The sequence below is a fragment of the Pleuronectes platessa genome, chromosome 3 (genome assembly GCF_947347685.1).
Source record: "Pleuronectes platessa chromosome 3, fPlePla1.1, whole genome shotgun sequence".
Lineage (NCBI taxonomy): Eukaryota > Metazoa > Chordata > Actinopteri > Pleuronectiformes > Pleuronectidae > Pleuronectes > Pleuronectes platessa.
In genome coordinates, this window is record NC_070628.1 from 30,630,690 (window position 1) to 30,697,129 (window position 66,440).

Here is a 66,440-nt window from a genome sequence, read left to right on the forward strand (position 1 = left end):
GGGAGTGGGTGTCTTCATCTAAGGTTTCTGTTAAATGTCATTATTAGCTTCCTCTCTTTTTATCCAACACATTGTATTGGTCTGAATTGCTGGAATGGCCAGTTCCTAATTTCTTAATGTATTGAGTTTCAAGTTTATACTTTACTGTCAAAATGTTCAGATTATATCTGAACCCTGAGGCCATTATATTATGTGGCACTTTTTTCATTAGACTTTAGCTGTATTGGTTACAATGCCCCATAACACGGACAACCCTAATTTTATGACCCTAACCCACCATCTCATTTTAAGGGGGATTTGAATCTAGTGATCGATCCCAATCTTGAACGCTAACAACCTCAAACACTTACATTCTCTGCTATGTCAAACTATCATCTCTTGTAAATCAAATGGGATGTTTGGCATTTTCTCCAGCAACATACAAAAGAATTTTGAAAATGGAAAATTTGACCATTATACCACACTATATATTATCTCTGCTTATGCATACTATTTCTGCTTGTCTAACTACCAAGATGACATCAGGACCACACATCTGAGACTGTGCTCATCTCCCTCCACCCAGATCTCGAAAAGGCATTTAGCATGTGTCTTATCTCCTGGGATTTTACTATTCACTCAGTTCACACACATAGTTCACACACACGCGCACACACACACACACACACACACACACACACACACACACACACACACATAAAAAGCACAAGCCAACAACTGTTTCTTTGTCATTCCCTCTGCAGAATGCGCCTCGCATGCTGTATGATTGTCTGACCTTCCTTGCAAGGAATAAAGTATACTTAAAGGACTATTATTCTCGAATCTCTTTATTTCAGAAGTCTCACCCCGTTAAAATTTCCATCACGGTACACACCAAGTTTTCTCTTGCATTGGGATCTTGGATCATGCATCAATTATTTTAGATCACGCACTCTTGCCCAATAATAACAATTGAGGTTCAATACAGGGCTACTAGCAAAAAGTTTAACAGGACTGAGTCGACTTCCCCCTCGTTGTTATGGGAAACTATAAAATATGTATTACAAAGAGTGATTATTTCGTAGAGCACAAATTTGGAAAATAAAAATAAACTGAAACAACAGAAGCTGACTGTTGCAAGTGTATTCCATCTCTCCCCGCCCTGAGATCTTTATTCCAGAAGAATTAAACTTCAATCTGAATTAGATTTGGTCTCCACAAGTAAAGCTGAATATCTTTTAAGACGAACCAAAGGAACACACTATGAATATGATGATAAAGCTAGCCGTCTCTTATCCCGGCGCATGCTTAGACGCCAGTCAGCTTCTTACATTTCCCCTCAAATTTATGATTCCTCACCCTATAATTTTAGATGGCTTCCTATAGATTAAAATTAGAAGATATTTTTGACAAACCTTTACGAATATAAATAAAGAAATAACCAAGTGTCGTAAATTAATGCAAACCAACAAAGCACCAGGTTCTGATGGATTTCCAATCAAGTTTTATAAGAAGATCTCCTACTAACTAACCCCTTTATTATTGGATATGTTTGAAGATTTATTGAAACAAGGCTCTCTCCCTCCAACTCTCAAAATAAAGCATCAATTTCAATTATTCTTAAGAAAGATAAATGTCCAATCGACTGCAGCAGCTACAGACCAATTAGTTTGTTAAATTCAGATGTAAAGCTTTAGGCCAAGGTTTTCAACTTCTCTAACCTGGATTAGTATACAGTGCCTTGCATAAGTATTCACCCCCCTTGGACTTTTTCCCATTATGTACTGTTACTAACTGGAATTCAAATAGACTTAAATAAACTTTTTCCCGTTTGATCAACAAAACATGCATAGTACTTTGGAGGTGCAAAATAAATTTTATTGTGACACAAACAATAATGAGAACAAAAAAGTTGACATCTGTTGGGTGCGTAAGTATTCACCCCCCTGTGTCAATACTTGGTAGAACCCCCTTTCGCTGCAATTACAGCTGCAAGTCTTTTAGGGTATGTCTCTACCAGCTTTGCACATCTAGAGATGGAAAGGTTTGTCCATTCTTCTTGGCAAAAAAGATGAAGCTCAGTCAGATTGGATGGAGACCGTCTGTGAACCGCAATCTTCAAGTCTTGCCATAGATTCTCTATTGGATTGAGGTCTGGGCTTTGACTGGGTCATTTTAAGACATTAACATTCTTTAATCCAAACCATTCCTTTGTAGCTCTGGCTGTATGTTTAGGGTCATTGTCCTGCTGGAAGATGAACCTCCGCCCCAGTCTCAAGTCTTTTGCAGACTGCATCAGATTTTCTTCAAGGATTTCCCTGTATTTGGCTCCATCCATCTTTCCCTCTATTCTGACCAGTTTCCCTGTACCTGCTGAAGAGAAGCATCCCCACAGCATGATGCTACCACCACCATGTTTCACTGTTGGGATGGTGTGCTCAGGGTGATGGGCAGTGTTGGGTTTTCGCCACACATAGCGTTTTGCATTGAGGCCAAAAAGTTCAATTTTGGTCTCATCTGACCAGAGCACCTTCTTCCACATGTTTGCTGTGTCTCCCACATGGCTTCTGGCAAACTCCAAACGGGATTTTTTATGGATCCCTTTCAACAATGGCTTTCTTCTTGCCACTCTTCCATAAAGGCCAGATTTGTGGAGTAGACGACTAATAGTTGTCCTGTGGACAGATTCTCCCACCTCAGCTGTGGATCTCTGCAACTCCTCCAGAGTAACCATGGGCCTCCTGGTTTCTTCTCTGATTAATTTTCTCCTTGTCCGACTCTTCAGTTTGGGTGGACGGCCTCCTCTTGGTAGGTTTGCGGTTGTGCCATATTCTTTCCATTTTCTTATGATGGATTTTATGGTGCTCAGAGAGATGTTCAAAGCTCTGGATATTTTTTTATAACCTAACCCTGCTTCATATTTCTCCACAACTTTATCCCTGACCTGTTTGGTGAGCTCCTTGGTCTTCATGATGCTGTTTGTTCAGTAATGATCTCCAACAAACTCTGAGTCCGTCACAGAACAGGTGTATTTATACTGAGATTAAATTGCAGACAGGTGGACCCTATTTACTAATTATGTGACTTGCAAATGTGACTTGTGAATGCAATTGGTCGCACCAGATCTTTGTTAGGGGTTTCACAGTAAAGGGGGTGAATACATATGCACTCAACACTTTTCAGATTTTTATTTGTAAATAATTGTGAAATCCATGTAATATTTCCCCCCACTTCCAAATGATGCACTATTTTGTGTTGGTCCATTACATAAACTCACGATGAAATAAATTTTAATCTGTGGTTATACCATGACAAAATGTAGAAAAGTCCAAAGGGGGTGAATACTTATGCAAGGCACTGTATAATCAGGTAGACATCCTTCTTCACTTGCCCTATGGTCTTTGCCCCTCTTGTCCCACTTACTGTACATTAGACACCCAGTATTACATTCTTTCTGCCCCTTCCCCACATAGCCCCTTTTGTAACAATCACATGTTCTCTCTTTCTAAGATATACTTGTCTTTCACTCTGTGTAGAGAGAAGGGTCTGTCTTGTTTTCAGATTTAAGGCCGATTTATAGTCGGGTTGTACGCACGCTCGCATGCACGCAAGACACGCAACACACCCCTCGCGTGCCCTTTTGCGGCTTGCGTGCGTCGGCCAATTTTTCTAACTATACGACAAAGTGATGTGACCCTCACTCAGCCCGCAAGGCTGTGATTGGTCTGCTTACTACATCCCGTCCGGAGTCTAGCTTCCGGTTTCATTCCCCATAATACGCGGAAATCACGGAAGATTTAGAAGAACGAATATGGACCAAATAGATGAGCACTTGGCAGAAGAGATCCGAAAGTCAGACCACTTGTATAACCCATCACTGACTGGCCGATTTGTCCGCCAGAAATAAGCTATGAGGAGCCGGAGTGGCGATGTAAATAAACAGTCGACGAAGAAGAAGACGTCTCTGCTTTGTGTGTTTTGTCTTCGACAAAAAACGTTACTCCGCCTAGTGCTTTGGCGGTGAATTGTGTTGCAACACGCGCAACACGTTAGAGAAGCATAAACCAATACGAGTCCGTCGATGCATCTGCGTGGCCTTCCGCGGTTGCAGTTGCAGGACTATAATTCGGCCTTTATACTTTGAGGGCACGTTAGCCACTTTTACAAATCTTTGTGCTAAGTATAATTTGCCCTGATCCCATCTACTCCGGTGTTTTCAAGTGTGAGAATATGTTCGCACAGACTTTACATGTTTTCCTCAACTTCCAATGGATCCTCCAGTTGTTACTGGGCTTTCACACCCTGAGAAACATGGTATGATGTCAACTTTAAATGAGCTTATATCCTCTTCGAGTTTGGTCTCTCTTGCAGAGGTTATGGTTAGTTGGGAGAAGGAGTTTGTGTTCAATCTGACAGATTAATGGTGGGAAAAAGCACTAATCAGGGTCAACTCCACATCCTCCTGTCCACATCCAGGTTTATTTCAGTTCAAAGTCCTGCCTCGGAATAATTTTGTAAAACGCTAAACTAAGCAGGTAATTTCCTGGCACTAATGATACATGTGATAGGTATGGTTTGTCTCAGGCCAATCACAATCCACAATTCTCTTGCCTAAAATATGAATAGTTCTAGTCTTGTTTCTTCAGTTCATTAAGTAAAGCCCTAAATATCACACAAAAACTCAGCCCCTTAAAGGGATAGTTCAGTATAAAATGAAAATTCACTACTCATCACTATGCCGATGCAGTGGTGGGTGAAGTGTTTGAACCAACACAATAATTTTAGAGTTTCAGGGGTGTTGCAGCCAAATCCGATACAGTGGAAGAAAATGGGGACCACTCCTTCAAATGTATAAAAACAACATAAAAAAAACATAAATGCCTCCATACTGCTCCTGTGGCGTCATCCAAGTGTCTGTAAGCCAAATTCATCTCGGAACTGCGTCATTTACACCAAGTTTTCAGCCTTAATGTATTATTATTATTGGAAACCTACTCCTCCCTCTGCCCCGCCCTGGCTGTCTGATCGAATGTCCTTTTTAATGTTTGAAAAGGTGAAATATTCCCAGAGAGGCTCTTTAATAATAATAAAAAAGAGATGGCAGCCTATCGTCTCCTGTCTAAGTACTCTGGCCTCTCTGGACCCCATTTGGTTTTTAATGCATTCATTTTTGTTCTGAGGTAAGCGTCTTGAACTTCCTTCCCATTTTTTTTCTCCCTGTTATATTTATTACAGTCTTTATTTAATTATTTCTATTTTATTTTATTTATTTTTTTACCTATTTTTTGTGCCTTATATTTCGTACTTTCTTTTGAGGGTTTGTGTCGGTGGGGCGCTGGAGTTATGTGGTTCTCTGTTTCTCTGTTGTCACACCACATGATGGTTGGGAAGGGGCAAGACAAACAAAAAGAAAGCTGGATCACAGCACACTGTATTTTTGTCTGTACACTGCTTACCATTAATATAAATACATGGAAAAAAATGACTTAAATATAACATGACAATGTCGTGTATGTGTTTCTTTCTTTTCGTTCTTTCTGTAGGTGAGGATGGCCAATGTGAAGCAGGTGGGCTTGCTGGCAGCCGGCTGTCAGCCCTGGAACAAAGATGTGTGCGCTGCTAGTGGAGACCGCTTCGCCTACTGTGCTACATTGGCTATATACATCTACCAGGTGAACCAGATGTGTTTGTACTTGTTTGAATGAGAATATTATTTAGACGTTAAATGTTCAGAGGATGTTTAATTTTAAAATCTGAGACGATATTATGTAGCATTACCAAAGCAGCTCTCACATACATTAATGAAGGCTATTATGTGTGGCGGACATTTGGTCAACAAGCGAGGTTCTGAGACAAGTTGGCTTAGTAAATTTATTTGTAAACGCCTTTCTGCAGAAAGGATCACAGAGGCAAGGTGGAGGTTGGAAGTGTAAGTAAAAAAGTGAAGTGTCTGTGCTCATATTTAAGTGCCTCTGCCTGGGTAACCTCCTGACCCCCAAACACGAGGGGGGGAGGTTGTGAATGTATTGTTCTGTCTCTGTAACATATCGTCTGTAAAGGTGTGAATTATATGCTGCATCCTAAATGTGTTTGAGAGGACATAGTATCATGTATGGTTCGGGTGTTGTATTAGTCAGCTGAGTTCTTCGAACATAGGACAATCACAGTTCAACCAGAGTAGAGCAAAAGGTCACTTGAATTCAGATGATCTCAGGATCAACTTCTGCAAGACATGAATGGACAATGGAGTCACATGCTAGACAATGGGCGCGCCATAAAGTTTATCTTGAGCTGTAACCTAGATTGAAATCATCAATCAATCAATTAATCAAATTTGTTTGTATAGCCCATATTCACAAATTACAATTCGTCTCATAGGGCTTTAACAGGGTGTGACTTCCTCTGTCCTTAACCCTCAGCAAGAGTAAGGAAAAACTACTAAAAACCCTTTAACAGGGTAAAAATACATAGAAACCTCAGAGAGAGCCACATGTGAGGGATCCCTCTCCCAGAACGGACAGAAGTGCAATAGATGTCAAGATAAAGGTTTTAGCAGCAATGATGAGGGTAAACATTTTGAAGGATAACTTCAATAATATATTTCAAGCAGTCCTGCTGCAATCATAGTCTATGGTCAGCAGCCAGCAAGATCATGATCCACAAATCGCGATCCATGATGATGTGGCCACAGCTGCGGCCCTGGATCCGCGGGCAACAAGGCAAAGGGACTTTGCCTTGGAAGGGGAACAAGCGTCAGAAACATTGCATTGATGTGAAATTAAATACTGTGATGTGATAAGGATGGAGAAGAGGAAGGAGAAGCTGGAAAGAGAAGCTCCGTGTGTCATGTGTCATAAATTCCCTTTGCACCATCAGGTGTTTTTGCCTTGTAATCAATGATACAATGATACAGGCCGAACTTGAGGGTACACTGAGGCTCAAGGTAAATCTGACTGGCTACTGGTTTGTATGGCAGTACTATGAAAGCCATGTGGCCCACTCAGTAGATCAGACATCAATACCGCTAAGCCTTTTTTAACTATACACTACCTATTAATGCATACCGCCAGTTGATGTTATCAACTTTCTAGTCCTATAGCAGCATAACTAAGACAAGCCTGGACCAGCTCTAACTATAAGCTTCATCAAAAAGGAAGGTTTTAAGCCTACTCTTAAACGTACATATGGAGTCTGCTTCCCGAACTGAAAGCGAGAGATTATTCCACAGGAGAGGGGCTTGATGGCTGAAAGCTCTTGCTCCTACTCTACTTTTAGAGACTTTAGGGACGAAGAGTAATCCTGAATTCTGGGAGTGGAGCGCTCTAGTGGGTTTATAGGGTACTAACAGCTTTTTAGGGTAAAATGGCGCCATATTATTAAGGGCCTTGAAGGTGAGGAGGAGAATGTTATATTCTATTCTAGATTTAACCAGAAGCCAGTGTAGCAAAGCTAATACAGGAGAAATGTGGTCTCTTTTTTTGGTTCTTGTCAGGACACGTGCTGCCGCATTTTGGACAAGCTGTAGAGTCTTTAACGACTTACTGCTGGCGCCTGATAATAGGGAATTACAATAATCAAGTCTGGATGTAACACAGGCGTGGACTCGTTTTTTTGCATCTTTTTTCGAGAAAGGACATATCAGATTTTTTAGATGTTACGCAAGTGAAAGAGGGCGGTCCTAGAAATTTATTTTAAGTGAGAATTAAAGAACAAATCAGGATCGAAGATCACTCCCAAGTTGATGACTGTTTCATTGGAAGCAAAGGCAATGTCATCAAGCGCAGCTATATCATTAGATAATGTATCTCTAAGGTGTTTAGGGCCAAGTATTATAACCTCTGCTTTATCTGAGGTTAATAAGAGAAAATTGCGGGTCATCCAGGTTTTTATGTAATTGAGACATGCTAGGAGCTTAGTTAATTGATTAGACTGTTCAGGTTTTGTTGACAACTATAACTGGGTGTCATCCTCATAGCATTGGAAATTTACAGTGTGTCCTGATAATGTTTCCTATTGGAAGCAAATATAATGAGAATAAAATTGGGCCGAGCACAGAGCCTGTGGGTGGTATTTTAGTTGGGGCCGAGAATGAGTATATCAGATTTGTCGCTGTTGAGATTGATAAAGTTATTTTGCATCCAGGTCTTTTTATCTGTTAGGTAGTTTGTGAGATTTAAGATTCAAGACTTTATTGTCATGTGCACACCAATTCAATTTAGCAGTCACTGGCAATGAAATGCTTGGGTCACAGGCTCTCTTCTAGCAATGCTCCCCACCATAGTCCTGTTGATGGAGAGGGGGGCGTGTTCTACACCTTGTCTATTCCTGTAGTCCACGATCAGCTCCTTCGTTTTGCGGACGTTGAGATGGACGTTGTTGTCCTGGCACCAAGATGTCAGGGCTCTGACCTCCTCTCTGTAGGCCATCTCATTGTCGCAGGTGATCAGGCCTATGGCGGTCGTGTCATCAGCAAATTTGATGATGTTGTTGGAACTTTGGGTGGCCAAGCAGTCATGCATGAACAGGGAGTACAGGAGAGGACTGAGCACACAGCCCTGGGGCGCACCGGTGTTGAGAGTCAGGGTTGAGGATATGGGGCTGCCTATCTGCACAGCCTGGGTTCTGCCTGTCAGGAAGTCCAGGATCCAATCACAGAGGGCGATGTTTAACCAAGGTCTCTGAGCTGGGTGACGAGCTTCATGGTGGTATTGATCGTTGAACTGTAGTCAATGAAGAGCATTCTCACATATGTGTCCCTCTGCTCCAGGTGAGAGAAGGTGGTGTGTAGGGTGAGGGAGATGGCATCTTCAGTCTACCTATTTGGCCTGTAGGCAAACTGAAGAGGGTCCAGAGAGTCAGGGAGGGAGGAGGTGATGAAGGATTTGACTAACCGCTCAAAATACTTCATGATGGTGTAGACGAGTGCTACTGGGCGGTAGTCATTCAGGCAGAGGGTTTTTGTTTTCTTCGGAACATGGAAAATGATCGTCTACTTGAAGCATGTGGGGAGTACAGAATCTCCAGTCTGTACTCCCCACATGCACATGTGACAGGTTGAAAATGTCTGTTAACATATCTGCCAGCTGATATGAACACACCTTGAGAGCTCAGCCAGGGATGCTACCAGGTTCATAGTGTAGAGTGGAGTGAGTGGCTGGAGTGATGGACTTGGTGGAGAGGTCGAGGTGTGTCGTCAGCATAGCAGTGGAAATGGAGGCCATGGTGGCGTATGATGTTACAGAGGGGCTGCATGTAGAGCAGGGGTCACTAACAGGCGGACCGCGGTCCGGGTCCGGACCCAGAAGCAGTCCCATACGGACCCGGACCTAGAGCCAAAACAGAAGGTTATGATTTAAAACCTGACGGGGCGCTTCTATTTTTAACCGGCGCATCTTTTGTAGTCATTACGGTAGTGGTTTAGCGGATGAGGAAACGCATTGACCAATTGCTTGCGAGTTAAGCCATCCCACGTGATACTACTCAGCCAATCAAGTCTGTGCATTCCAAACACAAAGCATAAAAGGTTTTGAACAAACATACCCATTGAAATCTGAAGTGAGATCACAGAAAATAAGTGGTCTCAGAGCCCATTATGATCAGTCCAACAGGATCCTGAGCCTCTCTTTCAATCAATCAATCAATCAATCAATCAAATTTTATTTGTATAGCCCGTATTCACAAATTACAATTCATCTCATAGGGCTTTAACAGGGTGTGACATCCTCTGTCCTTAACCCTCAGCAAGAGTAAGGAAAAACTACTAAAAACCCTTTTAACAGGGTAAAAATACGTAGAAACCTCAGAGAGAGCCGCATGTGAGGGATCCCTCTCCCAGGACGGACAGAAGTGCAATAGATGCCACGTGCAGGAAAACATCATCAAGATTAAAGTCTTCAAGATTAAAGATTAAAGTCTCTAGCAGCATTTGATGAGGGTAGACATCCCGAAGGATAACCCCAACATGACATGCCAAGCAGTCCCGCTGCAATCACAGTCCATGGTCAGCAACCATCCAGACCACGATCCACCATCCAGACCAGACGCCACTCCAGTCCTCAGTCACCGTCCACCGCCGCCCACCAGGACCCATCACGAGCCACCACCGCGGTCCTGGTCCACCGCCCGTGCCCAATGCCAACGCGACACAGGGTCTGCCACCAGCACCAAGATCAGCCCACATAACTCAGAATCCGCCACACTGGATCCAACACTGCGACCCCCGGTGCGCGATCCACAAACCGCAATCCATGGTGCGGCCACAGAGGCCCTGGATCTGCGGGTGATAAAGCAAAGGGATTCCGGGGAAGGGGGATAGGGATGGAGAAGAGGAAGGAGAAGCTGGAAAGAGAAGCTCCGTGTGTCATAAAATAGAAAAAGTTACGTTCTTCCGCACTAATTAGCTCTAACTATAAGCTTTATCAAAAAGGAAGGTTTTGAGCCCAACAACGTGCTCATGAGTGTTCCCTCAGAGTTGCTTGGATTTTGGGTCAACACAAAAAGCCATTTACTGATGGCGGGGTTGTCAAAGAATGTATGAGTGCAGTTGCTGAAACACTTCTTGAGGGAAAACAAAAACAAGAGCTTTGTGATAAAATAAAGCAAATACCCATGTCAGCATCATCTGCCACAAAGAGAAGTGAACTATTAACGGAGGATGTGCTAACCCAGCTAGATGAAGCCATGCATAAGGCACCATGTGTAGGCTTAGCTGTGGATGAGTCCATTGACGTATGTGACAGTGCTCAGCTGTTAGTGTATGTCAGGTTTTTCAGCACAGACCAGAAAGTGTTCTGTGAAGACCTGTTAGGTGTCCCTACCCTTCAGACAAGTACAAGCGAAGAAGACATCTACCTGGCTGTTAAGGAGATGTTAACAAAGAGAGGAATAGAGCCCCAAAAAGTGTTTTCAATAACCACTGCTATGATAGGGAGAGAGAAAGTGGGGAGGTGTGGCCTAGCCTAACAAGAGGTTGCCGGTTCAATCCCCACTCTTCCCCATCTGCATGCCGAAGTGTCCTTGGCAAGAGATTGAACCCCTAAATGGCCCCTCATAAATGTTGAGTGTACTAATTGTAAGTCGCTTTGGACAAAAGCGTCAGCCAAATGACATGTAATGTAAAGAGAAAGGAGCTGTAGCAAGACTGAAAGAGGACAATCCTGAGCTCATAGCTTACCATTGCATCATTCTTCAATCTGTCCTCTGCGCCTCCCTGTCAGATGAGCATGCTGAGGTGATGAATACAATGATGAAAATTATAAATTTTCTTAGAGCATCCTCTTCCTACCAGCATCGCATGCTTAGGGAATTCCTCAGAGAAGCTGATGCTGATGATATTTTACTGCACAACAATGTGAGATGGCTCAGTAAAAGCAGGGTGTTAGAGCGCTTTTGGTCTATCAGGAGGGAAGTAGCAGCTTTCTTAGCAGAGCTAATAAGTCAGAAGACAACACAGTTTTCTCTCTTTTTAGAAAATGAGAAACAGATGGATAACATGGCCTTCTTGGTTGATATCACTTCACATCTGAAGGAACTGAGTTTGAGGCTACAGGGCAAGGACAATTCAATTTTTGAACTGATGACAGCTGTCCGCTCCTTTCAGAGGAAACTTGATGTGTTCAAGGAAGACCTGCAGGGAGACTATGCACACTTCCCAGCAGTGCAGGAACAAGTTCAGGGACAGAGAGATTTTTTAGCTTTTGTTGACTTTATTGATAAGCTGATTGTAAACTTCAGCAACCATTTTGACAGCTTCAGCTTTGGACAGCCGCTCACCATGTTCATTCAGAACCCATTTCTCATCACAGATCAATCAATCAATCAATCAAATTTTATTTGTATAGCCCGTATTCACAAATTACAATTCATCTCATAGGGCTTTAACAGGGTGTGACATCCTCTGTCCTTAACCCTCAGCAAGAGTAAGGAAAAACTACTAAAAACCCTTTTAACAGGGTAAAAATACGTAGAAACCTCAGAAAGAGCCACATGTGAGGGATCCCTCTCCCAGGACGGACAGAAGTGCAATAGATGCCACGTGCAGGAAAACATCATCAAGATTAAAGTCTTCAAGATTAAAGATTAAAGTCTCTAGCAGCATTTGATGAGGGTAGACATCCCGAAGGACAACCCCAACATGACATGCCAAGCAGTCCCGCTGCAATCACAGTCCATGGTCAGCAACCATCCAGACCACGATCCACCATCCAGACCAGACGCCACTCCAGTCCTCAGTCACCACAGATGTCAGAGGGTTCTCAAAGGAAGTCACAAAGCACTTTAAATGGGTAAACACTGGGCCTCTCAAGATACAATTGGTTGATCTCCAAGCGGTTGATGTGGCCCTGAAAGAGCAGTTTGCAAGAACTGACCCTTCCACTTTCTTCAAATGGTCTCTGAGACAGCTTTCTCAGGTCTGAGGAAAGTAGCCCTGTACATCTTGACCATGTTTGGCTCAACATACTGCGAGACAGCTTCCTCCACAATGAACATTATGAAAACTAAATATGGTTCAAGGCTCACTAATGAGCACCTCAACATGTGTATGAGAATGGCCCTGACTCCATTCCGGCCTAGATTTAAAATCCTGGCAGGACAAGCTAGAGCTCAATTCTCTCACTGACCAAAAAAGTGGGGGAGTGGGATATAAGAGGGGAAGAAAGGCATTCTAAAACTGTTCAATTGTTATTATCTGTGAAATTGGTTGAGACTGTTAAGTCAAGATGTGAAACAGAAAAAGGGAAATTCAAGCTTTTGCTTCCTTTATTACATTTGTCTGAAGTTAAGCACTTTATTTTCATATTTTATTTATTTTGTCTTATTTTGAAATGCAGTCCTACTTTTATTTAGTTAATGAGAGAACATTATACATATCTGCAATCATACATATATGTTCAGTTCTATGTAACGTGACAATAAAAATTGCCAAAATGTTTTGGAATCGAGCTGAATTCATTTAATTTGACAGTCAGGTATTGAGTACATGCAGTTGCTGATACCACTTCTAGGCTACTTAAATATATATCACACTAAATAGCAGTGGTGTACAAAGTACTTGAAAGCCATACTTGAGTAAAAGTACAGATATCTTACCTGAAAGTGACTTCGGTAAAAGTAAAAGTCACCAGTCAGAAAATGACTTGAGTAAAAGTCTTAAAGTAGCTCAAATTAAATGTACTTAAGTATCAAAAGTATCTGGTGTTGAAATGTACTTAAGTATCAAAAGTAAAAGTACAAGTATCAAATTAAAAATGTAAAGTGCTTTTTATAGTAGGCCTACACAGAAACAAAACAACCGAAATTGTTCTATTCAGACTTTATTTCAACTGATTTCAATTATTATTTATAAAATAATATAGAACTCATACATGAACAAGTGAAATTGGAAGTGATGAAACTTAAAATAAATATTAAATAACGGAGAGTTTTGAAACGCCATTATTTCCGTCTCCCTCGGTAGACACAAGAGGCACTTCATTCGATAGGCTGTATCTTGTATCCTCACGAAGGCAAACATGGTCGCGAGATACGGCCACGGGTGTGGTGGATTTGGTTCTTCGGCCGTGTCTTCAGCATCAGCGATAGATGAGGTGGATGAGGTAGCCATGGTGGTTTACTCCGGTGTAGTCGGGTGGACGGCTAACGGCTTATCTCCCGTGCCGCCCTCAGGTTATCCTCGCGAGACACCGTCGGTTCTCGCGCAAACACGCACAGTCCGGATAATCCAATCGCGATGAGAGACAATTATAATTATATTCAGATTTTAATTTGTAACGAGTAACGAGGTGTTCAATGAAAATGTAACGGAGTAAAAGTATATATTTTTTCTTTTAAATGTAGTGGAGTAAAAGTAGAAGTCCTGATGAATATAAATACTCAAGGAAAGTATAGATCCTCAAAAAACTACTTAAGTACTGTAACGAAGAACTTCTACTCCGTTACTTTACACCACTGCTAAATAGTTAGAAATTATGATCTTCCGGACCTTTGCTTCAAGAAATTTTCTCAAACTGGACCTCTTTAAATTTTTGTTGAATACCCCTGATGTAGAGAATAAAGAGGAGATGGCCAAATACAGAACCTTGGGGGACACCTTGGGAGACTGGGGCCGTGTTGGAGTTGGATTTATTGATGCTAATGAATTGATGGCGGTCAGAGAGGTAGGATTTGAAAAGGATGGAGTGGTTGATGGTTTCAAAGGCAGCATTGAGATCAAGGAGGATAAGGATGTTGAGGGAGTTATCCTCAGAGGAGAGCAGGAAGTTGTTTGTGACTTTGATTAGGGCGGTTTCTGTGCTGTGATGAGATCGGAATCCGGATTGAAATGGTATGTATAGTTGATTGGAGTCCAGGTGGGTTTTGAGTTGGGAGGCGAAAGTATGTTCCAGTGTTTTCTACAGAAAGGGAAGATTAGAGAGTCTGTAGTCTGTAGTTATTGGGTATGTCAGGGTCGAGGCAAGGATTTTGTGGATGTACTTGTCGTAGGGCTTCAGATCAAATTAAAATTTAGTTCAGTGTGATGACAACAAGATGGAGATCTAGACTTACTCAAACATCGATTTTTCATCACACTGTGTGACCGTGGCCTGGCGTCAAAGTTTGATTACATAAACACGAGCTTCTGTATCTGATTTTGGTCCAATCGAGTCCAAACTAGACATGTAAGACAAGAGTCGCGACCTGAAGACATCTTTACAGAAATCGTGACTTAAAATCACAGCGCCCCCTGGTGGCAGCAGGAAATGTCTTGTTTTTTGTTTTTCTTGTGTCTTACATTTGGATCTATTCCTCCTCGGTGCTCGGTGGGAGGCCCTATTGAAATTGTAAGGATTTTTAGGGCCCGAGCACTGAATGGTGAGAGGCCCTATTGAAACTGTAAGGATTCTTCTTATTATTATTCTCTGCCAAATTAATTGGCTTTTTGAAGGCTTTAACATGCTCAACTTCTTAACAAACTTTGCAGGAAATTCAAAAGTCAGAGAAATGTACGTATTCTGGAGTAATTTGAAATAGGTGTGGCAAAATGGCTCAACAGCGCCCCCTTGAACGCAGCCCCTAGGTTTCCCTTTGACCGTTCTTCACAAACATTGTCGCCTACGTGAATCATGTCCAGACAAACAAAAAAGTCTCAAGAGGCATTAGGAAAAACGCAACAGGAAGCCTGCCATCTTGGATTTAGTGGCCATTTTGGCCATATTCCACACACTTGCCTGTCATCACAACAAGATGGAGATCTAAAGTTATTGAAAGATCGATTTTTCGTCACACAGTGTGACCCTGGCGTGGCTTCAAAGTTAGATTACACGCCATCAAAACACGAGCCTCTGTATCTTGGACATTTTTGGTCCAATGGAGTCCAAACTAGACATGTACGACAAGAGTCGCGACTTGAAGACATCTATACAGAAATCGTGACTGAAAATCACAGTGTCCCGTGGTGGCAGCAGGAAATGTCTTGTTTTTTGCATGTCTTACACATGGCTGTATTCCTCCTAATCCACTGACCTAAACCATGTCAAACTGTATCAAATGGGTCTCAAGACATTGATAATGTAGGAATAAGATTATTGTGACTTTTCGTCAAACGTCATATTGATGACGTGGAATTGAAGTTCATCAACTCACCGTGAAACAAGAAATTGCTGTAACTTCAGTGTTCATGGCTCTATCTCACTCAATCTACATGTGTGTATCAACAGCCCCCCCTGAAGTTATTCATATGGTTTTAAGGCCTTGTGACCGTGGCGTGGCGTCAAAGTTTGATTAAATGCCATCAAAACACGAGGTTCTGTATCTCGAACATATATTGTCCAATCGAATCCAAAGTAGACACGTAAGTTAAGAGTCCCAGCTTGATGACATCTACAAATAAATTATGACTTGAAATCAACAGTAAGTGACATGTTTTATACTTTAATGAACTGCTCCTGGCTGCCTACAATATACAGCTCAAAAGAGCTCAGTCAAGTCATTCGATTCGGAATTGTGACATTTCCTCAAACTTTGTAAACACTGAGGTGCGGCGAAGGATCAACCTTCGCCAAACGACACAATGTTGTCATAACTCTACTGTACATTGTCCTATCTCTACCAAACTTCTGTCACATGATTCCTGATGAGTCCAAACTTTAACAGTTCTATGTGTCAATATTTACTCAATTTCATAGCGCCACCTACTGATTCGTCATGAAACAGGCAGTACTTTGTTAATCCACTCTGCATTATCCAACCGGCTCCAAACTACTGACCTATGATCACAATCATGACCTGAACCGCTCCATATATAAATATTAGTTCAGGGTCATCCTACTGATCAGTGTGAAAATCACGTTGTGGTAACATTGTCCAATTGACACAAAATTGCTCACGCTACATCAGAGCGCCTACTTGAACAGAATTATATGTCTGTGCGTAATAATAGTGATGGCGCCACCTACTGGCAACAGGAAGTAAGCTTTGTTTTACAACTATCATTCGATTTACATAAAATGTTCAAAGTGTGATGTGCTATTGATAGCGTGGACCGTAATGAGCAATTAGCAGGCAAGCATCGACGTCGCGTGACGGACGCAGGAAGTGAAGTGTTTATTCTTGCCGCAGTGCGCAAAACGCATGCAACGCCGAGACGTGCGCTTGGTCATATATCGCTCTCTCCACCGACCGCAACGTTCGGGTGCTCGGGCCCTCCAGTGCTACAAAGTAGCCCTAGTTATGTTATGCTCTTCACCGGCTCTTTCTTTGCATGCAAGTAACAACTTTCTCTAAACTGGCACCAATACCTCACACACACATCTCCCCAAACTTACCATATACATGTGACCTCCACCATATGGTGTAAACAATCCAGGGGGTCTTTTGTCTTCATAGTGGCAAGCCGCCATTTTGAAAGCACACTTTCTCACTCACTCACACATACACACACGAACCAACCCACACACACACACACTAACACAAACACACATACACACTCACATATACATGTATCTAGTAAGCACAGCTTTAGTTAGTTTCTGTGTATTTACTTTTACTTTTTTCTAGTGGTGCACCGATGTCGGCCGTATATTGGTAGCGGACGATATTCGCCTTGTTTTCTGACATCGGCGCATCGGTAATAAACTTTCACCGATGTCATCTGCCGATGTTCATTGGTATTTGAGGTAAAACCGCTGGGAACGTGCCGCGGCTGTGGGAGCAGTCGCCCCCCTCTCCAAAATTGCTTTAATAAATGTTTCATAAAGGGCTGAAATAATTTAAAATAGTGCTTTTTAAATAAGGATTTAATTATTTTCCTGGCGCAAAAGGGTGAATAAATAACAAAACAAACAAATATCAGTATCGGCTATCGGCTAGATTGTTGTTTTCAACATCGGTAGTGGTATCGGCCACGAATTTCCATATCGGTGCATCCCTACTTTTTTCATAATAAATGTTTTTCTTTAACACACAAGTTGTCATCAGTAATGTTGCATAAGTCTGAGTTTTCATCTCATCTCATCTCATCATCTCATCGTCATCCGCTTATCCGGGGTCGGGTCGCGGGGGGAGCAGCTCAAGCAGGGGGCCCCAGACTTCCCTTTCCCGGGCCACATTGACCAGCTCTGACGGGGGGATCCCGAGGCGTTCCCAGGCCAGTGTTGAGATATAATCTCTCCACCTAGTCCTGGGTCTTCCCCGAGGTCTCCTCCCCACTGGACGTGCCTGAAACACCTCCCAAGGGAGGCGCCCAGTGGGCATCCTTACCAGATGCCCGAACCACCTCAGCTGACTCCTTTCTAAGTAAAGGAGCAGCGGCTCTAATCCGAGTCCCTCACGGATGACTGAGCTTCTCACCCTATCCCTAAGGGAGACGCCAGCCACCCTTCTGAGAAAACTCATCTCGGCCGCTTGTACCCGCGATCTCGTCCTTTCGGTCATCACCCAGCCCTCATGACCATAGGTGAGGATAGGAACGAAGATCGACCGGTAGATCGAGAGCTTTGCCTTGCGGCTCAGCTCTCTTTTCGTTACAACGGTGTGGTAAAGCGAACGCAATACCGCCCCCGCTGCTCCGATTCTCCGGCCAATCTCACGCTCCATAGTACCCTCACTCGCGAACAAGACCCCGAGGTACTTGAACTCCTTCACTTGGGCTAAGGACTCATTTCCTACCCGGAGTAAGCAATCCATCGGTGTCCTGCTAAGAGTCATGGCCTCAGATTTAGCGGTGCTGATCCTCATCCCAGCCGCTTCACACTCGGCCGCCAGCCGATCCAGTGAGTGCTGAAGGTCACAAGCCGATGATCCAATGAGGACCACATCATCCGCAAAAAGCAGTGACGAGATCCTCAGACCACCGAACTGCAACCCCTCCCCACCACGACTACGCCTCGATATCCTGTCCATGTATATCACAAACAGGATTGGTGACAAGGCGCAGCCCTGGCGGAGACCAGCTCCCACTGAGAACGAAACTGACTGGCTGCCGAGGACCCGAACACAGCTCTCGCTTTGGGAGTACAGAGATTGGATGGCCCTGAGGAGAGACCCCCTTACCCCATACTCCCGCAGCACCTCCCACAGTTTCTCCCGGGGGACCCGGTCATACGCCTTCTCCAGATCCACAAAACACAAGTGGACCGGATGGGCATACTCCCAGGCCCCCTCCAGGATCCTTGCGAGAGTGAAGAGCTGGTCCGTAGTTCCACGTCCGGGGCGAAAACCGCATTGTTCCTCTTCAATCTGAGGTTCGACGATCGGCCGAACCCTCCTTTCCAGCACCTTGGAGTAGACTTTACCAGGGAGGCTGAGGAGTGTGATACCCCGATAATTGGTACACACTCTCTGGTCCCCCTTTTTGAACAGGGGAACCACCACCCCGGTTTGCCACTCCTTTGGCACTGTACCCGACTCCCACGCGATGTTGAATAGGCGTGTCAACCATGACAGCCCCTCAACACCCAGAGCCTTTAGCATTTCTGGCTGGATCTCATCAATCCCTGGGGCTTTGCCACTGCGGAGATGTTTGACTACCTCAGTGACCTCCACCAGGGAAATTGACGACGAAACACCATCAACCTCGAGCTCTGCCTCCAACATAGAGGGCGTGTTATTCGGATTCAGGAGTTCCTCAAAGTGTTCCTTCCAACGTCCGACGACCTCCTCAGTTGAGGTCAACAGAGTCCCATCCTTACTGTACACAGCTTGGATGGTTCCCCGTTTCCCCCTCCTGAGGTGCCGGATAGTCTTCCAGAAACACTTTGGTGCCGACCGAAAGTCCTTCTCCATGACCTCTCCGAACTTCTCCCACACCCGCTGCTTAGCCTCCGACACGGCAGCAGCTGCAGCCCTTCGGGCCTGTCGGTACCCTGCAACCGAGTCAGGAGTCCTCCAGGATATCATATCCCGGAAGGCCTCCTTCTTCAATCGGACGGCTTCCCTGACCACCGGTGTCCACCACGGTGTCCGAGGGTTACCGCCCCTTGAGGAACCTAAGACCCTGAGGCCACAGCTAGCCGCCGCAGCTTCAGCAATGGAGGCTTTGAACACTGCCCACTCCGGCTCAATGTCCCCAACCTCCACAGGAATGCCAGAAAAACTCCGCCGGAGGTGTGAGTTGAAGATACCTAGGACGGGGGCCTCCTCCAGACGTTCCCAGTTCACCCGCACTACTCGTTTGGGCTTACCAGGTCTATCCGGAAATTTCCCCCATTCCCTGATCCAACTCACAACCAGATGGTGGTCGGTTGACAGTTCCGCCCCTCTCTTTACCCGAGTGTCCAAAACATGCGGCCTCAGATCAGATGACACGATCACAAAATCGATCATTGATCTTCGGCCTAGGGTACTCTGGTACCAGGTACACTTATGAGCACCCTTATGTTCGAACATGGTGTTTGTTATGGATAATCCATGACTAGCACAGAAGTCCAATAACAAACAACCGCTCGGGTTCAGATCAGGGAGGCCGTTCCTCCCCACCACGCCTCTCCAGGTATCTCCATCGTTGCCCACGTGGGCGTTGAAGTCACCCAGCAGAACTACGGAGTCCCCTACTGGAGCCCCATGCAGGACTCCATTCAGGGTCTCCAAGAAGGCCGAGTACTCTGAGCTGCTGTTTGGTGCATACGCACAAACAACAGTCAGAGTTTTCCCCCCTACAACCCTTAGGCGCATGGAGGCGACCCTCTCGTCTACCGGGGTAAACTCCAACACCGCGGCGCTCAGCCGGGGATTTATGAGTATCCCCACACCCGCCCGGCGCCTCACGCCCTTGGCAACTCCGGAGAAGAATAGAGTCCAACCCTTATCCAGGAGTACGGTACCAGAGCCGAGACTGTGCGTGGAGGTAAGCCCCACCAGATCTGACTGGTAGCGCTCCACCTCCCTCACAAGCTCCGGCTCCTTTCCCCACAGCGAGGTGACGTTCCACGTCCCCAGAGCCAGCTTCTGCCGCCCGGGTCTGGTCCGTCGAGACCCCTGACCTTCGCTGCCACCCATGTGGCTGCGCACCCGACCCCAACGGGTCTTCCCACAGGTGGTGGGCCCATGAGATGAAGAGAGGGGGGGTGCCACGTAGTTTCTTCGGGCTGTGCCCGACCGGGCTCCGTGGCAAACCCGGCCACCAGGCGCTCGCCATCGAGCCCTCCGTCTGGGCCTAGCTCCAGACGGGGGCCCCGGGCTTCCTCCGGGCCGGGTCACATCTCCTCTTCCGTCGATATTCATTGAGGCTTTTTGAACCATTCTTAGTCTGGCCCCTCACCTGAGACCACTCTGCCATGAGAGACCCTACCAGGAGCACAAGGCTCCAGACAACACAGCCCTCAGGTTCACAGGGACACGCCTTGAGACCCTACCAGGAGCACAAGGCTCCAGACAACACAGCCCTCAGGTTCACAGGGACACGCAAACCTCTCCACCACGATAAGGTGACGAGTTTTGCCAACCTCTATTTTTTTTTATATTTACTTACTCTTGTCAAGGGTTACGGACAGATGAAGTCACACCAAGTTAAAGTCTTATGAGACTAATTGTGATTTATGATGTGGACTACACAAATACAATTTGATTGATTGATTGAAAACTTGTCATCACTCTTATTTGTTTCCTTGCTCCTAATCCCCAAAATAATTTCCTTATTTCTCTCTTTTCCTTTCACTCTCTTGCCTGATTTTCATACTATCCCCACTTTCTAATACAGGGGTCGGCAACCTTTTTGACAATAAGTGCCAATGTGACATTTTCTTTTAGTTAGTGTGCCATATCAACATTGTTTTAAAATTAAGTTTTATTATTGAACCACATTCATATTTCCAACAGCCATGTATTTGTTTCCATCCATAGTGGCTTTATATAGAACAACACTTTAAAGAAATATGTTTATCTCATATGATTGCAATAATAAGTTTGTCATTAATGCCACCAGCCAGGATCATATTCAGAATTTCCCCACCCCATGACAGATTGTTGCGTGTTCGTTTATCCTAAATATGAGAAGAGCCGGCCTCGGTTTGGTTCAATCAAGTATTTATTAAGAAGCAATGAAAAGGCATGAAAAGTAACAGCAAAGCAATGGGCACCCAATACACTGCCCCGACCCTCTAGCAATACCGGGGCAGTCAAGAGTCGCGCCGAATAGAAGCCGGTTGTAATATTTTATAACAGTAGGTAGAACAGGATTGGTCAATAACGAGGGGAAGTCTTCCTTGGTTCTTCCTCGATGGTGCTAGGCGTAGTCCACCCTCTTGGCATTGGAATCAGGAAGTGATGAGCAGCTCCGTTTTGCTCCTCCTCTGATGGTTGCTGGGCAAAATGTTCACTTCATGACAAGCCTTAACACAGCTGACGCCTTATGGGTCGATGTTGTTGTTCATTGGAGTAAAGAATATTGTAGCAAGGGTTACACAGGCTAGGGAGCACTGCGTAACTAATAGATACATGGATCTAGTCTCTGTGGATTTAAGAAGGGAGGAGACTACGTTTGGCGTCTTACTCAGACCGAACTCATTCTCAATATACAAAAATAATACAAAAATGAAATGACAAATACATAAATAATAAGACTGAAACACATTCATTGGACAGAAATTCCTACACTGAATCATACACACGCTACTCTGATTACGTACAGACACACACACCATGAATATCTCTCATACACACATAACATAAACCTATTCCCGTTTTTAGCACTTTCTTCAATCATACATATCGCCATTTTACACTCCGCACGCACACACTCCCATTCCTCGAAGGCCTATCACAAAATGGCGTGACCCGGCTGTGGCCGATAAAGTGAAGCTCGTTAACATATAACATTTAACTTGTGCACATACGCCAAGAGCAGGCTACAAATACTTTTAGCACATTTCAGAACAATGTCACATTACAGAACAGCAATATTTGTGATACAGACTTATTACACCAGTGGTTGAAACTTGTGTTCAAAGAAAAAGTATGTGCTCCCACCGACGAAGACCGTCAGGACGACGAGTCACTAAACTATACATTTTTGTACTTTAACCACACTTTTCACTATCATCAGCACTCATCTAACAACCAACATAACATCCACACTTGACTCTGACACTTAATTAGTTGTAAAACTGAGTTTTGTCTTACCTGTGGATTTAAGAAGGGAGGAGACTACGTTTAGCGTCTTACTCAGACCCAAATCATTTTAATTTGAGATGCGCATGCACTGAGCCCATGCTTACCGTCTCCCTTCAGGATCCACCGCTGTACCAACAGCGCCACCTACTGACGTGGAGTATAATTGTCATGACAAACCGTTAGGATGGTTAAGTTGTCTTTCAAAAATAGGGGGGGGGGGGTATCTTTTTCATTAACTCATCAACAAGTATTGCATTGGGATTGTCCAAAGTGGATAAAGCAGATCCAACATAAATAACAGTACTAGGGCTATACAAGAATGTGACCTCATGAAAACATCCACATCTGAATCTGAGAGAAAGAGATGCACAAACAGAAATATATGCAAATAACATTTTTAGGCCCTGCAACAAATACACAGATGCCTGCAAGTCAGTGTAATCCCGGACCTTGCTTTCCTTTGCTGAACTCCATTATCTGAGGGTTGTAGTTAGTGACTTTAAGTTGCACACATGCTTCGGAGTGGTCAGCGGTCAAACAACTGTGGGAGGGGCTGAGCACAATCTTCATGTGTGAGAATATCTGCTCACACAGATACTTTGACCCGAAGACTGTCAGTAAAGTCAGTGCAATGTTCTGGAGACAGTTGAACTTCTCCAGTAAAGATGTCCAGCAGGTGAAGATGAAGGTTCTGTGATCTTGCACGGCGGTGGTTTCAAGCTGCTCTGCAAACTTAGTCACCCACAGTGTGGAGCTTTTCAGCTCAATCAACTGCATTTCCATGCCCTGTGTATCCAACCAGTCTATTAGAGATACGGTCGGGCTTGATCAAGAAAGAGAAGATAGGTCCATACTTCTGAAAGTCCCGAAATTGTGTTGTGAACTCCAACTGGAGCTCGCTCATGCATTTTTATATTTCATCGGTACCAATGCTGTGCTGCAAGGACAACTCCCTTACGTGTCTGAAGTAGCGGAAAGTGGAGTTAGCAATATCACTTGAAAATATTGCTAGCTTGCCGACAAAAGCTGTCCATGTGTCTAACATGTCCAAGACAGTTTGCCCTGCATCTTGCAGCCGGAGATTGAGCTTGTTGAGATGTCCCGTAATATCTGTGAGATACATGAGTTTCACAACCCACTTCTCGTCCTCAAGTACTGGGTAGTCTTGGCCCTTTTCAGCCAGGAAGGCCTTGATGGCATCTAAGCAGCCAACAACCCGCTCCAAAACTTTCCGCAGCTTAGCCAGCGAACTGCTGAGTGGAGAGAGATATATCTGTATGCTTAGTCTGTGTCCTTGAGCAGCGACTGGAACTGTCGGTGCGTCAGTGAAGATCGCTTAACTATATGTTAATAATCTTTACCACTGTAGCCATTACCTCATCAAGATCTGACTTTGACGTCTTTGCACAGAGTTTTTCTTGGTGTATTATGCAGTGGAGTTTCATGATGGGGTGGCCGACTTTTTCTTTTATCAATCTGACTGCTCCCCTCGGTCTCCCGACCATGGCGGGGTCGCCTTCTGTTGTTACTGCAAAAATCTTAACGATGTCCATACCTCGCTCCTCAAAATGTTCGATAAGCACCCTGGCTAAGTGCTCACCTTTTGTTGCGTCGGACATTGGCTTTAAACAGCAGAGCTCCTCTCTTACAATTGAATCACAGCATTTTGCCATTTCTGCTAAGCATGGTACGTAGTTCACATCGACGCTCTCATCAAGTGCAATGCTAAATACCACAGCATCTTTTGTCCAAGCTGCTTGCTGTGCCCTGACATTATCTGACATTTCTTCACTGTATCGCTCAACAATTCGAGCTGATATGGGGATGTCTCTGGTTCTTGATTTGATTGTCTCTTTATTTGGTAGTCCTTCAAACAGAACCTCTGAGGTAGAGAAGAAATCCTACATTATGTATTCGCCATCAGTAAATGGATTTCCATGTTTCAAAATGCAGTGAGCAATGCGAAAGCTTGCTTCAGTTGCATGGTTTTTGGCAGTGGCAATGACTTTGAGAGAGCTGGCTTGCTTCCCATACCTGGACACTGCACGTTTGATTGATTCTCCCTTGACTGCCTGATCTTTGAAACTTCTTTGGTGCTTATTCTCAAAGTGACGCTTAACACTGGACGTTCGGCAAACAACATTTTCAAAATATAACGTGCACACAGCACAGTCCTTATGAAAGTCTTCCAGCGGGGTTGCCATCATCAATAATCCTGAACGTCTGCACTTCACGGAGATTCATGTGGGAAAATGCGAGCAGCGCCGGCTGGGAGGCTTCTTCTTGTTATTATTGAATGGCGATTGGAATCCACCCTATGGTGCATTATTGGCAGCCGAGGTACAGAGGTACTCACTGAAGCTCACATTGTTTGTTAAGCACAATACTTGATGATTTAAGTATATTTTTTTAAATAGTTAATAAATGTTTATGCAATTTTTTTGCAGTTCTTTAGTAATATTTGATGTCATATTGGAGTAGTTAACTTGGTTTTGTAGAAAAAGATTTAGTACGTTATGGTAAATGGATCTGTATTTATATAGTGCTTTTCTAGTCTTGATGACGACTCAAAGCTCTTTACAGTACAGGTTGGTGCCAGTCACCCATTCACACAGTGCGTCTATTCTCAGCACTTTTCTATGAGGGGCAATTAGGGGTTGATTATCTTGCCGAGGGACACTTCGGCATGCAGATAAGGAAGACTTGGATCGATCCAGCGCTCTATCCCCTGCCTCTTTAAGGCCCTGTTTTGTACAAACATAGCAGATACATTTAAGGTCCCTAGTTGGAAAGAAACTGATCTTGACATTGCGGTTGAATGAGTTATTGTGTCAATAAATATCCTTTACTAAAATAGATCTATCAAGATAAGGATCTCATCAATTTATTATCCTACCATTGTTCTTTCACAAGTGTGGTACATTTGTCATGGCAATTTCTACAATCCCACTACCAACGAGGAAACGAGAAACAAATTTCTCTTACAGTATTCTCACCTTTAATGCTCGAGCATGGTGCATACCACAGAGTTCAGTTTGTTATATGCACCCAGAGGAGAAACAGTTGTTTGTTTTTATACATTTGGCTAACCCCTCCCACTCGGGAGGGGGTTGTTAAACAGTCAAATGGATGAGATCTTCTGATCTCAGAAGATCTCAAGGAGGGCTACCAGCCGGCTACCAGCCGGCTACCAGCCGGCTACCAGCCAAGCTTCCAGCCAAGCTTCCAAGATGGCTGGGGGGGAAAGGACAAAGATAAGGACAATGCACAGTACATAACACCGGTACAAGTGCGTGAAGTACTTGACCAACAAAAAGCTTTCTATAAAGAAATGGTAGAACAGCAGGAAAGCAACTTCAAAGTATGCATGCACACCTTGATGGCCACTACTAACTCCAGAATGGATGCTATGATGAAAGAGCTACAAGAACTTAAGGTTAGTCTCCACTTTACACAAAAGGAGGTGGATGACTTGAAAACCACGAATGCTAGTCTGTCACAGAACCATATAACAAATGAAACTGACATACATAAGCTAGCAGAATGTATGACTGCATTAGACAACAAAACAGACTTTCTGGATGGTCAATCCAGGCGTCACGACGTGATTATTGAGGGCTTTCCTGAAACAGAGAAGGAGAAGGTCTCGGAATTAGAGGAGAAGGTGCTGACACTTTTCAAAGACCAACTGGAGCTAGATCACTACACCATTGGGATAGAACGAATCCAACGGACTGGGAAGGCACCTAAAGCAGAGGGAGACTTCCCTAGGCCTCGCCCCTGTCCTCTACTGGTGAAGCTGCTGAGGATAAAGGACAGAGACAGAGTCCTGAGCAACGCTAAAAAACTTAAAGGATCCAGAATCTTCATCAATGAAGACTACCCTGATGCAGTTCGCCAGAAGAGGAGGAAGCTGCTTCCTCAGATGAAAGATGCAAGAGAAAGAGGGGACTTTGCTGTCTTAAGCTATGACAAGCTGATTGTCCACAAACAGGAGGCGAATGGAAGGAGAAGTGACGCTTAAACAGTTGACACTCATAATTCATCTAGTCTATTGCTGCTTTACTCCCAAAGAAAAGTTTGAAGATTGCTTAACTGAATATCTGTAGCTTACGGAACAAAGTGCATGAAATTATTGCCTTGTTGGTGTTAAACTCAATTAACATACTTGCAATATCAGAAACCCATCTGGATGACACTTTTGAGGATGAGGCTGTGGGCATACAAGGGTATAATCTATATAGAAAGGACAAACAGATATGGGGGAGTTGTTGCTTTTTATGTTCAAAACCATCTTCCAGTGAAAGTTAGGGAGGATATTATGTATGACGAAATTGAGGTGCTATGGCTTCAAGTGAACCTGCCCCATATTAAACCTATCTTGGTGGGCTGCTGCTACAGGCCACCAAGTTCAGATCAACACTACTTTGAAGCCATGGGTGAGATGCTGAATAAGGTGTGTGAATTGAATATGGCAATTATTTTCACTGGAGATATAAATATTGATTGGCTATCGCCTAACTGTTCCTTAAAGAACCAACTGGCCACAATAACAGATGCACGCTGTTTGAAACAAGTGGTTACACAACCAACACGACTAAGCACAAACAACAAGGGCCTCAACACAGCATCTTGTATTGATCACATTTATTTGAGTGCAGATGATTTATATACCAAGGCTGTATCAGTCCCAATAGGATGTAGTGACCACAATATTGTAGTGGTAGCAAGGAAAATGAAGGTTACCAAAGCTAGACTTAGAGTCATCCATAAAAGGTCCTACAGAGGTTTTTCTGAGGAAGCCTTCCTGGAAGAGGTCAGAAATATATGTTGGTCTCGGGTCTAAAATGCAAAAGAACCAGATGATGCACTAGATCTTTTTGTTGCAAAGTTTGTACCAGTCATTGATAAACATGCACCTGTTAGAAAAGTGACAGTGAGGACTTGTAGGGCGCCATGGGTTGTTGAGGAACTAAAGGGCTATATGTCTCAGCGTAATCAGGCCAAGGAAAAGGCACAGAATAGTGGCTGTACTAAGGACAAAGAAAACTACTGTAAACTGAGAAAGCAAGTTACAAAACTAAATCAAAGGAAAAATAAACAATATTATGCTTTGCAATTAATCAGAACAAAGAATGACCCCAAACAGCTTTGGAGTATGCTTAATTGTATAATGGGAAGAAACACCTCTCCACAACCTACATTCATTGAAAGTGGGGGTACCTTTATCACAAAACCCAAAGAAATTGAAGATCACTTGAATAATTTTTTCAGAAGCAAGGTAAATACATTAAGGAAAGAATCATCACAGAGGGCTGACAACAGTTCAACCATGGTCAACATCCAAGACTCTATGAAGGACAAACTTTGCCAGTTTGAGTTTAGTGAACTAACAGTGGAAACAGTGGCTCGGCTGGTGAAATTGGCATGTGTTGACAAACAACCAGGGATGGATGGGATAGATGGTAAACTGATTGGAATGGCTGTAGATTTTGTTGCACAGCCAATCTGTCATATACTAAACACCAGTCTGAAACTATCAATCTTTCCTCAAGCCTGGAAAGAAGCAAAAATGATTCCCCTGCCTATAGATAAGAAAACATCATTTAGTGGCCCGAATTGTCGTCCAATAAGCCTGTTACCAGCAATGAGTAAGATTCTTGAGAAGGCTGTATTTGATCAAATACAGGAATACTTCTCAGTAAATAATCTGTTAACAAAGTACCAGCATGCTTACAGAAAGGGACATTCCACATGCACAGCACTGACGCAAATGTCAGATGACTGGTACAGAGAACTAGACAACAAAATGCTATGTGGAGCCGTCCTTCTGGATTGTACAGCAGCATTTGATCTCCTTGAACATAAGCTTCTTCTGGAAAAACTGGTGTGCTATGGCTTTAAACCATCTGCAGCTTCCTGGATGGAAAGTTATCTATTAAATAGATCACAAAGAGTCTTCTTTAATGGAAGAAATTTAGAAGTGGAAATTTAAGTATATACGCAGACGACATTACTGTATATGCTTCAGCAAAAACAGCAGAAGAACTGATAGTCATCCTAAACAGGGAGCCATCCAAGTTCCATTGGAAAGTGGGTCCTTGACAACAAGATGGTTCTCAACTTAGCTAAAACAAAAAGCATCATCTTCGTGTCACGGATATGGTGAGGACCCAAAAGCAGCACAGGCAGACGAAATACCAGTCGGTAATGACCTTTATTGTTCACTGCAGTCGTTAACAGTTCAAACAATGGCAGGGTGAAAAGTCTTTGCTCACAGTGATCATCTGTGAGATCTGAGCAGGAGCGAGCCTGGTGTCGCTGACTGAAGGTAAAGTCAACGGCTGATGGGTTACCTAGCTGGCAGACAGGTCCAGTGGTGAGCTGTGTAGCCACAGAGCCGAGCAGGAGCGTAACCAGGAGGGAATAGGCGAAACTCGTGGTCGAAGACAGAAGGCTGAGGGAATATCCAGGGCAGAGACAAGGTAGGCAGGTCGGGGATCGACGGGGTCGGCAACAGGTGATCAGTCCGGGGAAAACAAGCTGGAAGTCAGGCATAACACAAGACAATCTGGCACTGAAGCAGAGACAGGAGCAGGCTTAAATGCAGCCAGGGCTGTCACAGGTGTGGAGAGTTGGCCTGATGAGGAGGTGTGGCTGACTGGCAGAGTGGAGCAGAGACAGGTGAGTGGAAAAATACCAGCAGACAGGAGATGAGCAGACTGTGACACTTTGGGTCTAATCATTCTCTTAGAGCAGAGCCAGAGTTTAGCCTGTGCATAGATTGAACATCCATCACACAAGTAAAGGTAACCAAGCTATTAGGAGTCACCCTAGATGATAAACTGTCCTGGTCAAAGCATATTGACACTATAGTCAATAAAATGGGCAAAGCACTAGCTGTAGTCAGACGATGCAGAAATCATCTTACACCTGATCTAAAACTACTGGTAGTTAACTCTCTTGTTCTGTCACAGCTGGATTATTGCCAGATAGTATGAGCAAATGCCACCAAGAAAGACCTGAATAGATTACAGCTGGTACAGAACAAGGCTGCACGCTTTGCTCTACAGTGTCCTTACAGAACCAGCATACATAGTATGCATGCCTGTCTTCACTGGCTAAAAGTTGAAGACTTGCTGCTGCACTTCTTTTATCAACATGGCGCCTCTTGCAGTCTAAAAGACCAGCAGATCGGTATAGGCAACTAAATGAAAATGTAGCCTCACATAACTATGCCACTAGACGAGCAATAGAAGGTAGGTTTAAACTCCCAAGAACTAATACCAATTTTCTTAAACGCACTGTGGGATACACAGCCATGAAGTCATGGAACCTACTACCAACAGAAATTATTAACGTGAAACGTAAATGTATGTTAAAAAAGCAAATAATGAAACACTTGGGTACAGCATACTTGTGACACTAGATGGTGAGGTACTGTACATAAAGGAGTAGTATTCTCTTACATGGTTTGCAGTCTTCGCTTCTATTGAATTGTATATATCAGTGTTTTATATCATGACAAAGGTAATATTGCATAACCACTCAATTTTGATATCTGTAATATTATATGATCACTATTTTTATGTATATTAACTTTTGATATCTATAATGTAACATATATTTATAATGTAAAGTATGTTTTAAATGTTTGATATTGGTATTTAATGTTTGTTTAAAATGTTTGATATCTGTATGTATGTCTTAAATGTGGACCCCACTAAAAGTAGCTCTGTCTTAGGGTAGAGCTAATGGGGATCCTTCTAAATAAACAAATAAACAAATCACATGAATACAAACAATGCCTAGTAGAGACAATCTGGTCATTTCATTCAATAGCACATAAAATCTGTATAATTAGGTTACCGTGTTTTGACTAATCACGTTACAGTGTCTATAGTAATCAGGCCAACATTCATTCAGAAGAACAGGAAACAGCATGATCAAGGTTGCATTGTTAGAGATTCAATCATGAACAATCAAAGGGGAAATAAACATGATTACATTTCCCTTACACTACATTTACTTGAACGTAATTAAAGGCACGTTGAACGCATGTTTTTTTCAATCAAACCATCATTATTGTTTGTTTTCTGTACCTGAATTACTTTACATTTACTGCAGAGAAACTTGGGCTAACCAGCCCGGATTATGAATCACATAAATCATTTGTCAACTATTTCTCCCATATAATGTTTTTTTCTACATTTCGTCCTTTTGTTTGAAGTGTCTACAGTTCTGGACAGAATTTAATCTGTCTGCAGGATTTACTATTGCAGAAATGTTTCACCAGAGAACTACTGTGAAACACTTTCCAGGATAAAATCTTTTGCTGATTTATTTCTGTTTATTTCCCCCTTTATTCCTCGTCATTCTCAATCTGTCTTTTATAGTTGGACCAGCAGTACAATGAATATAAACTGAGCTCCATCATGTCAGAACACAAGAAGACTATAACAGCTATCAACTGGTGTTATGACAACTCTGATCTCTTTGCATCGGCCTCTGCTGATAACCTGCTCATCGTATGGAATGTCGCAGAACAAAAGGCTGTTGCAAGACTTGACAACACTAAAGGTAGATGGATTGTTGACATAGGATTTATTGTACCTGTGAAATGTTTAAGAGCAGATTATTGCACTATCTTCCATCTGTAAAGTTGACAGTGTCTCTCACTTGCATTCCTAGGGGTCCCCACATCAGTCAGTTGGTGCTGGAACTCAGCTGATGGAGTGGCCTTTGTCTCCCAGCGTGGTCCGTTGTATATCTGGGTGTATGGAGGTCCTGACCCTGGGCTAACAGTGCATAAAGAAGCTCACTCCTTCCTGTCTGATATCTGTCTCTTCAGATGGCACCCAAAAAAGAAGGGCAAACTGGTGTTTGGACACACAGACGGAAGTTTGTCAATTTTTCAGCCAGGTAAAGACTAAAGTTGTTTCTTTCTCATCTCATTCATTAACACCCAAACTCACACATACACCTGTCTTAAAAACTAAGCTTAACCATAGTGTAAACTGTCCACCTGCACTTCTGTACCTGTAAACGTACATCTTCTTTAACCTGTTCACCTCTGTCTTCTCTTGTTTAGGGAGTAAAAGCCAAAAGCATGTGTTACGTCCAGAGTCATTAGAGGGCACAGATGAAGAGGATCCAGTTAGTGCTCTGGAATGGGACCCTTTGTCAACTGACTACTTGCTAGGTTTGACAAAATAATCATTCTTTTGATAAAGTGTAATACTTTGAATAGTATTACAGACACATTGAATAGAACAACATCAATATAGTTTTATTTTATTGTTTAGACCCTCTTCAGTTTGCCTACAAGCCAAATAGGTCGACTGCAGATGCCATCTCCCTCACCCTTCACACTGCCCTCTCCAACATGGACCAGAGGGACACATTTGTGAGAATGCTGTTCATTGACTACAGTTCAGCATTCAATACCATCGTGCCGCTGAAGCTCGTCACCAAGCTCAGAGACCATGGGCTTAACCTTACCCTCCGTGATTGGATTCTGAACTTCCTGATGGGCAGACCACAGGCGGTGCGGATAGGCAGCACTATATCCTCCACCCTGACTCTCAACACCGGTGCCCCCCAGGGCTGCGTGCTCAGTCCTCTCCTGTACTCCCTGTTCACAGCTCCAACACCATCATTAAGTCTGCTGATGTCTGCTATCACTGTGGTGCAGAGTTCAGCAGGGTGAAAGCCGCAGGGATGAAGCTGTTCCTGAACCTGCTGGTCCGGAATGGAGGACCCTGTAGAGAGGAGTGCAAACAGTCTGTGGCTGGGGTGTGAGCTGTCCTTAACGATGCTGCGCGCTCTCCGCAGACATCTCTTGTTCCTCACTCCCCACCATTGCAGCACCAGCTGCAATGGTGGGGAGTGAGGAACCGTTGATGCGTTGGGCAGTTTTCACCACCCTCTGCAGTGATTTCCGGTCCGCAACAGAGCAGCTGCCATACCACACTGAGATGCAGTTGCTGAGGATGCTCTAGATGGTGCAGCGGTAGAAATTCACTAGAATCTGAGGAGACAGATGGGCCTTATTCAGTCTCCTCAGGAAGAAGAGACGCTGGTTTGATTTCTTAACCAGGGTTGAGGTGTTGAGGGTCCAAGTGAGGTCCTCAGAGATGTGGACACCCAGGAACTTGAAGCTGGTGACACTCTCAACCTACATCCCGTTGATATGGATGGGGGTGTGTGTGACACCTTTCTTCCTGAAGTCCACAATGAGCTCTTTTGTTTTCTTGGTTTGAGAGCCAGGTTGTTGTCAACGCACCACTCCGCCAGATGCTGGACCTCTTCTCTGTAGGCTGACTCATCGTGTTGCTGATGAGGCCAATCACCGTTGTATCGTCTGCAAACTTGACAATGGTATTAGAACCATGTACAGGTGTGCAGTCATAGGTGAAGAGGGAATAGAGGAGATGACTCAGCCTGTGGCACGCCAGTGTTCAGGATGAGGGTTGAGTAGGCGCGTTTCTCTAACCTAACAGACTGGGGTCTGTTGGATAGGAAGTCCAGTATCCAGTTGCAGAGGGAAACGTTGATGGCTAGGTCACTGAGTTTCATGACCAAGCGGTGTAGGATGAAGACCAACCAGATCATCAAAGACCCTATCACCCCAGCCATAAATTGTTCTGCCTGCTGCCGTCTTGCCAACGGTACTGCAGCATCCGGGCCCACACCACCAGGCTCAGAGACAGTTTCATCCCCCAGGCCATAAGACTTTTAAACTCCTCCAATCTGTCATAATTCCACCATCTCTGCACCTTAGCATATTTGCACATTTAATTTTTCACTATTTTACACACTTGCACTAGTTGTTTATATCTATTTTAGATATGTATATTTTATTTCTATTTTAAATTACTATATTCTATTTTATCTTATTTCACTCTATATTTGTTTAGTCTGCTTGTAATATTCTGAGCATTGCTAAAGAGAGCCTGTGACCCAAGCATTTCATTGCAGGCGACTGCTTAATGTAATTGTTGTGCATATGACAATAAACTCTTGAATCTTGAATCTTGAAGTTTTTTTTTCTCTTACAGTGTCTAACCTCCACAACGGTATAAGGCTGGTCGACAGTGAGGCCTTGAATTGTATCACGTCCTTTTGCTTCCCCTCAGCGGCTGCATCAGTTCAGTGTCTGGCCTGGGTTCCCTCTGCGCCAGGCATGTTTATCACCGGAGGTAAAGGTGCTACATGTTTATATGGGATATGTGTATGCTCTCATTTCCCATCTGCCTCAATGTGTTTATCACAAGATGACACCACACACCTCATTCCAGCCATCTTTGTATGTTAGACTCTCAGGTTGGAGTACTGAGGGTGTGGAACGTGTCTCGCTCAACTCCACTGGACAGCTTTAAACTGAAAAAGACTGGGTTTCATGCTTTGCATGTCCTCAACTCCCCTCTCGCCAAGAAAGGTAATATTTAGAGTAAAACTTGTTGGAAATGCGACTGTTGTTCAGAAATGAAAAGTGTTACAATCTGCTGTGGATGTTTATTCTGTTTGAGTTTCTGTCTGTTTGTGTTAGTATTTTGGTCTAGAGTAAATGTGTGTTTCAGTGCTTTGTGAAAACAGCTGTGTATGAGCATCACTTACTTTTTATCATATGTGCACTGTCTGGGCAGTCATTCAAACACTCAGGCTTCATGTGATAATTCCAGCTGTCTGTTATATAAGGATGAGAGTGAATTTTAAGAAATATGAAAATTATGTTATTTTATAACACACTAGATATTTTTCTTTGACTTAATTCACCATCTACGCACACTACAGCTCCAAGTTCCTGTTCCCCCAGTAAAAGTCAGCACACCAGTTCTACCAGTGAGGCAGTGCCTCCCCCGACCCTGTCACAGAACTGTTCCTTCTCCCTGCCTCCTGGCCATGCTGTGTGCTGCTTCATGGATGGAGGAGTGGGACTGTATGATATGGGTGCCAAAAAGTGGGACTTCCTTAGAGACCTGGTATTTTTGAAACATCCTTTATGCTGTAATTTCTACAGCTTACACATGCGTATGCAAGACAGATGAACAAATATTTTTCCATGTTCTTAGCATATGATTTATTTGTTCTCTGTTGTCGTATCGTTTTCAGGGTCATGCAGAAACCATCTTTGATTGTAAGTTCAAGCCAGATGATTCCAACCTGCTGGCCACGGCTAGTTTTGATGGAACTATTAAAATCTGGGACACAAACACACTAACAGCTGTTAACACCTCTCCTGGCAATGAGGGAGTTGTCTACTCTCTGTCCTGGGCTCCAGGTATATAAACTCCACATAAACAATCGAACACATGTACGTGCATGCACACACTTTTTTTGTGTTATCGATTTTAATTTTTTTCAACACTTGGAAAATAACAGCCAATTAACTTTAGATGATCATGTTCATTAGAAAACATCCCTACACACATGATATATTAACAAATTTCATTACGGATACAAAAAAATTGTAGTCCCATCCGATCATCCATATAAAGTGTATCATCTTTTGCTCATGTGAAAGTTATTGATCTTTCTCTGTGATTTTGTGTGTGTGTGTGTGTGTGTGTGTGTGTGTGTGTGTGTGTGTGTGTCTTGAAGGCGACCTGAATTGCATTGCAGGGGCGACGTCTCGTAACGGAGCGTTTATCTGGGATGTCAGGAAAGGAAAGATCATCACTCGCTTTAATGAGGTTACTTCAACTTTCAGTGCAAAATTTATGTATAAAATTAACTTCAACAATTAACCAGTAAAAATGGCTGCTGTCTCCACATTTATTGCAACAGTACTTCAAATCGAGTTTAGGTGCAGCTGTAGACAACTTCCTCTCAAACATTATTCGATTCTTTAGGAAACTACTAGTTAGATGTGGTGTGAATTGACGACCTCTCTATCATCTTGCAGCATGGTAAGAATGGTATATTCTGTATATCATGGAGCCATAAGGATTCTAAGAGGATTGCTACCTGTAGTGGAGACGGATTCTGGTAAGTGCTCTTTTTATGCTCTGTTAGGAGTTTGTTCTTTTATCAGAGAGAGTACTTCATGTATTCTATCTATTTATCCCTCCTCATAAATGTTTTTTTTAATTGTTTTAACAACAGTATTATTCGGACCATAGATGGCAAAATCCTCCATAAGTACAAGCATCCTGCTGCTGTGTTTGGCTGTGACTGGAGCCAGAACAACAAGTAAGACCTAAATCACGATGTCATCTCACCTCACGTTGCTGTTAGCTACATATGGCCCACCTAGTAATTACTACTTTACTCATTTCACCTATTTGAATAATATATGTGGCATATAGTAAGACTTGAAATACAACACTTAACAAAAACATAAAGCACAATTGCAGGATATTTCTAGTGTTATAGTGGACCTTCCTGGCCTGGCTTCAGGCATTACTGAGCCAGGCTGTGTAAACCCAGCCTATGACCTGTAGGCTGACCTGCACCCCATCTCCACACAAAATCTCCATTTCCGACAAGAAATCAAAAACAAGGGTTGCTGTTCTTCCATACAAAATGTTTTTAACCTGGTTCAAGTGAAAAAGTTCCTATAATAGCTAAAAAAAAAAGTTAAATGAATCAAAACCCACAGAAACATGAGTAAACTAGAAAAAGCTGAAACACACAACTGGTGTGGAACAAGGGAAACACCAGAACTGACCAAGACAAAAGGAATCACAGAGACTTATATACACAAGGGAAGCCGGAATCATTGAACATGTGGAAACAAATTAGAAGGTGCAGACGATCACAAGGGAGAGAAAACATGATAAAGGCAGGAAATCAAGTAAGAGACACACAAGGAAAAAAACAAAAAATTGAAACTGGGGGGTCACCACCAGAGGCTTATGCTATATACCAGGGGTCTTCAACGTTTTTCAGGCCAAACTGATGGCAAGATGGAGCAGGGACCCCCTACTATATAAATTGCATAAAATAGTGTTTATATTATTCTGGGCCTAGTGCCATGTATAAACATAGCTACCCTGTTGTTGTGCATTCAATACTACCCTTGTGGGTAGTAGCATGCTAACATTAGAAAGGTGGCTCAGACACCTCGCAAATCCTCTCAGACTTATTTTTCAATTACAGTCATGTTTTTTTTCATTGTACAGTGTCTATTTCTCGGTAAATTTTTTAAAATCGAAGCAAAAAAAAGTAAAACAAACAACTTTTAGGTACAAATACGAAGTATTTGGTCCGCCATCTTTTATTTTTGAGCTTCGCTCTCTTTACACATGAGCATAAACGCGATCTGATTGGCTAGTGCCTGTGCTGTCGTATTTTCATGAAAGGGACTGTGAACCGGTGCCCAGCTTTAGAGAGCTCCTGTTTGTAGCTGAATGTGTGCATTGCTGACTGAAAGATAATGTCTTTTGCCTCAATTTATCTGTTCGCTCCAATATGTTGGATTCATGTCAATGTGTATCTGAAGACAATATATACAATTCTGGTTCTGAAGAAGTGAATTTTGTGGAAAAAATTTTTGGGAAAAAAAAATATAAATAAAATAATATATAAAAAATTGTCTTATCAACCAAGAATTTCGCGACCCCCCTGCAGTACCCCCGCGGACCCCCTAGGGGTCGCGGACCCCCTGTTGAAGACCACTGCTATATACTTAAACTTGTCATTGAAAATTCGGGAACCCCCTATCTAGCTAATAAGCAAATACTTAAGCTGAGACATCTGCCTGATACACCCAAGTGGTTGCAACCGGAATAATACGAAGCAAGGCACAGCTTACATTCAGCTCTCCTGTTTTCCATTTTTGATTATCCATTGTATCTCGTTGATGATAATTATGTTTACATTTTTTTTTTTAAAAGGTTAAAAGGTCCTCAATTTTATTTTTATTGTCCCATTTGTTCTAATCTTAATTTGATTCCATTTCAATCTGATCCAGCCTTTATTTACTGGAAAAATAAATAAATAGTCAATAAATGGATAGATAAGTAATAAATAAATAAATATTGCTATGAAATAAACCCTGAAATAATAAATATATGGCAATAAATATATACATATAGCATAACATAAATATATAACTGAATCCATTTACTTAAATAAATAAATAAATACAATTATTTATTTCAAGATAATGTTTTTCAAAAGAATACATTTCCTTACTTATAAGTTACTTATATTTCATAATTTCACATTTAATTTTTCATTTGATTTGATTTCATAATGCCACATTTAATTATTTCATGGGACTTTTATTTCATAACGCCACATGTTGTGCATATTATAATACCTTAAACGTGACACCATTAAATGGTGTGCCTTTGGGCATTCAATAAATTTCAGATTTAAAAAAAAATATTATCATTGATTAAAGTTACCTGGGGCACCAGCCTTCAAAGGAACGGAAATTAAGTCTCATGAAAGAACTAACTACAAATTTGGAACCCCTATTAAAAATTAAATTAATAACTATAACCAAACAGGTAGGTTACCATATAGGTAGTTTGCAAAGTTGAAGGATACGGCGTTCTTGACAGTGTAGAGGTTGGCAAAATTGTGTCCGGGGCAGTTTTAACACCTAGCTGTGAAGTTGAAGCACCCTGGGAGACTGAGTTCTGGAGGCTCTCCTTTGTCTCTCTTACGCCGGTTTCACACCGGAAGCGACGCCGAAGAGCGCGGGACCACGCCTGGAAAGCCAAGCGCCTCCCCTCCACCCCTGTGTTCAACCTATGTGTGGTTCACACCGGGCGGTGAAGCGCCGCGCCGCGCCAAGGGTGCCTCGCGCCGTGCAGCGATGGTTTTGGCATTGAGTAAATTTTTTCCGCTCCCCGCGAGCGTATCGCACCAGGAAACACACTGAAAAATGGATTTAAACGATATTGATGTCATATATCGTTACGATATTGATGTCAATTTTACCAATTTTACCAAACACATTATTAAATGTCCCCCTCTGCCGATCCACTACAGCCACACAAGCAGTCATATAAATAAAAAGAGAGGAGGGGGGGGGGGGGGGGGGGTGGCTACGTATTCTCAACATAGGCTTGAGTGGAGAATACGTCCGCCCGACATCGAACGGAGCAAACACCGGAGAAGTTCTTGAAGATGGATGACATTAAATTAATAATTAGAGTGGAGAAGCACAGTGAGTTGTATTATCCTCTGCACATGTTGTATAAAGACAATGCTGTGAACCCGGCGATCCAAGAAAGAAACATGGGGTTGTAGGCTTTGGCTGTACATGTAAGACGAACTATAGTTCACAAATACAAGGTCCCAAAACACATTTATTTATTTTGTGTGACTTTCATTACATAATGCCACATATATTTATTTTATTGTACCTTTAGTTCATAATCCAACATTTATTTATTTCATGGGAATTTTATTTCATAATGCCACATTTATTTGTGTCATGGGACTTTTATGAAAGAGAGAGATAGAGAGAGAGTCTTAGTTTTACGGAGGCCTTGATGCAGATGTTTCAAGGGCAGTAAAAATGCTGTGTCCTCTGCTTAAGTGGCCCCAGTTTGTCACTTATCCTCTGCCCTATTCCTCCTCTTTCTCTTTCTCTCTGCAGGGACATGATCGCAACAGGCTGCGAGGATAAAAATGTCAGAGTGTACTACTTGGCTACAAGCTCTGATCAGCCTCTGAAGGTCTTCACTGGTCACTTAGCTAAAGTATTCCACGTCCGCTGGTCTCCACTCAGAGAGGGGATACTGTGCTCGGGATCAGATGATGGGTGAGTATGTTTAAAGAGACCGAGGTGTAGCTCAGGTTGAGATTAACTTTGTATTAAAGGAGAAATTTGTATTAATGCAGCGAGAAATTATCAGGCACAAAATTAAGAACGAGGAGTCAAATAACAACATTTAGCTGAAAATTAATAACAAGAACATATTTTCTGTTTTTAATTATAATTTTTCAATAGTAAATTTCAATTTCCCAGACTTTTTTAAGGATTTCTATTCTGTGTTACAATAATTTAATAATTTGTTGACCATTCCCTGTTTTCAAAGTTTCATCCCAACACTGAAATTAACACAGCAGCATTCGACTAAATTGACTGTCAGGTCTTTTAAAACAACTGTTCTAAACAACAACCAGGTCTATGTTATGTTATTATTTTGGATGCTTGAATTTGCCATTAGGATGTGTTGATTTATCATTTGTAACTTAACTCTGAACTCACAAACTGATCTGGATAAACATGCATTTTGTAAGGTGAAGAAATTAAGGATTAAGTATTTAGTTTCATTTTTATTTAAACAGTAATCTCTGTTTTTCTTTGTAGAACTGTTCGTATATGGGACTACACACAGGATGCATGCATCAATGTGCTGGGTGGTCACACAGCTCCGGTCAGAGGCTTGATGTGGAACACAGAAGTTCCTTACCTCCTCATTTCAGGTAGCTAATGCAGCTCTAAACATGCCTGTTTGGAATGGGCTGTTTATTTAGCCTTAACCTACTTTAGAATTATACATTGTTAGTCAGTCTTCTTCAAACAGTTCTACAATATAAGAGCTTTCGTTATACAGTCTATGCTGCAGAGAGAAGTTAGAAAACTTTGCATTGATTCTACCTGGTTCAATGAAGATTTTATATTCAATGTTTTTTACAAAATTAAACTGAATTTTCTTTATCACTGTCTGTGTGTGTATAATACATGTTTAATATTAGTTTAAATATATAGGTAAATAAAATTATATATGTTTGAATGATTGACTTAATAGCTGTTATTTTGTCATAAATTGCATGTCAGCTTCTCAGAGGTCTGTTAAGCAGGTGACACAATCATTTGACCGGAGTTTGCAACCTTTCAAAATTAATACTCTATAATTCAGCTCAGTATAAAGCATTGCAGCAACAAAGATGAAGATGTCATTTGCTATTCAAAGATACATCCTAGGCTGTGCTGGATCTTTCAACATCATCCTACCTTACTCAGGTAACCCTGGCTGGGTGAGCAGCTTTGGCCCATGGATTATCCCTCCTTACCCAAGCCATATGAAGGCCCTTTCTGCAGCCTTGATGGTGGACTTGATTGTTTTCCTTTTTGCAGTCCCTTCGATGATAGAGTGTAGAACTTGCATAATGAATGGCCAGCTAAAGGCCGGCGCATGCTTCTGCAACTGCGTCGGCGGCTTTTCACGCAGCTGTGTCGCAGGGCTCTTTGTCATTCATGCTTCCCCAAGCTTCCCCAAGCGCTGCGTGTCTTACAAAGCAATTCCCCGCCAGAACACTAGGCAGAGTAATGTTTTTTGTCGAAGACGACCTTAGAGACGCCTTCTTTCTTCTTCGTCGATTGTTTATTTACATAGCCACTGCGGCTCCTCGTAGCCTTTTTCTGGCGGACAAATCCGCCAGTCAGTGACGGGTTATACAAGTGATCATACTTTCGGATCTCTTCTGCCAAACGCTCTTCTATTTGGTCCATATTCGTTCTTCTAAATCTTCCGTTGTTTCTGCCGGTATAATGTGGCAGGAAACCGGAAATGCGACTCCGGAAAGGATGTAGTTAGCAGACCAATCACATCCCTTGCGGGCTGCGTAAGGCTCGCAGAGCTTTGCCGTCTAGTTAGAAAAATTTGGCGACGCACGTAAGCACGTAAGAAGAGATACATAAGCACGTAAGGGGCCCGGAAGGGCTCTTGCGCTTGCGGGCCCGTGAAAACGCAGAAGCATCTGCGACCTTAAGCCTCTACACCCCACTTCAATGTGCTCACAGCGTGCCATCCAGCCTTTCCTCCTCACAGAACAGTCAGGTCTATAAGAAGCACTTGCTTTGAAGGACTTGTTGGCCACAGCTTAGTAGATGGTCTCAGCAACGGTCATGGGCACCAGGTCGTGCTCCCATAGGCCTTCCCCAGAGGCTGTTGGGCAGCTCCTAAACATGTGCTCAATGTCATTCCAGGAGATCCTTTTCTCCAGAGCACCCTCCTACCTTGTCCATGCTCCCAGCCGCCACATGTCCACCATCCCGCTGGTCCGCGACATCAGCCCCCACCTTGTCCAGCACTAGATGGTGTCTGTCCATGGGAGCATGGGCCTTAATCTAGCAACATTTAGGGTTTGCTTCCAAACTGGTCTGGTTGCCACTGTGCCTTGTGTCTTAGCCATGACTTTGTAATCTCAAAGCCTTCCTTGGCTCTATACCTCCTGCCTGTCCATGCAGTAATGCCTGTTGATGCTACTCTAGAGTCCCTGAAGTAGCGATAGAGTATTGCCTTGCTTGTGCAAGAGACCTAGAACTCCTAATCTAGGCTGCTGAAGGGGAGCTGGAGTTTGTTCCTCACATACAGTGCTGTACTGCTAATTCTGTGTGTCAGAGCCAGCAATGTTCGGAGGTAGCTGCCGCTGATCTTACTCTCCATGGTCTCCACAGTCAAAAGGGTTAGTGGGTAGATGCCAGTAAAAGTAGTGATTAATAACAATTATCTTCATTAATTCCAACCGTTTTGTTATCAGTGTGTTATCAATGACTAAACTGCTGATCCACACATGTTCCGGTTTGAGGTTGACTTTTGATATATGTATACAATTCACCTTTACTCTAACCACTATAAAATGTAATGTAAAAGTCAATAGGTAGATGACGCATTATCTGCTGGAGCTAACTGTTAAATATAGCTATTAAGTAACTTCTTGTGTCTGCAGATGAAATCTATGATGAAAGGCAACATATCCCCTCTTTATACTTGTATTCTGGGGTATTTTAAAGTGGAGTTACTATTTCAGTATTTGTTGTATTTGAGTAGTAAAAATGCTATATTATTTTCTAGGTTCTTGGGATTATACTATCAGAGTGTGGGACACAAGAGATGGCACATGTCTAGATACAGCCTATGACCACGGTGCTGATGTCTATGGTAAGACAGTACTCTAGAATGAAGAACCTAATAATGCCAAACATACCTGGCTTGTTTCAATAATGTATTTGATGAATGACATTCTTCACTGAAAAGAAAACGCAATAAAAATTACAGTTTCATGAAATGACCTTTATTCAAAATTATTTAAAGGGTCTTAAAGACCAGAAAGGAAAGACAAAGATAGATATTAAACTTTGGGTAATATACTTTTGAGAAGAAATTTATATCAAAGCCACTCCTTGGGCAAGATATTGAATCCTAAATTACCCCTCATGGCTGTGCCGACAGTGTGTAAGTTATGTGTAATAGAGAAGGTACTATATATAGAAAAACTGTATGAATGTGTGTGTCAATAGTTGAAAGTTAAAAACCGTTCTGTAAAGAGCTTTGATGTTATCCGTTTAACATGGTAACAATTGAATAAAAACGTGGGAATGAATTGTATCTCAATGCACATTATATATTTTTTAACTATAAAACTGCCCATGTTCCATATATGTAAGTGTCTATATTTCAACTAGCTGAATGGAAATAAAGTTAGACACTGTTTCTTTCAGACCACTATTTAGTCTCCATAACATGCATTTATGGCTGAGGTACACGAACACATGGCTCCATTAAATGAAATGTCTTCCCTCTGTAAAATCCCCAGTGAAATTTTGAATGAGTTATTAATGCTGGCTCACATAGAAACGGACCCTATTTTAATTAAATCTAACTGTGTGTGTGTGTGTGTGTGTGTGTGTGTGTGTGTGTGTGTGTGTTTGTGTGTGTGTGTGTGCGTGTGTGTGTGTGTGTGTGTGTGTGTGTGTGTGTGTGTGTGTGTGTGTGTGTGTGTGTGTGTGTAGGTTTGACATGTCACCAGAATCGTCCTTTCACCATGGCCAGCTGTAGCAGAGACAGTACAGTGAGGCTGTGGTCTCTCACACCCCTCATCTCTCCATTGCTGCTGAACATTCTTACTGACCAGCCTTGGGAAAAGATAATAGGAAACACAGGTGAGAACCGACTTGGTTTGTTTTGTGTTATGGTGTTATGTTCTCAGCTCTCAATAAACCATGGTGGCTGTGTGTTTCTGCAGACACAGCTATGGTTCCTGGTTCACCTCCCCTGCTCTGTGGTAAAGTATCTAGAGACATCAAACAAGAGCTGGACAAACTGAACCTAGACATTTGGTCCAAGAAGCTACGCTGGTTCTCTGAATGCTTTTCGGTAACCACATTCTAAATGCTTATTTATCAATGCTAGATCAGTTTGATGCCCTAATTCTGCCCTTCAAGGTTGATGACTGATCTGAAAGTCTTTTTGTATTATCAGCAGTTTGTCTTGATATGCAACATACAAACACAACAAGGGAACGATTTTTAGGCCTGCAAACAAGCAGCGTTTTCCTGCTGCAAAATTTGTACATCACAAGGGAGTTTGTTTTCATACTTAATTAAAAACTGCTACTTTCACCACCAAGCTGATGTTTTATATTGTGTATCACACCTTGAACAAATGGAAGTATAAAACTATCTGTTGCTGACACACTATGGATTTTAAACCATCTGATGCGAGCTTGGTGGTATTGCTCGTAAACACAAGCAGACATTAAGAATAATCATGTAAAATGCTCACTGTATTTATATATATGAATGATAGATTAATTTAAGTAAAATTTAAGAAGCTCCAGCCCCTATTTTCCCTGATGAATATAGCAAAAAGTAATCAGCTGCATTGAACATAGTTTTTCATCAATGAATCTTTGTGGGTTTTTTTGTGTTTTTTTTGTGTGTGTGTGTGTGTTTGTGTGTGTGTGTCCATGCTGCTTGTGTGCATGTTTATGTATTTTTTAACACATCTGTGTACTCTATCCCATTCCAGCCTCCAGGAGGCACCAGTAACCTGTGGGACCTAGTGTCAGTCATTAACGGCCAGGATGACTCATTGCTACCAGCCAGCTACAGCAAAGGAGTGATGCACATGAAGCACCTGCTCAAGTTTAAAACAGTGAGTTGCTCCTATTTCCAGAGTCTCGGATTAAAACAGAAAAGTCCAGATAAATCAAGACCAACCACACAGTGATCACTGTTTATGATCAGCTGTAGTTTATAACAGACAGTCAATTCAATTTAATTTTGTTTGTATTGGGCCAAATCACTTACCAAATTAAGGGCAAGACCATTCAAATATATAACACACTCAGAGCTGTTTACTTCATTCAAGGTGAAGTAAATAAATACAGTTTCTGCAGTCTTCTTCCTTTTATTTCGATCATAATTATATTTTTTCCACATTTATGCCACTAGATTTGAATTCATTTAATAACATGGGGGGGAAAAGATGATGTTTCTGGTGCGCAGCAGAAAGTATTGTGTGAGCATGTGATATCTTTCATACCACGGTGCATTTCAAGTTGCTATGTGTCTGTTTGGAAATGACAGTAGTTACTCGTAAAGTTGGAAAGATATTCCCAGATTCTGAATTTAATCAATAACTAATCAAGCTTCCTTCCAATCAGATCTATTTACACAAACAGCTACGAACTATTTTCATCAAAACAAGCATGAATCCATTCAGGAGGAAAACCTTTGTTCTTTATGCATTTTAGACGAGTGAGCAGGGTCCGTCTACAAAGTGCAATGCCGAAAACACGGCAAAATATTAAATAACATCACTGCTGACAGTGTAGAGTCACCAAAATCTATAAACCTTCTGGTTCATATAATTTTAATCAAACTTCTCCAATTCACAATGTCAATCGAAGAATACATATATTGAGTGAACCTTTACTTACAATTCATATAATTAAAACAGTGTTTTCCTGTTTTATTGTTTTTCACTCAGTCTGAAGCTCAGGAGCTGACTATTGTGAGGATGTGTAAGTTTGGAGGAGGCATCGGAGCTCCCAGTAAAGAAGAGAGGCTAAAAGAAGCAGCAGACATCCATCTGAGACTGGGACAGATTCAACGATACTGTGAATTAATGGTGGAGCTGGGACAGGTATGGAATGTGCATGTGTTTGTTTGTGTGTTATTTTTGTATCTTCTTTCCCTGAAAGCATGGAACTCAAACATTATTGAGACTTAAAAGTTGTGTTGGTACTGATCCTTTGTGTGACTTCTTCCATTTCAATATTTTCTCTAATCATTGTGGCTCAACCACAGTCTGTTTTTATCTTTGTATACCACATAAAATTGAAATTAAACTTTTCTGTTATGAAAATGCTATCAAAGCAGTTTTCTAGCAGTAAGCGAAACACTGGTGTTATGGTATCTGTGTCTCCCTTTTGGCTCCATCTTCATGGACCAGGTCAGAGAGAAAATCTAGTGGAACCTGGAGGTGGAAGGAGAATGAAAAGTCATTCATGTAGGACTTGTGACATGTAGGAAGTTTGTTCATGTGTAGAAAAGATTTGTACCTGAAAAAGATACTATGAATAAGATGAACATGATATCAGTGGGCAGGTCACACAACTACTACAGACTGTAAGCAGAAACCTGTGTGTAAAACTCAATGTTCTAAGTTCTCTCGCTCAGCGTGATACTGTAGCTAAAATTTTGACCCTGAATCTAATTGGACAATTACAGCCCAATCACAAAGCAGAATGGTCATACAGTGGAATCATAGGGTAGATTGGCAGGTGATCTTAATTACACTTAAGTAAGATACTGTAGAAAATAATGGTGAACATTTAATATGTTTTGTCCCGGGGCAAGCCCAATTGTGTCATGCATGATCATCCATCTTGAAAATCTGCTCCACCTTCAAGGACTTAAAGGTAATGAAGCCATCTGTACGTTAATTCGACTCTGCTTTTTGAGTGGTTTGTCATCTTCCAATCCGATTCATTTGTAAAATGGAGTCAGACGTACATGTTACGTCAGTGTCACTTAGAGTGTTTTATGCAGTTTTCTGCTTTGCATTTGTAAACATTAGTTGATGAAATCACTTATTATTCACAGTATCATTTTACAAATACACAAACTTTTTACAAATGGTAATTTCCCACATTTACTTTACTGGTGTACAAAGGTTATTTTACAATTACATACTTTGGAATTTTGTAAATCTTACCAACTACTCTGAGCTTTATAATCTCTCTGTCAGTGGGAGAAAGCATTGTCTGTGGCTCCAGGAGTTTCCATGAAGTACTGGAAGAAACTCATGCAGAGGTAACCCAACCTTTTTTGCTCTTCAACTAAAAAACAGTAGGCCTAAAAGTGAATTACAACAAATAATCATGCTCCCTTTTCAGTCAAAGTGTGCATAGCTATCATGATTGTGAAAGGTGTTTACTCAGCAAGGTGCTGTCACAGTATCTGTTTCAGTTTATTCGCTGCACTGTGAAAGCAGATGCGCAAGGGAGTGGAGAGAATAAGAATTGTTGATTCACAGTTAAGGGGATCTCTGGGGCAGGAATGATGCACAAAATATCAGGATCAGCCAAAAACGAAATAACAACTATACAACTTACCTTACAAAGTATTGAGGAAAGTTAAATGCTACTTGAATGAGCAACTCATCATCATCATCATCATCACCATCTGTGTTCTGATTTGTAGTATGCTGTTACTTTTATTGTGTCCAACCTGCACACTTCACGTATAAGGCTTGTTCAATTAAATTCTTTTTGTATTTGCATAGCGCCAAATCAATACATACATTATCTGAAGGCACATTCTATAGTACGGTTGAGACCTTAAAACTGATAAAGAAACCAACAAAGAGCAAGCAGAGAGAAAAAACGTAACAGCAATAAACCTTTAGACAAACAGAGTCAATGTGGGAGTTGTTATTTTATATTTGATGAGTGTTATTTTAAGGATAATAATAATAATAGTAATAATAATAAGAATAATAATAATAAGAATAATAATAATACATTTTATTTTGATGAACCTTTCAGAGCACTCATGGTCACCTTACAAGGCTCAGATAAAAAATAAAAAAAACAGAAAAAAGAAAGAGAACAAACAAAGCTTCTGCTGATTATGCAGCCTATCACTGTGAGGCCCCTAATTAATGTAACGTAATTAATAATAATAAATCGATAAAACATTTTTTTTAAAGGTAAGGAACAAATTTGCATACTGCAAATGTTTCACAGGAAAGTGAGATACTTTCACACTACCTGAATAGCTCTTCGTCACATTAGTGTCTGCTCAGCAAGGTGGCATTGTTACATTATTTTAATCGGATTTTCCTGTAAATTTTGGCCAATTTTAATAAACATAAACACTAGATGTGGGGAAATTAATCGTTTGTTTGATGCATTGCTATGGCGACATGGACGACAAAGAACAAAATACATTTATTTCGATTTTTGTTTTTTTATTTCACATTAAAAATGTGTTTTTCTGTGAGTCTCCTGTCTGAGTGTCCTCTTCCACTCTCCTACTTTACACTTAAACAATGAACACCATCACTAATCAGAAGTTATTAGGCCCTGACAGTCTTAAACACTTTTAAAGCACAAATAATGAGGCTAGCAAAGATGCACACAGTGCTTGAAAAGGAAGTCATTTATAGAAATTACATTTTTTTTATGCATAGAGCTGCATCTGTAATTGTTTTATCATCGGATTGTAGCGCTCAGAATCGTAATCGAACCGTGAGTAGCAGATTCCCCTCCTTAATAAGCATACATAGAAAACACATGATGGCAACTTTTACAGGTCACATGTTGTCTAGAATGTAATGTGTTTGTGTTGCAGGAGAGCTGACCAACTGATGGCCGAGGATAATGATGATGTTATCCCATACTGCATCGCCACAGGAGACATAAAAAAAATTGTAACTTTCTTCACTGGCAGAGGACAATTGCAAGAGGCCTTACTAATAGCACAGGTACAGAGAGGGAAGGGATAGTCTTCTTAAAGACCTGATGAACAGTATACATCTTAAATTAATGGCTACAAAGTGTGGTGTGGCCTAGGGCAGTGGTCTTCAACAGGGGGTCCACGACCCCTAGGGGGTCCGCGGGGGTACTGCAGGGGGGTCGCGAAATTCTTGGTTGATAAGACAATTTTTTATATATTATTTTATTTATATTTTTTTCCCCCAAAAATTTTTTCCACAAAATTCACTTCTTCAGAACCAGAATTTTATATATTGTCTTCAGATACACATCGACATGAATCCAACATATTCTAGCGTTTAGATAAATTGAGGCAAAAGACGTCTAAAGCTGGGCACCGGTTCACAGTCCCTTTCATGAAAATACGACAGCACAGGCACTAGCCAATCAGATCGCGTTTATGCTCATGTCTAAAGAGAGCGAAGCTCAAAAATAAAAGATGGCGGACCAAATACTTCGTATTTGTACCTAAAAGTTGTTTGTTTTACTTTTTTTTGCTTAGATTTTAAAAAATTTACAGAGAAATAGACACTGTACAATGAAAACAAACATGACTGTAATTGAAAAATAAGTCTGAGAGGATTTGCGAGGTGTCTGAGCCACCTTTCTAATGTTAGCATGCTACTACCCACAAGGGTAGTATTGAATGCACAACAACAGGGTAGCTCTGTTTATACATGGCACTAGGCCCAGAATAATATAAACACTATTTTATGCAATTTATATAGTAGGGGGTCCCTGCTCCATCTTGCCATCAGTTTGGGGGACCTTGGCCTGAAAAACGTTGAAGACCCCTGGCCTAGGGGGTAGAGTGGTCGTCCTCCAACAAGAAGGTTGGCGGTTCAATCCTCACTCTTCCACATCTGCATGCCGAAGTGTCCTTGGGCAAGATACTGAACCCCTAAATGGCCCCTCATAGATGTTGAATGCAATAATTGTAAGTCGCTTTGGATAAAAGCGTCTGCAAATTGACATGTATTGTAATGTGATAATATTTATAAAAATTATAAAAGATCCAAATAACATTTGTTTCCAGGGAGCATGTGAAGGGAACATGCTTGCACCACAAAGCTCCCAAGTCAACCACACAACTAATGATATGGATAACATACAACAGTACCAGAGGTAAAGCAAACACAGACACACACACTCTAATGCGGGTAAAGGCAGTAGCCAATTGCATGGATTTTACCCGGAGGTCATGTCAGAAAAAGCCTTAACCACTATCTGATTACACAGAGGAGTGGGGCTGCCTGATTATTTTCTAAATAACTCTAAAACTAAACTTGACTAAATAAAGAGAGCTTTGCTGAGTAAATTGAATTTATCACAAAAATTCATCCCAGGGTATTTTTGTAGCTGATTCACTTCCATCTCAACTGCTGACTTTTGCTTCTGTCAAGCCTCCTCCATAATATCTGTAAGGAATTAGCTGAATGGTACTTCCAGAATGGAGGCTCTATCCGGGCAGCATGTTGTCACCTTGCTGAAGAAAACATCAAGGTACGTAAACCACATTTTGTGCATGTTAACATTAGCAATTCGTATGCAAACTTTTTGTTAAAATGTGTGTGTGTGTGTGTGTGTGTGTGTGTGTGTGTGTGTGTGTGTGTGTGTGTGTGTGTGTGTGTGTGTATTTGCTATATTTTTAGCTATCAATGTGTAGCCTGATCCGGGGTAATGAGCTGGAGTTGGCTGCATGTGTGGGCATTGTCATAGGAGACAGAGCCAATCAGAGCACTGTGTACTGCCTTGAACTCTTGGCCAGGAAGTACATGACCACACCTCAATGGTACGTCTATATCAATGCACGTCCAGTGTTTGTGCTACACTGATCCAAACCCCAAACTATCAGTAAACCAGTTTGGGATTTTTTGTGTTTTGAAACTAACACTTTAGTAGCAATTAAATGGCACTTACTTATAGCACTTTGTAGTTTTGCTTTATTTTGAAGAAATTGTACTTTCTTGATTATTTTCGTCCTGGGTCTGTACCCTCAGGGTTAAATGCACTTATTTTGATAATTGATTACCCTTACTTGGTTTGGTGTCAATTCATCTGTAACAGTGGGTTTACACTTTATATTTATGAGTGTTAACTTTAAACACTGACCCCTATTGTTTGACCACAGGTGAACCTCAGTGCCAGCTGCTATAGGCAGACCTCATCCCTCTGTGGAGCCAGGAACTTATCTTTAGATAAATAGTTGTCTAATCAGAACCAATTCCAGTGTCTTTCTCTTCAGTTTAGACTGTATAAATCTGTCAGAATTCACCCCTGCATCATCAGTTTCAGTGACTTTTAATCAGCTGGAGTTAGTCAAATTTTTCCCTGTAATTGGCGGTGGCTGTTTGAAAGTTACAACATTTGATAAAACAGTTTTATGTTTTCTGTGTTTCCTCATAGGGAGCTCTCAATTAACTTACTGCAAATGATTCCTGACAATTACATCTTACTGGCTAAGCTCTGTGCATTTTACCCAGGGAGTGCTGCCGAAATCAACCAATTACATAGGAGGGTGAGTAGATAATCTCTAAATTAAGATGTGTTTTGGATGACATGGAATGAAGGCTTCATGTCTGGTGCGGATGATACTGACAGCTGTGATGATTAGAGTGATTATGTGTTGTTTGTCATTCAAGTGCGGCCTCCCTTCAGTAGACGAGTGTACGGCCTTGGCAAAGGAAGCTATGAGTGAAGGAGATTTGTTTTCAGCAGTTAAATTTCACCTGCTCAGCTCTGAACCTGAGAATGCACTTCGGATTGGGATTGATCATATCAAAGGTACTGACAACACATTTTGTGTTTGTATATAACTATTGTTATCACATTTGAGCCTTAAACAATGTCATGTATCATTTTTGGTTTATAATAACTGTAACTGTATACTATATCTAAAGATAAATTCAACAATTTGATGGTGTAATTTATGAATAAACAGACTAGTCTTTGTGAAGACCCTAAAACTATCTCACTGATATGACTGCAAATATAGTGTAACAATTACAATCAAATAATTCATCAGAACTTTTTACTACAAAGACCTATGCAAATGATTACTAATTAATCGGAAATCTTTCTCACCAGAACAGCTGAATGGATCTGATTGGAAAGTGGATAGCATTCAGCCAATACTTGACCTGATGAGTTACATCAGAACAGATCGCCTCATCATGGCCAAGCTGACAGAGTAAATCGATTATTACTTTTGCTTTAATGTGAAATAGTAATTTCACTCAACTCCCAACCTGCTTTTACTTCCTATATTTTGTTATATGTGACAATCATCCATTGTGTATGTGTGTGTTTGTGTGTGTGTGTGTGTGTGTGTGTGTGTGTGTGTGTGTGTGTGTGTGTGTGTGTGTGTGTGTGTGTGTGTGTGTGTGTGTGTGTGTGTGTGTGTGTGTGTGTGTGTGTGTTTGTAGAGTCCGCAGTGAGCTGTTGATCCTTTGTGGTTATATTGGAGGTTTGCTCGCCATTAGAAGACAATACTCCAGCATCGTACCTGCACTCTACGAATACACCAGGTATACACACTTTACTGTGTTCCAAACCTCTACATTAGACTGCATCTGACTAGTCTTTCGACTGACTGCCTGTTGTTTGTAGATTAATCCAATTCTTCTAAAATATATCTGAAACCTCCTTATAAAAGAATAGTTAGTTGCCTCAAACATATTTCTTATCTCAGTCCATGAAAAACAATGAAAACACTCTTAAGGCCGGGGCATGGTTCTGCAACTGCGGCTTTTCATGCAGTTGTGTCAGCAGACTCGCTTTAATTTATGGTTCTCCAAGGGTTGCGCGTGTTGCAAAGCAATTTACCACCAGAACGCTAGGTGGAGTAAAATTTTTTCTTCTTTGTGTGTGGCAGACGTCGTCGACTGTTTATTAACATCGCTACTGCTGCTCCTCATAGCCTTTTTCTGGCGGACAAATTTCATCTGAACCAGCTACAGAATTTGGTCATTATAATACTGTCCACAAAGCTCTATTGAATGAGTCCTGCGTCTTTTTACAGAGTTGGCATACATACATCTAGGATCTTTATTTGTACTTTGTGATCTTAACTTCACCATGTTAGATATATAATGAGTATTCAAGAAAATGTTTTTCAATGATAATTAGTACTAATTAGTCTTAATCTTAGATAAGATAGTTAGACTGACTAGCAAGTTTTTCTTTCTTTATCTCAGTCAGCTGTTGAAAAGGAGGGAGGTGTGTGTTCCTCTGAAGATTGAAAAGTTGACCTTGGAACTTGATGCCTGGCGAGCCTGCACACAAAGTATCAGCAAGTAAGTTACTTACACACACAGACACACACCAGCACAAATAGCCTTACATATTACAGATCAATGTTATTAAAAACCCATGAAAAAAACAGCAAAATAATAAAACAAAGACTGAATTTAACAAAAGTAGGGCCAAGATGTGTACAGGGAAATTGTGAAGGTCTGATCATTATTATCCAACACAAAATTGCACAACAAAAACTACATTTGTTCCTCTTGCCACTTACAAAATATAGAAAACTAGAATTAGCTGTTTTTTGATTCCTACAATCATTGCAGTTTTCCATGTACATATTTGTTTCCAGTTTCATATAAGGTCACTGTGACCTTCACACTTGACCACTGAAATCTTATGAATTCATCTTTGAGTCCAAGTGACAAATGTAAAAGATTTTTTTTTTTTTAAAAGATCCCTCTAGGCAATCTTGAGGTATCACATTCAAGAGACCAAAAACATGTTTTTTGAGGCCATACAGTAGTAACCTTGACCTTTGAACACAGAATTATACTCTGGAAATCACTGAGTCCTAGAGGTGTACCCTGAGATATTACATTCGTAAGGCATAACCTCTGTTTTTAGAGGTCTAAGTGACCCTGATTCTTTACCACCAAATTTAATCCTTTTAGTCAATTAGTCCAAGTGAATGATGCCAGATGTAATGAAATTCCCTAAAGGCAGTCCTGATTAATCACATTCAGAGGAGAGTGAGGTCAGTGTGACCTTCACCTTAAGGCACCAAAAACTAATCAGCAATCATCCTTGAGTCCAAGTGAGTATTTGTACCTATTTTAAAGACAGTCCCTCAAACTGATCTCAAGATATCACTTTCAAGAAAAACATAAGCATACTTTATGATGGCACTGTGACTTTTACATTTGTTCTTTGGTTATCAAAATCAAATCCAAGTCCAAGTGAATGTTTCTGCTAAATGTGAAAGGATTCATGGCCTTAAGCAGATATCGCATTCACTAGGCAAAAGATTTCCTTTGCGAGGCCACCGTGACCTTGATCTTGACCCCCAGCCACCAACATCTAATCATTCAACCTCGAGTCCAAGTGAACTTTTTAACCAAATGTGAAGGCATTCTTGAGATATAGCATTCACAAGAAAGAAACAGACTACCCGAAGACATAATGCCTGATAAATAAAAATTACAACAAAAATAACACCCATGTGACTGCTGATGACATCAGACGATTTCTTATGTGAATTTTTTTTTTTTATCTGGATGGATGTAACAAACACACCAGTAAATTCCCTGGAAAGATTATATGGTGACATTTTAACATTTAAAAATTGTTATTCCACCTCGACTCAAAGTGAGCACCAGAGATTATCAGTGCAAAGACAGAGTTTGCCTCCTCATGTTGCCGGAGTCTTGTGTTCAGTCCCTTTGTTTTGCACTCAAGATGGCGCTACAATTGGCTGCCACGGTGTGTTGGTGCGCACTTCTGTGTTTGTTTTTAGTATTTAATTCTGTTAATTGCGACTCAACTCGGATTACTTTCAAGATGGACGAGCTTCTTAACATCAGGGACACAACACCATCTGATTTATGTCCCAACTTTCTCGCCTCTTCCGTCGATTTAGTGGATTACTGATCAAAGGTGCGGTGTTCCTCGGCCACGCAGCGAGAATGAGGCGGAGACGGAGAGGTAAGCACGCTGGGGCTCTGGTGCGCTTCAGGGAGAGAGGATTACGCTCACCTCTCCCGAGCATTCTCCTCTCAAATGTTCGATCGCTGTACAATAAGATGGACGAACTGCGCCTTCTCATCCGGACAAATCATGACTTTTCCCTCTCTTCTGTATTGTGTTTTACTGAATCGTGGCTGACTGAAGCCACACCGGACTCCGCCGCACAGCTGACCGGCTTTCAGCTGTTACGCGCGGACCGCGACCCGATCCTCTCACGCAAGGCAAAAGGCGGAGGGATTTGTTTTTATATAAACCATGGCTGGTGCAGCGACGTGAAAGTAATTTTACAGTCCTGTTCTCCAGACCTGGAAACTTTTTTCATCACCTGCAGACCGTTCTACTCTCCCCCTGAATTCACCTCTTTTATCCTGGCTGGAGTTTACATCCCCCCGCAAGCTGATGTGCGCGAGGCTCAACGACAACTCGCAGAGCAGATACTGGGAGTGGAGAGAATGAGAGAGAACACGTATTCCCCCGTTATTGTTCTTGGGGACTTTGATAAGGGGAACTTATCTCAGGAGCTACCAAAATACAAACAGTTACTTAAATGCCCGACCGGGGGGGGAGAACACCCTGGACCACTGTTACAGCACCATCAGCAAGGCTTATCATGCAGTTTCCCGCGCTGCCCTGGGTCTATCCGACCACGCTCTTATTCACCTGATCCCGGCTTACAGACAGAAACAAAAACTCTCAAAACCTGCTGTGCTGAGATCAAAGAACTGGAGCAGCAGAGAAAGTGTGGAGGAGCTGCCTGACTGCCTTGAAAACACTGACTGGGACATTTTTAGAACTGCTTCCAACAGTCTGGACAAATACACAGATGCTGTGACGTCCTACATCAGCTTCTGTGAAGACAGATGTATTCCGACACGCACCAGGGTGTGTTATAACAACGAAAAGCCCTGGTTCACAGCAAAGCTCAAACAGCTTCGTTTGGAGAAGGAGGAGGCCTTCAAGAGTGGGGACATGGATAGGTTCAGACTGATTAAATACTTGTTTGGCAAGGAGATTAAGGAGGCCAAACGACAGTATTCAAAGAAACTGGAACAACAGTTTGCAGCCAACGACTCCTCGTCGGTCTGGAAAGGCCTTCGTGTGATCACCAGTTGCAAAACCAAATCCCCCCACTCTGTGGAAGACTTGAGACTTGCAAACAAACTGAATGACTTTTACTGTAGATTCCAAAGACACTCCCCCCCCCCCCCCCGCAGCTATCACACCTCTTCTCCCCAGCCTGAACAAAGACACTAGCCCCCCCCCAAATATAGGCCCCAGACTGCCCCATCCCCTCCATCCCCCCCATCACAGCTCTCTCAATTCAGGAGAGAGATGTAAATAAGCTCCTGAAGAAACTGAACCCCCGCAAGGCAGCTGGACCAGACGCTGTCTCCCCCTCCACACTGAGGCACTGTGCGGATCAGCTGTCTCCAGTGTTCACGGACATCTTCAACACCTCACTGGCTGAATGTGTTGTACCAGCCTGCCTAAAAACATCCACCATCATCCCTGTTCCAAAGAAGCAGAGGATCACAGGCCTTAATGACTACAGACCAGTCGCCCTGACCTCTATAGTAATGAAGACCTTTGAGCGCCACGTGCTGACCCACCTCATGACCATAACCAACAACCTCCTCGCCCCACTGCAGTTTGCCTACAGAGCCAACAGGTCCGTAGACGATGCAGTCAACATGGGACTCCACTTCATCCTCAAGCACCTCGACTCCCCTGGCACCTACGCCAGGATCCTGTTTGTGGACTTCAGCTCCGCATTCAACACCATCTCACCAGCTCTTCTCCGGGACAAGCTGACACAGCTGAGCGTGCCTGAGCCCATCTGCAGGTGGATCACTAACTTCCTGACCGACAGGAAGCAGCGTGTGAGGCTGGGCAAGCTTGTCTCTGAGACCCGGACCATCAGCACTGGAGCCCCTCAAGGTTGTGTGCTCTCTCCTCTCCTCTTCTCCCTCTACTCCAACAACTGCACCTCCAGCCAACCCTTATTGGATTAATTTCCAATGGGGACGAGGCCGCCTACAGAGAGGAAGTTAACAGCCTGGCTTCCTGGTGCAGCCAGAACCACCTGGAGCTGAACGCTTTAAAAACTGTAGAGATGGTAGCAGACTTCAGGAGGAGCCCCGCCCAAACAGCTCCCCTCACCATGTGTGAATCCCCAGTTAAAACAATGGAGTCTTTCAGATTCCTGGGGACTGTCATCGCACAGGACCTGAGATGGGCGGAGAACATCACCTCTATCATCAAGAAGGCCCAGCAGAGGATGTTCTTCCTGCGGCAATTGAGGAAATTCAACATGCCGCGGAAAGTGATGGTTGAGTTTTATACAGCCATCATTGAGTCCATCCTCACCGCATCTGTCCACTGCCAAGGATAAGGGCAGACTGCAGCGGATCATTCGGTCAGCTGAGAAGGTCATCGGCTGTGACCTGCCGGCTCTCCTAGACCTGTTCCACTCCAGGACCAGTAGGAGACCAAGCAAGATCATTGCTGATCCTTCCCATCCCGGTCACAACCTGTTCCAGAGACTCCCGTCCGGAAAAAGGTTCCGGGCTATCAGGACTAAAACCTCGCGTCACCTGAACAGTTTTTTCCAGTGGGGCTCACAAACAAGCCCCCTGCATCACACTGACTCTGCATCACACTGACTCTGCTGCCCCCCCCCCCCCCGCACATAATTTATAACTCTATATTATTGGCATTATCACCAATCTCTGCACCTTAGAACCGCACGTAACTCTCTTACTGTATATATTGTTGTTCGATATTGTTTTTGTTTTTATATTGTTTGTACAGTGCACCAACCACACCAAGGCAATTTCCTGTATATGCAAATATACATGGCAATAAAAAGAATTCTGATGTTCTTCCCATCTATGTTGGGTCAGAGCCAGGTGTCTGAGCATGAGTCTCTTCTATATATTTACCCTGGTTGTGATGAAGTTGGTTGGTCTGGCTGATCCTGATCCTGAGTGCAGAGTGTTTCAGGGTTCTGCTGCACTGTAATATAGCAAAAAAACTAAAATGTAGCTAATGGCTGTTGTCATAGACATCTCAACACAGTAAGTAAGGGGTATTGTGTGATCTTGGACACAGCATGAGTGCTTACAAATGTCTGTCTTTCCTTTTGTCTACAACAGTCCTCCATCAGAGTGTCAAAGAGAGGAGTTTAATTGCCTGGATAGAAGAATCCAGCCAACAAACTCTGGTAGGAACAATATACGATGCTTCTTTAGGAAAACCCAGTTATGAGGAAATAATGCCGTGAAATATGTTTTGGGATTTGATGTAAACTTCATCCAGGACTAAGCCAGAATGTTAATGTTGCTCTGATGTTGGCTTCAGCATTATCAGCTTGATGCAGCAAGCTTTAGGTGAAGCTAAAGTGGGTGAATGAGTATGTTGATAAGTGATAGGCCACTGTGCATCTTCTTGGAATGAAGAATGAATGAAAGAGCAAAGGAGACAGAATTAAGCATTCCCTCATTAAGCTCCAGTCAAAGTTGTTGGTAGTAAAACATACTATATGTAATCATTTACGCGTAAACCATGCAACCTTGTCTCAGATGCATTAGTTCTGTGTGGAGCTGATTATGTGACAGGGTCCAATCTGCCAAGCCACTCTGATGTTCAACTGTCCTGTTTCACCGGGCAGAGAATACAGGTGTGTGTTATCTTTTTTAAATATGTGGGACATAGATCTTCATAACTTCTGACTTCTCACATAATTCTCTTTTTTTATTGTGCAGGGTCCAGTGTTTTTGTTGGAAGATGGTAAATCGGCAATCTCCCTTAATGATGCACTTATGTGGGCAAAAGTCAATCCATTCTCCCCACTGGGAACAGGACTCCGCATTAACCCCTTCTAGCTCATAAGGAGGACATTACAAGGGAATCGTTTACAGACTGGAAGAAAGGAAAATAAGCAAGAAGATGAAGTGTGGAAGTGGAAAAGAAGATGAAATGGTGGAAAATAAAGATTTTTGTGCATTAGTTAAGCAGCTAACTTCATTTTAGAATTGACTGGGTCAACAAACAAAATTTTTTGTGAGGATGATTGTGTTTCCAACAAGCTTGTCGTTTTGGTAGGTAACAACTCTTCAATGTATGAGTATCTGTATATTTGGTATTAATCTGAAGCACTGTCTTCACTAAATAATGGAATAAAGCAACCTCTGTATATTTAGAGGAGAGACTCTGTTTAATTGTATTACACTTTTACTGAGTGAACGTAATAAATAGGGTGGCTGAGGGGGTAGAGCAAACTAGAAGTTGTTAGTTCGAACTGCACACCCCTCTTGTTAGAGGACGACTGCTCTACCCCATCTGCATTCAGTGAGGAATGCAGATTCTTCACTGAAGAATCTTGATTTGTTATGTCCCACCACAAATCAAGAGCCCCCCTCCACCACCATGCCACAACAACCCTGAAGCAGAGTCCAATAGCCTGCTGAAAAGTACTGGTGTATTTTCTTGAAATGCTACTTTCCACTCCACTTTCTTTTTTAAATGGAAATATTGTATTTTTTACCTCACTACAGTATATTTGACAGTTCTCTATTTCAGATGGACATTTTTAGTAAGGAATCATATGGCACAATTATAAAATACCAGTGTCCCATCACTTTTGGCATCATGCAGTGTTTGGCTGGAGTTCTGTTTCACATCTAACATGGCTATTTTAGTCGTTAGCAGTTATCTCAAAGAGGCACTTTAAAAGTGTTGTGCATGAACGAGTTCAAAAGAACGTGCTCTTTGAACACGTTCATTTTTATGAGAACGATGAACTGAACGCAACCTAAATGCAAAAAAATCATTTGAACGGTGAACACGTTCATATTGTAGCGTCCTCGGTTAAAGACAACAGGAAACTTCTCTATTTATGTGTAACTTTATTAAGTCCAACGAATACGACACACTTCTTGTTCGTAACTCCGACACTCCTAACCTCCACCACCGTATGCTTCACTCCCCTTCCTCATTCACCCTTGACCCGCCAACTCATCAGCCAATGAGAGCCTGCCATCCCACACAACCCCACAGCCATTGGTCTAGAACTGTCACGTGCCCCATCCTGACCTGTTCACTGACCATCAGGAAGTCTCAATACTTCTTTAACATGGCGAAGTTAGCTGAACATAAGTCATAAAAAACACATAGCAGTCAAAGAGAACATAAACCCAACTACTAGTCCGTTACAATATTATCTGAAGTCTAGCTAAAACGTTGTTTTACCTCTCCTGAGGAGTCTAAATCGAATGCTTGCACCATGTCGTTGCTCAGTGCCCGTAAAATGTCCGCGATGTAGCCTAACCTAAACCAACTAACTCGACTTCGCACTACGTTACCCATGATCTATTGTACAAAAATGCAGACCAAACAAGCAACGTATTCCAAGTGTTTGCTTCACTGGCCAGTGTCTCGGCTCTGAACCGTAGTTGGGCGCTCAGCTCAAAGGTTATTTTGGCTCGCTGTCTGGCCGGTAACCAGCTGTCCGGACCACTCTGTGAATAAGGAGGAGGAGACGTTTCTTTACTTGGAATGTGGCCACTTTATTTCTCAGATATACAGCAGGAGCAACACTCGCATCACCTCTAGGTGGTCGTTCACTTCTCGTTATACACACACTTTTAGCGTCTTTTCCCACAATACCCAGGTGCACTACATCACACACTACAAACTTTCCTTAAAGGGGCAGGCCATACCTGCAACACAAGACAACAGCTCTCGGTATCATATAAAAATGGCAAGTGAAAGCAGAGACGCAGACTCAGTGATTAAATCCGATGCGCCTTATTATTATCTGAGGGATTTTTGCAAACTGTCTGATATAGATTCCGACAGTAAAGGCAAGGGGTAGTGATAGATAAAGTTTTCTTTAGAAAACAAGTTAGCTTCCGGTGTTGCGACTAATGGAGTAGCACGTGTTTCTCTGAGCTCCTGCAACAACTTTTAAAAAAATCCTATTTTAGGTACACCTGCTGCATCTTTCTTCGGTGTGTATTTTTCCCACCTTCATAATCTGAATTTCAGCCGTCTTTTTGCCGACCAAAATGCCTCCAAAAGCCAAGCCACCTGTACAACTGCCGCGGCCTGCTGTACACACTGCATCCCCGCCTCGTAGTGATTCCTCCACCTGCCTGGTCGAAGCTGCCGGTGAGGCTCCGCCACACGATTTCAAGGCCGAACTCCTCTCGTCACTCCGTGTTGAGATGGCGGCTATTTTCAGAACTGAGCTTCAAGCTGCTTTGACCGAGACCTTGTCAAGCATCAAGACTGAGCTACAGGCAGTGAAGTCGGAGTTATCCAGCAGCATTACAAACATCCAGTCTGAGGTGCGTACTCTGAAGAACACCGTAGGTGAAATGGAAACATCGCTCTCCTCCTGCACCGATGACATTACTACCATACAGGCTAAAGTGGAGCATCTGTCAACTGAGCTGATAAAACTGGACAATAAATGCTAGGATTTGGAGGCGAGATCGCGGCGCAATAACATAAGATTAGTGGGAATTCCTGAAGATTTTTCCACCTTTTCTGCTGCTGTGGATGTTTCCTCTCTGCTCAAGGAGGCGTTTAACCTGGAGAAGGAGCCTCTCGTGGACCGCGCACATCTTACTCTCCAGCCGAAGCCAAAGCCCGGAGAGCGCGCTCGCCCCATAATCGCTCGTCTACACTATCATATAGAGTGTGTGGACATATTGCGCCGAGCCAGGACCCAGCAACGGATCAAGATCGGAGAGCTGAGTTTCTCTGTCTTTCCCGACCATACCCCGAAGACGGCTCGTGCCCGAGCCGCATTCAATGATGTCCGTCGCCGGCTCCGCGAAATACCGGGGATCCGCTATGGTCTGCTATACCCGGCGCGCCTCCGGGTCACTCACAACGGTGCGGAGAGGAGGTTCGATTCAGCAGAGGAGGCCAGCGCATTCATCAGTTCGCTCAACAAGTAAGAGAACCGAGAAGTGATGCACACCGTTGAGGAAGCAGTGACAGTTAATATTGACATTTATTACTTTTTTCAGATAATCTGTTTCCTCTTATTTTCATTAACACACAGTATGTGGTTTTCAGTTTAACTTGGTCTTGATTGGTTGTACCTTCATGTCAAATGTTGCTAGGCTTGCAGGAGCTGAACCCGAAGCTTGTTGGTTATGCAAATAGCCGAAAGTGTTCGTTTTTGGGATCTGACTCCTTGTGGAGTTAGCACTGGGTTCTCCATCGTTTGGGGATGGGGACGTTGTAAGTGCAATTGGGGGGAGGGGGGGTGGTTCAATGTGTTTTTTTTTCTTTTCTTTTTTTTTTCTCTGTGTTTTTTTTTTGTTTTGTTTATTGTTTTGTTTTTTCTTCTTCTTCTTCCTTTTTCTTCTTCTTCCTTCCTTGGGGATCCGCATTCAGTCTATTTCTATCTCTAAGGATTTAACATATGGCCACCAATACTAATACTTCTGATGTTCCACTCACTGGGTCCTCAATGAGATTATTGAGCTGGAATATTAAAGGCATGGGGAGTCCAATTAAGAGATCAAGGATATTTGCTCATTTGAAACGTCTTAAAGCGGACTTAGTGTTTCTACAGGAAACCCACATGCGCACTAAAGATCAGGTTAGACTTAAATGTCCCTGGGTTTCTGAGGTGTTTCACTCTAATTTCAACTCTAAGGCCAGAGGGGTTGCTATTTTAATTAGTAAGTCAATTCAGTTTTCAGCTTCTAAGGTGATATCAGACAAAAACGGCAGATACTTAATTGTTGCAGGTACGCTATTCCATATTCCCATTTTATTAGTTAACATATATGCCCCCAATTTCGATGATCCACACTTTATGAATAAGCTATTTGAACGTCTTCCCTCATTGAACAACAGCCTCCTTATAATTGGCGGGGACATGAACTGTGTAATTGATCCCAACCTAGACCGCTCCAACCCACGAACTCTGACCCCTTCTTCAATGTCGAGGTTACTTTCAGATTTTGTGTCCAAGAACGGTTGCACTGATCCTTGGAGATTTTATAACCCTCGTAATAAGGAATATTCCTTCTTTTCTCAGATGCATCAATCTTTCTCTCGGATTGATTATTATTTTATTGATGCTAAACTAATTCCCAAAGTACTGGCTGTTAATTATCATCCTATTGTTATTTCTGACCACGCCCCTCTTTCATTAGATATTCAGTTCTCCTCACAACCCCGGTACTCAACACCTTGGAGGTTCAATACATTACTTCTTTCAGATGATAAGTTCACCAAATTTATTACAACTAAAATTGATGATTATATCTCTCTAAATCAAAATGATATGGAACCAATTTCATGTTCACTGCTGTGGGAATCATTAAAAGCATACTTGCGGGGACAAATTATTTCCTACTCTGCCCACTTGAATATGTCCCGTAAAGCCAAATTGCAAGAAATCTCTATCAATATCACCAAATTGGACCAACAACTCGCTACTTGCCCCTCTCCCAGTTTACTTAAACAGCGTGTTGAATTACAGACTGAATATGATCTCATCACCACTAGTGATGCAGAGCGACTTCTTTTACGATCACGCTCCACATATTATGAACATGGTGACAGGGCAAGTCGGCTCCTGGCTCATCAACTACGTCGCCAGGCTGCCTCACGTACGATCCCTCAAATAAAAGATTCATCTGGCTCATTGCATAAGGATCCCGCCACCATTAATTCTGTCTTTCACTCATTCTATTCCTCTCTATACAAGTCTGAATCTCCACCTGACACCACTGAATTGAATTCATTCCTAGATAGCCTCAACTTTCCTGTGATAAGCTCAGATGCTGCTAAAAAACTTGACTCACCATTAACGGTAGAATAAATCACTTTCGCTGCGAGAGGTATGCAGAATAACAAAGCTCCTGGCCCTGATGGATTTCCAGTGGAATTTTTTAAGAGATTTCAGGATAGATTGTCCCCTTTACTACATGCTGTTTATAAGGAATCACTGGAACATGGCACTCTCCCTCCCACTTTAAGGCAAGCCTCCATAAGTCTCCTCTTAAAAAAAGATAAGGATCCGAATCTCTGCGGCTCATACAGACCTCTTTCATTAATAAATGTAGATGCTAAGATCCTTGCTAAAGCTTTGGCCTATCGCCTGGAGAACATTGTACCAACTATTGTCTCACATGAGCAAACTGGATTTGTTAAGGGGCGGCAGTTATTCTTTAACGTCCGAACACTCCTAAATATTATTTACTCTAAAACTGCCACAACAACACCTGAAGTAGTGATATCGGTCGATGCTGAAAAAGCATTCGATAGGGTTGAATGGGACTATTTATTTACTGTACTAAAGAGGTTTGGACTGGGTAATGGGTTCATTTCGTGGATACGTCTCCTTTACATATCACCACAAGCAAACATTTCCACTAATGGCATTCAGTCCAATTTTTTCACTCTAACCCGTGGCACCAGACAGGGGTGTCCCCTATCTCCTCTATTGTTCGCGCTAGCTATAGAGCCCCTGTCAATCTTTCTGAGGTCCTCCTCCACTTTTACTGGGATCTCACGATTGGGCACAGAATTTAAGCTGTCACTTTATGCGGATGACTTATTATTGTACGTCTCAGATCCTGTCCTTTCCATTCCCACAATTGTATCTGCTTTCCAGAGATTTGGATCATTCTCAGGCTATAAAGTGAATACTTCTAAAAGTGAATGCTATCCTGTCAATGCTTCAGCATCACAGCTCACACAGTCAAATGTCCCTTTCAAAATGAGTCTTTCTGGCTTTAAGTATCTCGGGATCAACGTAACCAGAACGTTAAATTCTCTTTTTTCTGCTAATTTCTCACCTTTAATGTCTAAAATTAAATCTGACCTCCAAAGATGGAGGAGCTTACCTCTTTCGTTAATTGGAAGAATTAACGCGGTTAAGATGAACATTTTGCCCAAATTTCTTTTTTTGTTCCATTGTCTCCCACTTTCCCTGCCAAAGCAGTTTTTTAAAACAATTGATCAAACTATTTCTGACTTCTTATGGTGTGGAAAGGCTCCTAGGATCCGCAAATCCACACATCAGAGATGTAAATTCAATGGCGGATTGGCACTTCCGAATTTCCAACTGTATTATTGGGCGACACATATTCAAAAAATGTCATTTTGGTTCAAGTCAGTGAATCTGCCATGGTGTCACCTGGAGGCACAGTCATGTGTTTTATCCTCCTTACCTGCTCTACTTACTTCTTCTATTCCATCCAACCTCTCTGGCTTCACAAATAATCAAGTGGTTCACTCCACACTTAAAATTTGGTATCAGTTTAGGAAACACTTCAAATTTAAATCAACATCTACTTTAGCTCCTTTACTGAACAATCATTTATTTCGACCTCCGCTCACAGATTCAACCTTTCTCACATGGCATAATAAAGGCCTGAAATGTTTTGAAGATCTTTACAAGGATGGTATTTTTCGCAGCTTTGCAGATCTCTCAGGAGAATTTCATCTCCCACCTTCTCATCTCTTTCGATACTTTCAAATTAGACACTGCGCTAAAGCATTGTTTCCAGTTTTTCCCTCCTCTCCGCCGACCCTACAGTGGGAGGTGCTCTTAAACCACGATCCACTTCAGAAATCACTCATCTCTAAAGTTTATAATGAACTTCTGTCCTTTGATTGCTCTCCAGTTACTAAAATTAGGGCTGCCTGGGAAGATGAACTAGATCTGAATTTGGAGGATGACTGGTGGGACACTGCTCTTAAGAAAACTCACACAAGTTCATCCTGCGCTCGTCTCAGTCTTATACAGTTTAAAGTAGTGTTTAGAGTCCACTTTTCTAAAGCGCGACTGTCGAAAATCTATCCCAGTATCACTGACAAATGCGACAAATGTCATGCCTCATCCTGCAATTTAACCCATATGTGCTACTCTCTTGCTTTTGGCTGAATTATTTTGACACCATGTCAAAAATACTCTCAGTGACTATAAAAGTCTCCCCCCATGTTGCCATATTCGGGCTCCCAGAGAACCATAACCGGTTTACCTCTACACAATTAGACATTTTAGCTTTTACTTCCTTACTGGCAAGACGCCACCTTCTTTTCCACTGGAAGTCGACTAAAGCTCCCTCTAGTACTCAGTGGCTCAACGACACCATGTCTCTTCTAAAGCTGGAAAAGATCAGATATTCAGTAAAAGGCAGCTCTAACAAATTTTATAGTAAGTGGCTTCCCTTTCTTACATTCTTCCACTCTCTCCAGTCCCTGCCCCCTGATTGACGGAACCCCCCTCTCTCTCTCTTTTCTCTCTTTCTTCTTCCTTTTTATTCATTCATTTATTTATTTATTTTATTTATATATATATATATTTTTTTATTTATGTATATTTTATTTTTTCTTTCCTTTTAATTTGTTTATACTGTGCAGCTTTAATACTTAATTGTTACTTAATATATTTTCCAGTTATCTATCTATCATTATTGTTGTTGTTTTCATTGAGTTGTGTAATATGTTGTTTGCTGGACCACGTTCATGTGGTCCATAAAATAAGAAAAACTTCCTAGGAGGAAGACTGTATATACTACTCTTGATCAAGATGCGCAGTGTTTTTGTGGTATCAATGTCTTTGTGTATTGCTGATTGTCGTGCTGAGATTTTATGATACCCAATGTAAATTTGACATTGATTTCTGTCCTACTGTGCCTTACCTCCTAATAAAAATATATAAAAAAAAAAAAAAAAAAAGAAAACAAGTTAAATCTTTCATTTTCACTTTCCACCTTAAAACTATGAAATGAACTGAACTATGAACTAGTTCAGAATTTAAATTGTGAACTATGAACGTTTTGTGCAATAGTGCTTAAAAAGTGTTACCATAGAATGGTGTGCCTTTATGCACTCAATAAATTTGGTTATCAAAATAAAATATTAATATTAAATCATAACTTTAATTGGTTAAAGTTCTCGCGGGGCACCACCCTTCATAGAAGGGAAAAGATAGCCAATTTATTGATTAAGATCACTCTCATTTAGATCTAGTTCAATTAGAAATCTCAATATTTTACCATTAACGATTATATAATGAACAGGGAAGGTTATGGAGTTCTTAACAGTGTTACGGTTGGCAAAATTCACTTATGCAATATTAATGACAGAACATTTGTGAAAGAAGAACATTTATTATTAACATAATAAAGTATAAAAACACA

General features: G+C 42.1%; 1 protein-coding gene across 2 annotated transcripts; it reads left to right on the plus strand.

Annotated features, from left to right (window-relative positions):
- The first annotated feature begins 5,522 nt into the window (after positions 1 to 5,522).
- Positions 5,523 to 58,437, plus strand: wdr17 (WD repeat domain 17). 2 transcript variants are annotated; one of them, XM_053419755.1, is made up of 31 exons: positions 5,523 to 5,651; positions 30,960 to 31,143; positions 31,255 to 31,485; positions 31,655 to 31,765; positions 33,624 to 33,764; positions 33,881 to 34,003; positions 34,360 to 34,547; positions 34,678 to 34,846; positions 35,167 to 35,258; positions 35,471 to 35,553; positions 35,671 to 35,757; positions 39,125 to 39,289; positions 39,842 to 39,957; positions 42,333 to 42,419; positions 43,271 to 43,420; positions 43,504 to 43,634; positions 44,289 to 44,414; positions 45,252 to 45,407; positions 46,515 to 46,579; positions 48,122 to 48,254; positions 49,301 to 49,389; positions 49,668 to 49,767; positions 49,917 to 50,056; positions 50,671 to 50,782; positions 50,907 to 51,048; positions 51,352 to 51,454; positions 51,690 to 51,791; positions 52,461 to 52,559; positions 57,411 to 57,478; positions 57,837 to 57,934; positions 58,020 to 58,437. In XM_053419755.1, the coding sequence occupies exons 1-31, from the start codon at positions 5,529 to 5,531 to the stop codon at positions 58,137 to 58,139; spliced, it is 3,834 nt and encodes a 1,277-aa protein (XP_053275730.1). In that variant the 5' UTR covers positions 5,523 to 5,528; the 3' UTR covers positions 58,140 to 58,437. The 2 variants fall into 2 exon arrangements, with proteins under 2 accessions (XP_053275730.1, XP_053275731.1); XM_053419756.1 differs by having other exon boundaries at positions 52,461 to 52,551; positions 57,406 to 57,478.
- Positions 58,438 to 66,440: the final 8,003 nt, after the last annotated feature.

What these genes read in the sequence shown, in the direction of transcription:
- wdr17 (XM_053419755.1), top strand. Translation starts at nt 5,529, where the DNA reads ATGGCCAATGTGAAGCAGGTGGGCTTGCTGGCAGCCGGCTGTCAGCCC. An exon ending in CCACGGTGCTGATGTCTATG is followed by an intron (nt 42,420 to 43,270) that starts GTAAGACAGTAC and finishes GTGTGTGTGTAG; the next exon opens with GTTTGACATGTCACCAGAAT. An exon ending in AATCCAGCCAACAAACTCTG is followed by an intron (nt 57,479 to 57,836) that starts GTAGGAACAATA and finishes ACCTTGTCTCAG; the next exon opens with ATGCATTAGTTCTGTGTGGA.